The 72,089-nt window shown below is 32.4% G+C and overlaps 3 protein-coding genes across 4 annotated transcripts; all 3 read right to left on the bottom strand.

Moving 5' to 3' along the window:
* Positions 1-29,777: 29,777 nt before the first annotated feature.
* Positions 29,778-38,058, bottom strand: LOC130961551 (pre-mRNA-processing protein 40C-like). Of its 2 annotated transcripts, XM_057887489.1 has the most exons (17): positions 38,019-38,055; positions 37,724-37,832; positions 37,508-37,584; positions 37,209-37,355; positions 35,799-36,429; positions 35,545-35,699; positions 35,176-35,213; positions 34,791-34,869; positions 34,111-34,578; positions 33,576-33,659; positions 32,770-32,910; positions 32,552-32,658; positions 31,714-31,837; positions 31,286-31,429; positions 30,946-31,092; positions 30,507-30,629; positions 29,778-30,336 (listed from the first exon to the last, which is right to left on the bottom strand). In XM_057887489.1, the coding sequence occupies exons 2-17, from the start codon at positions 37,815-37,817 to the stop codon at positions 30,028-30,030; spliced, it is 2,868 nt and encodes a 955-aa protein (XP_057743472.1). In that variant the 5' UTR covers positions 37,818-37,832; positions 38,019-38,055; the 3' UTR covers positions 29,778-30,027. The 2 variants fall into 2 exon arrangements, with proteins under 2 accessions (XP_057743472.1, XP_057743471.1); XM_057887488.1 differs by having other exon boundaries at positions 37,724-38,058.
* A 7,708-nt stretch (positions 38,059-45,766) lies between these two features.
* Positions 45,767-48,538, bottom strand: LOC130963227 (protein BONZAI 3-like). The gene is made up of 11 exons (XM_057889363.1): positions 48,500-48,538; positions 48,330-48,356; positions 48,058-48,177; positions 47,832-47,906; positions 47,674-47,735; positions 47,409-47,508; positions 47,206-47,320; positions 47,041-47,117; positions 46,661-46,795; positions 46,288-46,428; positions 45,767-45,936 (listed from the first exon to the last, which is right to left on the bottom strand). Exons 1-10 carry the CDS (start codon positions 48,536-48,538, stop codon positions 46,297-46,299), a joined length of 882 nt encoding a protein of 293 aa, XP_057745346.1. The 3' UTR covers positions 45,767-45,936; positions 46,288-46,296.
* Positions 48,539-60,160: 11,622 nt separating this feature from the next.
* Positions 60,161-62,094, bottom strand: LOC130961355 (probable glutathione S-transferase). Its single transcript, XM_057887190.1, has 2 exons — positions 61,662-62,094; positions 60,161-60,743 (listed from the first exon to the last, which is right to left on the bottom strand). The coding sequence occupies exons 1-2, from the start codon at positions 61,983-61,985 to the stop codon at positions 60,381-60,383; spliced, it is 687 nt and encodes a 228-aa protein (XP_057743173.1). The 5' UTR covers positions 61,986-62,094; the 3' UTR covers positions 60,161-60,380.
* Positions 62,095-72,089: the final 9,995 nt, after the last annotated feature.

The raw sequence follows: 72,089 nt of genomic DNA, 5'->3' as shown, positions 1-72,089 counted from the left end.
ATCATACTTGCATAGAACCGAAATCACAATAGCCACTGAACCGAAATCACCCTAGCCACCGAACCGAAATCACAATAGCCACTGAACCGAAATCACCCTAGCCACCGAACCGAAATCACAATAGCCACTGAACCGAAATACGTTCATGTGGTTAATCCTCCATTTTCAATTTTCAGTCCTAATCTAACACCAAACCATTTCTCCTTTTCCTCCATCCCTCCATCATTCACAATGCAACAGAAACAAGCAACCAAACAAGGTCACGCACAAGTAATTAGCAGATAGTACAAATAGCAAGTATAACAGATAGCATGTGATATATATATCAATTAGGCAAACCCAGGAAATGCATAGCAATCAAAACAAACAAATGCATATGATGCATGCCTGTCCTATGGCTGATGGGGCCCATCTGTCGGTTATCCAGCCAACCCGACAAGTCCGAAAACCTTAGACTGTCCCCCGTCGCGCATCCCCAAGAGTCTATGCATAGAGTTCACATTCATATTTCATAAAATCACTCAATGGGGGCTATCCATACCCGGGAATTTATACGTGCCCGGTCACCCTTACGACGTAGGGTTAACAGAGTATCGAGAATCAACCTGGAACACGTGGTGGCGAGCCACGGTTTTTACCCAGGGAAACTCGTATCTCAGATATCATCATTCATAAGCCATGGCAATTATCATCAGTACATCATCAAGTACCAAACCTTAACATTTAAACTTCATTACATCCTTATTTTCTTCATAAGGGCCACCATTTACAACTTTCTTACCTATAACACATACATTTGCTAACACCTCCATTTCTACCTCATCAACAGCCATTTCAAGCTATTTTTAAACAATCCAATAAGCCATACTCTTAGATTGCGTTTAGCATAAATCATATGTGAATATATATGTACAACCCTTCACACACAATATTCCATCAACCTATTACCAATCCATTAATGCCATCATCAACTCTCATACATGCATTAAACCATCAATTCACATAATAATTTTTCAAGAACAAACGTCAACCATAATCCTCAATCTATACTAACACCAACACAATCCATCATAAGCAAGTCCAAGGGCATAAAATTAATAACCTCAAGGCCTCCTATTCCCAATATATGATTACCAAAAATTATTCTAACAACAATACCAAGCTACTCATTACATGCCATTAACAATTCAACTTATCCTATGGTTCTTCTAACCTAAGTTTTCACAACACCGTAAATATTAAACGTGCGAAACTTAAACCATACCTTGGCCAATCACTTAATTCACCCAAGGCAGCTTCTCAACACAAAATTACAGCCTCTTCAAGCTCAAGTAAAACAGCCACAAACTAAGCTTTGATCACCAACAAGCCTCCAAATATTCCCAATGCATATATACCCACTTAATCTACACCCAATACATATACATATTCCAATTTCAGTTCTCCATTACTAAAACAAGATTGAGCTAGGGTTAGGGTTCTACCCATATGCTCAATAGCTTGAGCCCACAAGTTCCGGAAGCTAACTTGAACCTAGAACACAAGAATTGAACAACTTTTTAACTTAATTGTTCATAAATTTCCGAAATTAGGAGAAGCTGGCTGAGAAGGAAATAATGAGTTACCTACCAAATTGTTCCATGGGTTTCGTAGAGCTCGTCACGGTGAACGCGTGGTCGCAAACGGTTCGTCAATCGGAGCTCCGGATCAAAAGTTACATGGATTTGAAATTAAAGTGAGGGTTAGGTTTTTGCTTGTGTTCTTCTTCCCCCTAAGAAATGTTTCCCAGCGTGAATAATGAAGAAGAAGGGAAATAAGAAGCTGTGCCTCTTTAATGGATTGGGTTTGGTTGGGCCTTGGGCCCATTTTGGGTCCGGTTCAACCAGTTCGGCCCATCCGGCCCAATCTTGGGCCAAACTTTTCGAAATTGGTATCAAAATTCTCGTTTCCACGAGCTCTATCCTATTTTGATATCAGTTTTGCGTATTTAATTTTTCTATTGAAAATTCGATTTATTGACTAATTATATACCGATTTTAGCGGGGTTTACATTCTCCAATGTAAATTTCTCTTGCACAAAGAAACATTTACCACGAGTTAATATTAGTGAAATACGTAATTAAACAAATAATAATAATAGAAAGTAACTCAAGTTAGAATATGTACAAATTTTACTGTCCACTTATGAAACCAGTTCTCTCTGGTCTCAGCAAGAATCTTTTTGTAACTCAACTAAGACTGATCGCACATTAACTTAATCATGTTCATACACTTCTATGTACACACATTGTTATCCGGTGCAAATCTATCAATGAAAAATTTAAGATTAGTGAATACAAATTTGGTTTAAGGACTTCAAAGTAAATTTTATTTGAAACTATTTATCATAGTACTCACGCGATCAAACCACGGTACCAAGGATCTAGTTGGAATCCGGTAGAGGATTCCAGTACTACGGCATCCATTATGTTGCATACCATTCCTTCTTAGTAAACCTCACAGCAATGATGATTCATCTCATAATGCATCCTTAAGTATTGTTCCTGTTGCGAGTGATTTTAGAGAAGAAAAATGTTGAACTACAGTTGATACTTATTTCAAATGTTCGTGATATGAAGAGTTCAAATATTATTTAGAAGTTATTAGTTTATATTTTTAGAATGTTCAATTTAATTTGATGTATTTTAATTTTGTTTATTTAGTTACTAAATTGAGCTTTATGTTTGTGGGCTTTACATTTTTTTTCTATTTTAACCTAATAAAAGGTTATACATACTTCCTTAGCTATTGTAGTTGCAGTATTCAGTTATTAGGGGTTTAAAAATTCCCTTTTGATTTCATGAGGAAACCAAGATGTGGACAAATGAGATTGAATGAGTCCATCTCTTGTTACATCAGGGAATTGGGTAGAAGGTTGATGAGTCCCTTCAATTCAATTCCCAAACTATGACGTGGACAAGTTATGTTGAGGAATCCCTTTCTTGTTGCGTCAAGAAATTGGATAGAAAGTAGAATGATTCTCTTTGTATTCAATTTCAACCTACTTTTTTATTTCTCTTTCAATTTTAATGTATCTTTTTATTTAGTTTGAATTCTAAACTTTTTTTGTTATCTTGTATTTCTTATTATTTGATATTAGATCTAAGGAATTAGGTTAATCTATATTAATCTTATGTCTATTCTTCTTGTATCCAAAAAAAAAATTCCAGTGTCTCTCATGTCATTCTTTATGTTCTTGTCTTTTTTGTTTATATTTCATTATTATCTTATCGTTCTTGTTGATTTTATATTTAAAAAAAAAAGCATACCATGCCAAAAAAAAAAGAGAAAATACAAAAAAAAGAAATTATCTTTTTTATATTTGTCTTTTTTCATATACTATTTTTTCAACTAAAATATTTAAGGACAAACCTTTTTTTTTGAAGAAGAAGAATAGAATGATACGTGCTTTAAATATTCATGATATAAAAACTTCAAATATTATTTAGAAGTTATTAGTTTATATTTTTAGAATGTTTAATTTAATTTGATGTACTTTAATTTTGTTTATTTAGTTACTAAATTGGGCTTTATGTTTGCGGGCTTTAGGATTTTCTTTGTTTTAACCTAATAAGAGGTTATAAATACATGTTTAGCTATTGTAGTCATAGTATTCAGTGATTAGAAGTTTGAATACCCTTTTTTGGTTTCGTGATAAAACCATGATGTGGACAAGTGAGGTTGAGTGAGTCCCTCTCTTGTTGCATCGGAGAATTGGATAGACGGTTGAGGAGTCCCTTGATTCAATTTTCCAACTATGGCGTGGACAAGTTAGGTTGAGAAATTCCTTTCTTATTACATCAAGAAATTGGATAGAAAGTAGAGTAGTGATTCTATTCAATTGCAACCTATCTTTTTTATATCTATTTCAATTTTAATATATCTTTTTATTCAATTTGAATTCTTATCTTTTTTGTTATCCTTTGTATTTGCTTTTTATCATCGAATTGGAGCCTAAATAACCAGGAATTTTTTAATTTAAATTAAATAAATACAAAATTTACAAAAGTTATATAAAATACAGCATAATTACGTAAAAACACAATGTGCCACATCTCGATTACTGAGGAGTTTCAAACAATAATAGATCTATGATACTCAAACCCTTATCTGTATTACAAGAACTAAATGGGTACTGAGTACCTGAGATACGTGCAAAATTCGTAAAGGATCTCAGTATCCGAGATATGCATAAAGTTTTCAATTGGCGTTTCAGTCACCGAAATGTATGTATAATTGAATTGATGCTATGTTTATTAGATTTTTATTTTTTCATTTCATCCAATTTAATTAAAATCATTTTGAATTTTAAAATTATAAAAATATTTAATTTAAAATTTAAATGATTATAACTTAAATTAATAATTTAATTTAACTCAATAACAACAAATATACTTATATTGTTGAACTAGTTATTTATGAGTACTACAAAATTAATATTTAAAAAATGGCTTTATTTGTTTAAATTGTTCTTGTAGTTGAGAAAGTATATCCATTAAAGTCGAAAGTTTCTGTAGCAAAATCTGAGACTTGGCAGAGTTGGAGAGCAGAGAAGGAAAATAAAACTTGTGGGTATTTAGATTCCAATGGTATTTATATATTTAAAATAAAATTTAAATTAATTTTAAACTAAGCTCTGTGCCTACTGTGGTAAAATTGGACATCTCATTGACACTTGCTACCGCAAGCATGGGATGCTTCCACATCTCAAGAAACAAAATGAAATCAATAATCTCACTGCTGAAAATGATGATTGCAGTAAACCAATTAGCTTGTATGAGAATAAAGGGGAATCTTCACATGTGAAGTTTACTCCAGAGCAAAAAGATGCACTACTGGCCCTTTTGTAGCATCATAGAGCCAAGGTCAATCATAATATGAATCAAGTTTCTCGAATCAATGGCCCCACTCCTTCTGGTAAGCATCACTATGTTGTCATGTCAATTTGTTCACAGCACAATGACTCCTGGGATATCGACACTAGAGCCACCATACATGTGACATATAACTTAGATTCATTTGATTCGTACTATAAAATCAAACCAGTAAAAGTTAGGTTACCAAACAATCAAATCATCATTGCATCTATTGCGGGTCATGTCATTTTCTCAAAATCTTTATACCTTACAAAATTGTCTAATACATTCCATCTTTTGCATACAGTTTAATTTCTATTTCATAACTCATTGCATCACTTGACTGTCAATTTGTTTTCAACAAATTTGGTTGTGAGATACAAGGCCTTCCAACATGGAAGATGATTGGAGCAGCTATTACTCTAATGGCTTGTATACACTGAACACCAGCACAATCATACACAATACACTTCAATGCAGCTCACATGACACCATGATGCACAACACTAAACTGTGGCACCTCAGATTGGGCCATGTTCCTTTCAATAAATTGCAACTCTACATGATTTGTTTCCTTTAATTTCTAGTTCAAATTTTAATAAAACCGTGGCTGCAAAATTGTATGATTCTTGTCAATTTGCCAAACAAAAGAGACTCTCTTTTTCAACTAGTTATAGCAAATCTGATGCAGTGTTTGACATTGTACACATTAATATCTAGGGTCCTTTAAATGTTCTTTCTACTGATAGTAACAAGTATTTTCTCACCTTAGTAGATGACTACCGTAGATACACTTGGATATTTTTTATGAAATTAAAATCTGAGGTAGAAAGACTAATTAAAAACTTTGTAACCCTCATTGAAAATCAATTTCACAAGATTATAAAGTGCATTCGGTCTGACAACAGGAAGGAGTTCTTAATGCATGACTTTTAAGCAACCAAAGGCATATTGCATCAAATGTCATGCGTGGCAACTCCACAACAGAATGGAATAGTAAAAATGCAAGCACTAACACATACTGCAAGTAGCTCGATCCATTCTATTCCACTATGTTATCCCTAATTGCTATTGGGACTTAGTCATCACCCATGCTATCCATTTGATCAATAGATTTCCAAGTTCCATCTTAGAAAACAAAACACCTTTTGAAATGATTTTTAACACCAAACCAGATTTTAAACATTTAAAAGTTTTCAGTTGCCTCACTTATATCTCAACACTTGTAGCTGGTAGGATGAAACTTGATAAACAGGTTAGAAAGTGTGTTTTTGGGATATAAGGAAGGGACCAAAGGTTACATTGTTTTAGATATATAAAGCAAACAATTGTTTGTGTCAAGAGACATCGTGTTTTTTTAGTCAAGTCTGTCCTTCATTGAGGCAACACCTCCCGCACCTCCAATATTTCACACAATATGTGCTAAGCCCATTGACCCATTTCTATACATTGAGGCTTATGATACCACACCACAACATCATGATAACCACAATTCACCCAACATTTCATCACAATTGCCGCTTATTTCACAAAATTCATGTCATCAGATCACTCACACTCCATTGAGGACTCACACCGAGGCTCTCATACAACCTCCTACATCAACTCCACTAAGAAGGTCCTCAAGGATCCACAAACCACCACACCACCTAGCTGATTTTCAGTTCATGCAAACTTCTAAACTTCCTATTGCACAATCATCATCATCCTTGCATTCTCTTTCACATTGCATATTGTAACAACCCGGTTTTTCGAGTAAGCGAGATCTTTTCAGAAGGAATGGATTTCTCCGGAAGACCAAAAAAGGGAACACCTCTGTTGTATCATCAAGAATCTCAATTCTCATTGTCATTATGTCATATTTAAGCTAGAACCTCTGTTGAGATAAGTTTGACAACACAATCACGAAGAATCTAGTTTTTTAGTCGTATCGGTTAGGAGTTTTGATTCTGATTTTTGTAAATAGTCTCAGTTTGACGAACCGGACTCGGTTCACGAGAAAAGAGAGATAATAGTATAATATTATCATTATATTAGTATTAGAATCTGCTTGAATGATATTATAAGGTTACCTGGTCTGTTTTAGTTAAAAACAGAAAATCGATTTAATCGGGTTCACAGTTTACTGGTGCAGCTTAGCGCCAGCACTCTTTAATGACTTTAGCGATGCTAATGCCTCATCATACATGTTATATTCTCATAATAAATATGTTACTAGTGTCATTTATTCTAGTAGCTCAGAAAGAATTTTTAGAGATATTTTTACAAGTGTTCCAATACATCTAGTTTTAGTAGTTATACACCTGAGATATTTTAATATTATTTTAACCCACCTCCAAGCCAACCAGTCACAACTCACCTTACACCCCCAAGACCTCCAAGGATGTCTCATTTCTTCACTTTGGCCGAAAATTACAAGAGAGAAAAAGAGAGAAAAGTTCTTAGTTCCAAATCTTCAAAGCTTGATTTCTTCTGAACTAAAACTCAAATCAAAACTCCGATTTCACCAAAATGATCCTCTCTTCTTCCTCTGCATAACCATGTAACTTATCAAGGCTGGAAATAAGGTTATATGGCTGTCCCTTTCTCCTTTGAATTCGGTTTTCAAGGAAAACCATGCAAAACATGTATTTTCTTAATGTTCTTCCTTAGATCTCTTGCTTAGCTTGACTTGTGAGCCAAGAATCTTCAATTACTAGAACTTTTAAGGTAAGGACTCCCTTCCTAACATGTTGATTAAGGTTTGGTCAGTTGAGATTTTATGGATTCAAAGTTGTTCTTGATGTGTTTTAGGAGGAAAAACTGCAAAAAGAACACCTAAAAGCATAACCGGATTTGAGGCAGCAAATCAAGGTAGGGTTTGGTAAATTAATCTTGATTAATTGTGTTTGAGTTGTGTGATTATGATATGATTTGGTTATGCTTGAAATTGATTGTTTATATGAGTAATTCTCATTGAAATTTTGATGAAAATTTGATGAAATTCAAGCTATGAATTTGTGTTCTTGAGTGCAGCTGGAAACTGAAACCCTAGGCCCTAAATTGAGGTTCATTTTGTGTTAAAATAATGTCGAAAAGATGGGGTTTTAGTGGCTAGGAATTTATTATGAATTATGGTAAAAATCGGTTGCTGAAAAGACTGAAAAACGAATGAAAACAGAGAAAGAATCCAAAGAATTTATGAAGAACATGAAGAACACTTTGAGTGTGATGAAGAATATTGAAGAACAGGCTTTAGATCTTTAAAACAGCAAGAAAGTAAAATTTTTGGTGTTTGGGGAGTTATTTGTTAATTTCTGAAAGTTAGGCTGGTTAAAGTATAAATATTAAAAGTTACGGGTGGTAAAAAGTGAATTTAAAAGGTTAAAAGTTAAAGAGGGGTAATTTTTGAAAATTTAATGATAAAATAATAAATTAAAATAAAATAATGTAGAAAAGGCAGTTTTTTGTAAAAACTTTAGAAAGACAACTTTAACCGCAGAATCTCATAATTACCTTCATAAAACACTTAGGGAGTGGTAATAACATATTAGTGAGGCAAAGACAAAGGAGAGATAAAAAATTAAAGAAGAGATAAAAATTGAAGAAAAAGACTGTAAAGTTTTAGTGACAGAAAACAACAGAGACTAGTGAACGAACTAGGAGTTCTTGAGTTGCGCCTAGGGTTAGGTATTATATGAAAAGTTAAACTATTTCAGTATAGACTTAATGAACCTATACTTGGGACAGGCTAACTATTCATACCGAAATTTACATAAGCTATAAATACATATGTTGAACAGAAAAACCAGAGCAGAACAAAGAGACAAAGAGAAAAAAAATAATCAAAGCAGAGTAAAGAGACAAAGAGAAAGGGGTAATATAATAAAGAGAATAGAGGAAAAGAGTATAAAAATAAAGAGTTAAGCCTTGTGGAATGATATTCTGTTGTATATTCATCTGCTGCTTTTCTGTTGGCCCTAGAGGTCCTATAGGCCCAAGTTCACCTACATTGAGTTGTTATTCCTGTAGGCCAAAGTTCACCTACAGTGAATATCAATTGTGTATCTTAGGGTGTTGCTCCTGTAGGCCGAAGTTCACCTACAGAGAGTTGTGATTCCTATAAGCCGAAGTTCACTTACAGGGGCGCCATTTCTGTAAGCCGAAGTTCACTTACAGGGGCGCCATTTCTGTAGGCCAAAGTTTACGTACAGAAAGTTGTTGTGTTGTGTTTAGACTATTCATGTAAGCCGAAGTTTACTTCCAGGAGTGCTATTTCTGTAAGCCGAAGTTCACCTACAGAAAGTTGTTGTGTTGTGTTTAGACTATTCTTGTAAGGCGAAGTTCACTTACAGAAGTGCTATTTCTGTAGGCCAAAGTTCACCTACAGAGAATAAGCCATATCTAGGACTAGTTCCTAGGTAATATCGGGTTGCAGGGTGTAAACCGACATGTGGGCTCATGGCCTGCATAGGACAGACATGCATCATACTTGGCTGTGCATTTCCTCTGTTATGATTGTTGTATGAATGAATGCTTTCTCTATTTGTATTTTATTCTTTGTGTCTGTGTTTCATTTTCTTATATTCTTCTGTTTGTGTTCTGTTTTCTATTTTTCTCTATTTTCTCAGTGTATATATACCTTCTGTTAATTGTTTCTTCGTATTCTGCTGAGTAACACAAAGTTAATGAAGTTAACTAATAACCCCGACTCTACTAAGAACTCCCCAGTTCTTACCCCTTCTCTCTCCCTTCCCCCTTCAGATGGAAGTAAGAGTACCCTTCCGTAGTTCGTTGATGATCGTTCCACAAAGAGGATTTTGCTCTAGGTAGTCTTCTGAGTCTAGAGTGAACTCCGTTATTTGTTTATATGTATATACTGTGAGACTAGCCAACGTCTGTACCCCGTTTGTATGCGAACTTTAACTAAATCATATGTATGAGACTCTTGTGATGTGGCTACTTGACGAGGTACCAGAGAGATGTCAAATGGCAATGTCTGATCGTGCAGAGGAGTAGTAGATGATGTTCCGCCTTTTGATGACGTTCCACCTGACTTGAGTTTCGAAGACTTAGAACGTACTTTCCCTCGCTTTAGTAGTTTAGAGGAACTAGGTGAGTATAGAGTCTAGACTAGCTTGGGCGCCAACTTAGGGACTTCTTGAACAGGTCAGAGCCTGGGATGTTGTATTTATATATATATATATATATATATATATGTATATAGTTATTACCTAGCTATATCTAAGGGTGTTCTAACTAAAAGTCTATACTCTAATAAAGGCTGGATCACGGAATGTTATCAACTGCTTGAGATATATTTATGCGTGGTTGTTTGTAACTATTTTATCTGTTATTATTTGTGAACTGATTATGAATGATTCTGTTTATTAATTCAAACATTTTAAAAAAAAGTACCTCAAAAAATAATTACACTTTTAACAACGAATCAGGCTCATATAATAAATAATAGATAATAATTAGGAAGACAAGTTGGTAGGGCTCAGTTTCTAGTATGATCATGACGTACCAGAAATTGGTTCGTTACACGTATCATATCATAAACTCTCATTCACCCACAAAGCATTGTCATTGGCTATTTCAAATGCATCTGAACATTCATATTATGAGAAAACTGTAACTCAAATATGCTAGGAAGAAGCCATTATTGTAGAATTAAATGCTCTGAAGTCAAACCAGATATGGGACCTCATCCCTCTTCCTCATGGAAAGTCTACAATTGGTAATATATAGATTTTTAAACTAAAATTAAGGCCTGATGGGTCCGTTGAACGCTATAAGTCCCGGTTGGTTGCAAAAGGTTACATCCAATGTAACACCCCAACTTTTTGAATCAAGTCATTATTGAATAACTAATTAATTAAAATAATAATGATTTAAAATTTAAATTAAAAATAAAAAAAGGAAATAATGCATTTGAAAAAATAACATATCTAGGTTAAAATTCAAATATATGAAAGCACTAGTGGTAGCTAGTAAATCTATAACCGACAATAAATAATCTTTTAAGATATAGTCATAATTAATTCTATATTTATTGGATTTGAATGATATTTAGATACATGAAAAGATAAGAAAACTAGCTTCATTCCTTAAATTCAATACGAAATTAAATTCAAATTAAATTAGGTAAATAAATCAATTACAAGTTCATCGTAGAAAATCGCACTCTTATCAGCCAGCCTGATACACTAATAGTATTTCAGAAAAATCTCAAGCTGTGGTTATCCGATTTACTTCGTTTAAGATTCATTTTAAAGCTAACTCAATTATCTATAAATTTATGTCTAATAGTAATTTCCAAATTCTAAACGTCAAAAACTTAATAGGGCTTGCAAAGTGACAATTCAGATTGGAGATTTCACATAAACGCGAATTAGATTCTCCTAACACAATCTGTACATACCTAAAAGCTATTTGAGTCCTTCCTTTCCCATTCTATTTCCTTTTTTCTATACAAAACATTCTAGCCAAAGTATTCACAAAGTCCACTCATATATTGTTCAAGAAGATATCCTTTCGAATTATGCGAACTACGGAATATGAAAATTCTTTCTATCCAATCAAGGATTCATACCTACATCAAAATATACACAAAGACTAGTCATGGAACAAGTTTCTCTTCACTAAAAAATCGCGTCTATTTGCATCGGAATACATATAGGAACTTCACTCGAGGTAGGAAATTTTATGCTAATTTTTATATATCATATCTTAAATATTTTTTAATATAAATATTAGCATTGCATGTCATGATATAATGTCTCTTTTCTTCATATGCATTTTAATAACAATCTTATGTGCATTAAAGAACTGAGAGAATGATCCTTCGGTAAGGAAAGGTGACCCCTCAAAGACAAGATAATCGAGACGATCATTCGGTAAGGGAAGGTGATCGAATCGAGATGATACTTCAGTAAGGAAAGGTGATCGGCAAAATTTTGGGAACCTTCAGTAAAGGAAGGAGACTCTCATCAATTTTATAATAATATATCTTGGTTGTCATAACTTCCCTCTTGTGTATGTCTAAATAACCTTGATTGTAAATTGAACGGAGGGAATGATCCTTCAGTAAGGGAAAATGACCCCCAAACACAAGATATCGATATGATCCATCGGTAAGAGAAGGTGGTCAGCAAAACGTTTGGAATAAGAACCTTCGGTAAGGAAAATGGACTCCCACCTTTATACCGGTTTGAGCTTAATACCTTCTATCAAAGCTACGAGAAAAAGTAATGAAAAGTACAATGAAAAGTGTGATCATGTATGTTCTTCTTTTATTCTTTTTAAATTTATAATTATATTTATTATTTCATTCAAGAAGATCCTTCTTTTATCCAAAGTTCCTTTTTATTTGATGGATGATATTGTTTAAGATCTTTATTTTATTTAGATCTATTCTATTTGACTTATTTATGCCAATGTTAGTATTCTTCTCTTATTTATTATTTATTTTGCCTTGCTTTACGACCTATGAAAACATCAAATCAAGATTTATGAGTTTACATTCAGTATGTTCTAATGCTATAGGCATTTTGTATGTGTCACACATGTCATAACATAAGTAAATAAGAAGCATCTAAAAATCACACCACTTCGACTAACAAAGACTTTTAGAAATAATAATTGAACAACATTGCATCATCACTGTTTTTATTTTAAAACTCAGAGTGGCTGTGGATGGATACAATGACACCATATAGATAAACTATTGAGAAACTTTTATTTCTCACCCCTCTCTCTCTCTCCGTACCATCTTCAAAAATGACACAATACAAAGTAATACACTGCTCGATTGAGGTAAAAAGACAAGTGCACTATTAGGAGCAAGATATCAAGGATGTAGATATGAAACAGTAAGCGCATACCTGAATTCATATAAAGGAGGAAGAGTAGACGATGGTTTTAGTCAAAGTTACTCAAATTAAGAAAATTAGAATTTTTTGTGTGGCTTGTTTTATTTTTATTGAGTGATTGCAATTGTAACTATGATGTTTCTTTTTATGATTATTTAGTATGAGTAAAGGTTGTCATTTTTGTGCCTTCATAGTTTAGCACGCCCGTTTTTCATATTAGTATTTTCAAATCCACTTATATTTTTCAACTGGTAACTATTCTAATAAAAATTAGTTATTCAATATTTTTATATATATAAATTATTTTATATAAAGATTTCATATTATTTTAAAAATTTTGCAAGGTTTTAAATATCAAAAACTAATATAATCCAAATAAGGCTTAACCTAGTTTAGAAGTATTAGAGTGTTACATTTTGGTATCAGATCAATTTGATTTCATAGGGCCATATTCTATGTTTGCAAGATTAATTTATTATCATTTAGTTATAATTAGTGTCATACAATGAAATCTTTTCTGTGTGATAAAATTAGATTGGAAATATGTGATCATCTAATAGTAAAAGTTATGGTACTCTTGAATGTTTTGTTTGAGGTTTATTGCCGTAATTATTTGATCAAAATGTGCATGTGTCAATTATAGATCATCTAGGAACACACTACTCATAGTTAAAGATATAGCCAAATACACATGAGATGTTTTTTTTTTAAAAAAAGAGTTAGGGAATTATGTTTTTTTTTTCTTTATATGCTTGGCATGCGTTATGTTTATTTTCTTATTTTCATGTTGTATGATGCCCTTGTTCTGTTATCATGATTTCTGTTTTATGCATTATTCCTTCTTTCCTTCTTTTATACGTATATATTTATGTTAATCATCTAGGTTCTTTCCTATGCAAAACCCATCATTGTTAAGTCTTTGTAGTCGAAAGTACATGCACGTTCTTATGCTTTTTTTGTATAAATGCTATTTTTATAATTATTACTACTACCTTGCAAGCCATTTAATTCAATAGTACATGCATTTTTATCAACTCTATGTGATTATTTAGTATGTCACATTATCATGAAATTCTCTTAAATATGTGATATTACACAATTTTTTTATGTATGTCATTTATGTTACTATTACTAACTCTTTGATCAGAGGTAAGGAGAAAACGTGAAGCAATTGACTTGCATGTTAAAGAAAACTAATTACCTTTAACTTCTCTAAACTTTGCTTATCATGTTTTTGCTTAACTTGATTTGACATTAGCTTCCTTAATTACCTTTTCTTTTCTTCCTCTTTGGTGTTTGAATAAAAAAAATAAATGATATTATCTATCATGTGAATATATTTTAAATAATTATATTAGACTTGAATATTTAATTCACATTTGGTGTACTTAGTTAGCTCATGATGAGGATAGAACTGTTTTGTAGCTTTACTTATTTTACTTGAATGTATGGCTTAATTGAACTTACTTATGTTATGACTATCATATATCCCTGTAGAAAAAAAATAGATAAAACCTATTAGGACAAGACGAGGTTGATTAGTATGTTCTTAGTAGGTACGAATTTTGAGGACAAAATTCTTTTTTAAGGGGGTGAGAATGTAACATCCCAACTTTTTGAATCAAGTCATTATTCAATAACTAATTAATTAATTAAAATAGTAAAGATTTAAAATTTAAATTCAAAATAAAAAATTAGAAAATGATGCATTTGAAATACTAACATATCTAGTTTAAAATTCAAATATATGAAAGTGGTAGTAAATCTCTAACCGACAATAAACAAACTTTTAAGATATAGTCATAATTAATTCTATATTTATTTGATTTAAATGATATTTAATTACATGAAAAGATAAGAAAACTATATTTATTCCTTAAGTTCAGCATAAAATCAAGTTCAAATTAAATTAGGTAGATAAATCTGTTACAAGTCCATTGTAGAAAATTGCGCTCTTATCAGCCAGCTTAATATACTAACAGTATTTCAGAAATATCTCAAGTTTTGGTTATTCGATTGACTTCCTTTAATATTCGTTTTAAATTTAACTCAATTATCTATAAATTTGTGTCTAATAGTTATTTCCAAATTCCCAACGTAGAAAATTTTATATGGCTTGCAAAGTAACAATTCAGAGTGGAGATTTCACATAAACGCAAATTAGATTCTCCTAACATAATCTGTACATACCTAAGAACTATTTGAGTCCTTCCTCTCGCATTCTATTCCCTTTTTTCTATACAAAATATTTTAGCCAAAGTATTCACAAAGTCTATTCATATATTGTTTAAGAAGATATCCTTTCGAATTATGCGAACTACGGAATTTAATAATTCTTTCTGTCCAGTCAAGGATTCATACCTATATCAAAATATACACAAAGACTAGTCATGGAACAAGTTTCTCTTCACTAAAAAATCGCGTCTATTTGCATCTGATTACGTATGGGAACTTCACTCAAGGTAGGGGTTTTATGCTAATTTTTATACGTCATATCTTAAATAGTTTTGGATATAGATGTTAGCATAGCATGTCATGATATAATGTCTCTTTTCTTCATATGCATTATGCATTATAAGAACAATCTTATGTGCATTAAAAAACTGAGGGAATGATCATTAGGTAAAGGAAAGTGACCCCCAAAGACAAGATAATCGAGATGATCCTTCAGTAAGGGAAGATGATCAAATTGAGATGATCCTTCGATAAGGAAAGGTGATCGGCAAACTTTTGGAAACCTTCGGTAAGGGAAGGGGACTCCCATCAATTTTATAATAATATATCTTGGTTGCCATAACTTCCTTCTTGTGTATGTCTAAATAACCTTAATTGTAAATTGAACGGAGGGAATGATCCTTCGGTAAAGGAAGGTAACCTCCAAAGACAAGATATCGATATGATCATTCGGTAAGGAAAGGTGATCGATCGAGATGATCCTTCAGTAAGGGAAGGTGATCGCCAAAATGTTTGGGATAAGAACCTTTGGAAAGTGAAGGTGACTCCCACTTTTTTTACCGGTTTGAACTCAATACCTTACATAAAAGCTACGAGAAAAAGTAATGAAAAGTACAATGAAAAGTGTGATCATGATTGTTCTTCTTTTATCCTTTTTTAATTTATGATTATGTTTATTATTTCAATCAAAAAGATCCTTCTTTTATCCAAAGTTCCTTTTTATTTGCTGGATGATATTGTTTAAAATCTTTATTTTATTTAGATCTATTCTATTTGACTTATTTATGCCAATGTTAGTATTCTTCTCTTATTTGTTATTTATTTTACCTTGCTTTACGACCTATGAAAACATCAAATCAAGATTTATGAGTTTGCATTCAGTATGTTCTAATGCTATAGGCATTTTGTATATGTCACACATTTAGATCTATTCTATTTGACTTATTTATGCCAAATGTTAGTATTCTTCTCTTATTTGTTATTTATTTTACCTTGCTTTACGACCTATGAAAACATCAAATCAAGATTTATGAGTTTGCATTCAGTATGTTCTAATGCTATAGGCATTTTGTATATGTCACACATGTCATAACATAAGTAACTAAGAAGCATCTAAAAATCACACCACTCCGACTAACAAAGACTTTTAGAAATAGTAATTGAACAACATTGCATCATCACTGTTTTTATTTTAAAACTCGGAGTGGCTGAGGATGGATACGATGACACCATATAAATAAAATATTGAGAAACTTTTGTTTCTCACTCCTCTCTCTCTCCGTACCATCTTCAGAAATGACGCAGTACAAAGCAATACACTGCTCGAGTGAGGTGAAAAGACAAGTGCACTATTAGGAGCAAGATATCAAGGATGTAGATACGAAACATTAAGCGCTTACCTGAATTCATATTAAGGAGGAAGAATAAGCGATGGTTTTAGTCATAGTTACGCAAATTAGAGAATTAGGATTTTCTGTGTGTCTTGTTTTATTTTTATTGTGTGATTGTAATTATAACTATGATGTTTCTTTTTATGATTATTTGGCATGAGTAAAGCTTGTCATTGTTTGCCTTCATAGTTTAGTACGCCCGTTTTTTATGTTAGTGTTTTCAGATTCACTTATATTTTTCAACTAGTAACTATTCTAATAAAAATTAGTTATTCAATATTTTTATATATATAAATTATTTTATATAAAGATTTCATATTATTTTAAAAATTTTGCAAGATTTTGAATATCAAAAACCAATATAATCCAAATAAGGCTTAACCCAGTTTAGAAGCATTAGGGTGTTATATTTTGGTATCAAAGGAATTTGATTCCATATGGCCATATTCTATGCTTGCAAGATTAATTTATTATCATTTAGTTATAATTAGTGTCATACAATAAAATATTTTCTATGCGATGAAATTAGATTAGAAATATATGATCATCTAATAGTAAAAGTTACGGTACTCCTAAATGTTTTGTTTGAGGCTTATTGCCGTAGTTATTTGATCAAAATGTGCATGTGTTAATTTTAAAATATAGATCATCTAGGAACACTCTACCCATAGTTAAAGATAAAACCAAATACACATGAGATGTTTTTTTTTTAAGTTAGGAAATTATGTTTTTGTTGCTTTATATGCTTGGCATGCGTTACGTTTATTTTCTTATTTTCATGTTTTATGATGCCCTTATTCCGTTATTATGATTATTGTTTTATGCGTTATTCCTTCTTTCCTTCTTTTATACGTACACATTTATGTTAATCATCCAAGTTCTTTCCTATGCAAAACCCATGATTGTTAAGTTTTTTGTAATCGAAAATACATGCACGTTGTTATGCTTTTTTTTTGTATAAATGCTACATTTATAATTATTACTACTACCTTGCAAGCCATTTAAGTCAAGAGTACATGCATTTTTATAAACTCTATGGGATTATTTAGTATGTCGCATTATCATAAAATTCTCTTAAACATGTGATATTACACAATTTTTTTATGTATGCCATTTATGTTACTATTACTAACTCTTTGATCAGAAGGAGAAAATATGAAGCAATTGACCTGCATGTTAAGGAAAACTAATTACCTTTAACATCTCTGAAATCTGCTTATCATGTTTTTGCTTAACTTGATTTGACATTAGCTTTCTTAATTAGCTTTTCTTTTCTTCTTCTTTGGTGTTTGAATAAAAAAATGAATGATATTATCTATCATGTGAATCTATCTTATATAATTATATTAGACTTGAATGTTTAATTCACATTTGGTGTACTTAGTTAGCTCATGATGAGAATAGAACTCTTTGTAGATTTACTTATTTTGCTAGAATGTATGGATTGATTGAACTTACTTATGTTAGAACTATCATATATCCCTGTAGAAAAAAAAGTAGATAAAACCTACTAGGACAAGATGAGGTTGATTAGTATGTTCTTAGTAAATACGAATTTTTAGGACAAAATTCTTTTTTTAAGGGGATGAAAATGTAACATCCCAACTTTTTGAATCAATTCATTATTTAATAACTAATTAATTAATTAAAATAGTAAAGATTTAAAATTTAAATTCAAAATAAAAAATTAAAAAATGATGCATTTGAAAAACTAACATATCTCGGTTAAAATACAAATATATTAAAGCACTAGTGGTAGTAAATCTCTAACCGACAATAAACAACCTTTTAAGATATAGTCGTAATTAATTCTATATTTATTGGATTTGAATGTTATTTAGTTACATGAAAAGACAAGAAAAGTATCTTTATTCCTTAAGTTCAGTATAAAATCAAGTTCAAATTAAATTAGGAAGATAAATCTGTTACAAGTCCATTGTAGAAAATCACGCTCTTATCAGCCAGCTTTATATACTAACAGTATTTCAGAATATCTCAAGTTTTGGTTATTCGATTGACTTCCGTTAATATTCGTTTTAAATTTAACTCAATTATCTATAAATTTGTGTCTAATAGTTATTTCCAAATTCCAAACGTAGAAGATTTTATATGGCTTGCAAAGTGACAATTCAGATTAGAGATTTCACATAAACGCGAATTAGATTCTTCTAACACAATCTGTACATACCTAAGAGCTATTTGAGTCCTTCCTTTCGCATTCTATTCCCTTTTTCTATACAAAATATTCTAGCCAAATTATTCACAAGGTCTACTCATATATTGTTTAAGAAGATATCCTTTTGAATTATGCGAACTACGGAATATGAAAATTCTTTTTGTCCAGTCAAAGATTCATACCTACATCAAAATATACACAAAGACTAGTCATGGAACAAGCTTCTTTTCACTAAAAAATTGCGTCTATTTGCATCGGAATACATATGGAAACTTCACTCGAGGTAGGGGGTTTTATGCTAATTTTTATATGTCATATCATTTGGATATAGATGTTAGCATTGCATGTCATGATATAATGTCTCTTTTCTTCATACGCATTATGCATTATAATAACAATCTTATGTGCATTAAAGAATTGAGAGAATGATCATTTGGTAAGGGAAAGTGACCCCCAAAGACAAGATAATCGAGATGATCCTTCGGTAAGAGAAGATGATCGAATTGAGATGATCCTTCGGTAAGGGAAGGTTATTGGCAAACTTTTGGAAACCTTCGGTAAGGGAAGGGGACTCCCATCAATTTTATAATAATATATCTTGGTTTCCATAACTTCTTTCTTGTGTATGTCTAAATAACCTTGATTGTAAATTGAACGGAGAGAATGATCCTTCGCTAAGGGAAGGTCCCAAAGACAAGATATCGATATGATCATTTGGTAAGGAAATGTGATCGATCGAGATGATCCTTCAGTAAGGGAATGTGATCGCCAAAATGTTTGGGATAAGAACCTTCAGTAAGGGAAGGAGACTCCCACTTTTTTTACCGGTTTGAACTCAATACCTTCTAGAAAAGCTACGAGAAAAAGTAATGAAAAGTACAATGAAAATTGTGATCATGATTGTTCTTCTTTTATCCTTTTTTAATTTATGATTATGTTTATTATTTCATTCAAAAAGATCCTTCTTATATCCAAAGTTCCTTTTTATTTGCTAGATGATATTGTTTAATATTTTTATTTTATTTAGATCTATTCTCTTTGACTTATTTATGCCAATGTTAGTATTCTTCTCTTATTTATTATTTATTTTGCCTTGCTTTTCGACCTATGAAAACATCAAATAAAGATTTATGAGTTTGCATTCAATATGTTCTGATGCTATAGGCATTTTGTATGTGTCACACATGTCATAACATAAGTAAATAAGAAGCATCTAAAAATCATACCACTCCGACTAACAAAGACTTTTAGAAATAGTAATTAAACAACATTGCATCATCACTGTTTTTATTTTAAAACTCGGAGTGGCTGAGGATGGATACGATGACACCATATAGATAAAATATTGAGAAATTTTTGTTTCTCACACCTCTCTCCGTACCATCTTCAGAAATGACATAGTACAAAGCAATACACTGCTCGCTTGAGGTGAAAAGACAAGTGCACTATTAGGAGAAGATCAAGGATAGCATACGAAAACATTAAGCGCTTACCCGAAATCATATTAAGGAGGAAGAATATGCGATGGTTTTAGTCATAATTACACAAATTAAGAGAATTAGGATTTTCTGTGTGTCTTGTTTTATTTTTATTGTGTGATTGTAATTATAACTATAATGTTTCTTTTTATGATTATTTAGTATGAGTAAAGCTTGTCATTTTTTGCCTTCATAGTTTAGCACGCCCATTTTTCGTGTTAGTATTTTCAGATCCACTTATATTTTTCAACTAGTAACTATTCTAATAAAAATTAGTTATTCAATATTTTTATATACATAAATTATTTTATATAAAGATTTCATATTATTTTAAAAATTTTGCAAGATTTTGAATATCAACAACCAATATAATCCAAATAAGCCTTAACCCAGTTTAGAAGCATTAGGGTGTTATATTTTTGTATCAAAGCAATTTGATTCCATAGGGCCATATTCTATGCTTGCAGGATTAATTTATTATCATTTAGTTGTAATTAGTGTCATACAATGAAATCTTTTTTATGTGATGAAATTAGATTAGAAATATGTGATCATCTAATAGTAAAAGTTATGGTACTCCTAAATGTTTTGTTTGAGGCTTATTGCCGTAATTATTTGATCAAAATGTACATGTGTTAATTTCAAAATATAGATCATCCAGGAACACTCTACTCATAGTTAAAGATATAGCCAAATACACATGAGATGTTTTTTATTGAAAAAAAGAGTTAGGAAAGTATGTTTTTGTTGCTTTATATGCTTGGTATACGTTATGTTTATTTTCTTATTTTCATGTCGTATGATGTCGTTGTTCTGTTACATGATTATTGTTTTATGCATTATTTCTTCTTTCCTTCTTTTATACGTATACATTTATGTTAATCATCCATGTTCTTTCCTTTGCAAAACCCATCATTGTTAAGTCTTTGTAATCGAAAGTGCATGCACGTTCTTATGCTTTTTTGTATAAATGCTATTTTAATAATTATTACAACTACCTTGCAAGCCATTTAAGTCAAGAGTACATGCATTTTTATAAACTCTATGTGATTATTTAATATGTTTCATTATCATGAAATTCTCTTAAACATGTGATATTACACGATTTTTTTATGTATGCCATTTATGTTACTATTACTAACTCTTTGATCAGAGGGAAGGAGAAAATGTGAAGTAATTAACCTGCATGTTAAAGAAAACTAATTACCTTTAACTTTTCTGAACTCTGCTTATCATGTTTTCGCTTAAATTGATTTGACATTAGCTTCCTTAATTAGCTTTTCTTTTCTTCCTCTTTGGTGTTTGAATAAAAAAATGAATGCATATATTCCTGTAGAAAAAAAAGTAGATAAAACCTACTAGGACAAGATGAGGTTGATTAGTATGTTCTTAGTAAATACAAATTTTGAGGACAAAATTCTTTTTTAAGGGGGTGAGAATGTAACATCCCAACTTTTTGAATCAAGTCATTATTCAATAACTAATTTATTAATTAAAATAGTAAAGATTTTAAATTTAAATTCAAAATAAAAAATTAGAAAATGATGCATTTGAAAAAGTAACATATCTAGGTTAAAATACAAATATATGAAAGCACTAGTGGTAGTAAATCTCTAACCAACAATAAACAACCTTTTAAGATATAGTCATAATTAATTCTGTATTTATTGGATTTCAATGATATTTAGTTACATGAAAAGACAAGAAAACTATCTTTATTCCTTAAGTTCAGTATAAAATCAAGTTCAAATTAAATTAGGTAGATAAATCTGTTACAAGTCCATTGTAGAAAATTGCGCTCTTATCAGCCAACTTGATAAACTAACAGTATTTCAAAAATATCTCAAGCTTTGGTTATTCGATTGACTTCGTTTAGTATTCGTTTTTAATTTAACTCAATTATCTATAAATTTGTGTCTAATAATTATATCCAAATTCCAAACGTAGAAAACTTTATATGGCTTGCAAAGTGACAATTCAGATTAGAGATTTCACATAAACGCGAATTAGATTCTCCTAACACAATCTGTACATACCTAGGATCTATTTGAGTCCTTCCTTTCGCATTCTATTTCCTTTTTTCTATATACAATATTCTAGCCAAAGTATTCACAAAGTCTACTCATATATTGTTTAAGAATATATCCTTTCGAATTATGCGAACTACGGAATATGAAAATTCTTTCTCTCCAGTCAATGATTCATACCTACATCAAAATATACACAAAGACTAGTCATGGAACAAGTTTCTCTTCACTAAAAAATCGCGTCTATTGCATCGGAATACATATAGGAACTTCACTCGAGGTAGGGGGGTTTTATGCTAATTTTTATATGTCATATCTTAAATGTTTTTGGATATAGATGTTAGCATTGCATGTCATGATATAATGTCTCTTTTCTTCATACGCATTATGCATTATAATAACAATCTTATGTTCATTAAAGAACTGAGGGAATGATCATTTGGTAAGGGAATGTGACCCCCAAAGACAAGATAATCGAGATGATCCTTCAGTAAGGGAAGATGATCGAATTGAGATGATCCTTCGATAAGGGAAGTTGATCGAAAAACTTTTGGAAACCTTCGATAAGGGAAGGAGACTCCCATCAATTTTATAATAATATATCTTGGTTTCCATAACTTCCTTCTTGTGTATGTCTAAATAACCTTGATTGTAAATTGAACGGAGGGAAGATAACCCCCAAAGACAAGATATCGATATGATTATTCGATAAGGGAAGGTGATCGATCAAGATGATCTTTCAGTAAGGGAAGGTGATCGCCAAAACATTTGGGATAAGAACCTTCGGTAAGGGAAGGGGACTCCCACTTTTTTTACCGATTTGAACTCAATACCTTCCATAAAAGTTACGAAAAAAAGAAATGAAAAGTGTGATCATGATTGTTCTTCTTTTATCCTTTTTTAATTTATGATTATGTTTATTATTTTATTCAAAAAGATCCTTCTTTTATCCAAAGTTCCTTTTTATTTGCTGGATGATATTGTTTAAGATCTTTATTTTATTTAGATCTATTCTATTTGACTTATTTATGCCAATGTTAGTATTCTTCTCTTATTTATTATTTATTTTGCCTTGCTTTACGACCTATGAAAACATCAAATCAAGATTTATGAGTTTGTATTTAGTATGTTCTAATGCTATAGGCATTTTGTATGTGTCACACATGTTATAACATAAGTAAATAAGAAGCATCTAAAAATCACCACTCCGACTAACAAAGACTTTTAGAAATTTTAATTGAACAACATTGCATCATCACTGTTTTTGTTTTAAAACTCGGAGTGGTTGAGGATGGATACGATAACACCATATAGATAAAATATTGAGAAACTTTTGTTTCTCACACCTCTCTCTCCGTACCATCTTCAGAAATGATGTAGTACAAAGCAATACATCTGCTCGATTGAGGTGGAAAGACAAGTGCACTATTAGGAGCAAGATATCAAGGATGTAGATACAAAACATTAAGCGCTTACCCGAATTCATATTAAGGAGGAAGAATAGGCGATGGTTTTAGTCATTGTTACACAAATTAAGAGAATTAGGATTTTCTGTGTGTCTTGTTTTATTTTTATTGTGTGATTGTAATTGTAACTATGATGTTTCTTTTTATGATTATTTGGTATGAGTAAAGCTTGTCATTGTTTGCTTTCATAGTTTATCACGCCCGTTTTTCATGTTAGTATTTCCAGATCCACTTATATTTTTCAACTAGTAAATATTCTAATTAAAACTAGTTATTCAATATTTTTATATATATAAATTATTTTATATAAATATTTCATAGTATTTTAAAAATTTTGCAAGGTTTTGAATATCAACAACCAATATAATCCAAATAAGGCTTAACCCAGTTTAAAAGCATTAGGGTGTTACATCCAAATTCTTGGTTTTGATTTTTTTTTTTTTACACATATAATCCCGTTGCAAAGATGGCAACCCTTCGGACTCGTGGCAATTTCAGTAGCTAAAAATTGGTATTTGCACAACTCAATATCAATATGGCATTTTTATATGGCGATCTAGATTAGGAAGTATATATGCGACCCCCTAAAGGCCTTCAACTTCCAAGACCAGACCTGGTCTGCAAACTCAGAAAGTCTCTCTATGGCTTAAAACAAGCCAGCAAGCAATGGAACATGAAACTAACTTCAATGTTAGTTAGTTTGGAATACAAGCAATCCATCAATGATTACTCTCTTTTCACTAAACATCCTACCAAGTTTTTTACTATTGCTTTGGTTTATGTGGATGATTTAATATTGATAGGGGATGACCAAGATGAAATAAGGAAAACCAAGATGGCTCTAGACAAAGCATTCAGCATCAAGGACATAGGTGATCTCAAATATTTCTTAGGCTGGGAAATAGCCAGGTGCAGCAAAGGTATCTCTGTTTGTCAAAGAAAATATGTCACTGATTTGTTGAAGGACTATGGCTTGAGTGATGCCCAACCGATTAGCACTCCATGGATTATACATCAAAACTATCCAGATCAGCTGCACCTCCGTATAACTATATTTTGGCATATCACGGATTGGTTGGGAGATTGGTGTATTTGACCACGACAAAGCCGGACATTTGTTATGCAGTTGGCAAGTTAAGTCAGTGTTTGGACTGCCCCACAACAGCCCACTATCAAGTAGCGATTTGTGTATTGAAATACCTCAATAATGCCCCCGCTACTGGCCTTCTATTCCCTATCTCTTCCAACCTCTATCTGAAAGGCTTCACTAATGCTGATTGGGCATCTTGTCCAAATACCAAGAGGTCAATTTCTGGGTATTGTTTTTTTTAGGTGATGCTTTGGTCTCTTGCAAAAGTAAAAAGCAACCTATTGTAGCGAGGTCATCCTCCAAAGCCGAATATAGAGCCATGGCAGCTGGTGTGTGTGAGGTTCAAAGGCTGTCTTATTTTTTCACGATCTTAATATTCCTATTACCTAGCCTATTTCCTTTTATTGTAATAACCAATCTACCTTTTTATATTACTGCGAATCCCATGTTTTATGAGAGGACTAAACACATTGAAGTAGATTGTCATGTGGTGCGAGAAAGAGTTGTGTCTGGGTTAGTTAGATTGTTAACTATCTCAAACAAAAATCAAACAGTGAATATTTCCACCAAGACCTTAGCACCTGGTCCTTTTCAGAACTCTTTTCACAAGCTAAGCCTATTCGATTTGCATGCTTCTTCATTGAGGGGAATGGTACCAGTGATTTTATTACTTGGTGATTGACAACTTCCTTTATTGCAAGTTAGTGATATGAAATTCTCCATTTTTCCAATTTGAGAGGGAATGTTAGTTAGTTAGATGGTGTCATAGTTAGACTGTAGTTTTTACTCTAAGTCGATATTATGACAGTATGCATAACTATCAACTTGAGGGGGAGTGTTAGTTGGATAGTTAACTTGCTAATTATAGAGTTGTATAGTTAGCTTGCTAATCATAGAGAACTCTCTATAATTAGCAAGCTAACTATCCAACTAACATTCCGCTTCAAGTTGATAGTTATGCATACTATCATAATATCAACTTGGAGTAAAAACTGTAGTCTAACTATGACGCCATCTAACTAACTAACAGATGTTCCTGTAGCCTCCTTGATCAATGCAACCGAGCACCATCTAGCACGCTTTGTCATAGGTGTGAGGGGGAGCCACTGATTGAAGCCCTATAGGAAAGGAGAATCATCCAGGACATCGTATATGAGGATAATTTCCATTATGCTACATCAGTCGCTAATCTTGAGACAGGTCCACTTCGCCTTACTTATAATGATCAAGAGTATGAGAAGGGAGTTACTAGCATTGGCAGAAGAAGATACATGGGTTGTTATCTTGTGCTGATATTTCTTCCACCAAGGTTCCATCTTCTTTTCCAAATGGAAGTTGATGATGTTTCAACTTTAGTTCGTATCCGTCCAGATTACTGGCCTAGCTTAGCCTACATTGATGATTATTTAGAAGCTTTGTATCTCTCATAAAAGACGTCTCTCTGCCAAAGAGTCACATTCACATTTTATTGAGGCTAATTTTTATGTTTATAAAAGTGAGATGAGCGATATATTTAAATATTGTAATTTTTTATATTTTTTAAATTGTGAAAAATACATAAATTAGAGGGTTTGATTTATGTACGTCAAAGTTTTTAATCTTTTTGAAATAAAAATCAAATGGTCTGATTTCTGTACCTCCCAAAAATCAAAAAGACTAATTTTTTATTTCAAATTAAACGATACCATATTTAAAATTAATACCCCGACAATTCATAATCCGAAAAAATATTATTATCAATCCAATATCAAATGAAAAAAAAAATGTTTTGTTGAACCCTTTCTGTATTCTCGATGAGGGTATATTTTTTTGCATCCCATAATAAATTGTGTACATACCTCGAGTTAGGTCCTTTTTTGTATGTATCTTCTTGTTAATTCAAGGAGTAAACTTCCAAAATGTCTCAATTATTAATTCACTCACAAAATTATCTTTAAAATTTTTTAAAATATGATAAAAATATTTACTATTAAATATATATTTTCAAAATATTTACAAATTAAATTTTGATATTTTTTCAAACATAATTAAAAAAATAAAATATTTTTATTTTTAAAATTTGGTAATTTATAAAAGTAAATATTTTTTACGATTTTTTATCACAATATTGCTACAAAATTTTGGATTGGATCAAATTAACAAGCAGAAACTATATGCACATCTCATATCAGTCATTATATATTTGTGTATAAATATATATATTATTTAACTTATTTTTATATCAAATATTCTATACAAAAATTGATTTGATAGTTAATTTATTATGTTCATGTAGTATGATTAAAGAAAATACTATTATTTTTTATTATTTTTAACATATTTTAAAATATTTTGAAGAACATTTATATCCTTTTATGAATGAATAGTCATCGTTACTTTACTCAATTTGTCAATTCCCATTGTATCTTTATATTCTTTTTAGCTAATTTATTTCACCAGGGTATGACCACTTTTTAATTTTGAAATAGGTGAGGGAGTGGTGTAATGCACGAGTATGATATGGAAAATATCAGTCTTATGACTTTTCTCAAATCGTGGATCTAGTTTGTTGTGAAAAAAAAATTATAATATTAAAACTAATAATTCGATTTTTGTTTTCAAAAAATAAATACTTTTAAAGTTGAATTCAAACCTTTTAATTTCACTTTTCAAAGTATTAAAAAATTTAAAATATTAAAATCGAATCTTTCAACTCTCCCATTTCATATTTCTCTTCGCCTCACAACTAATCAAATTATCTAATTTACATAATAATAATTTGGAAAAAAATTATTCCATATCAAAAGAAAAACACCAAACTTTTCAATAAGGGTGCATATCCCAGCATTTTAATCTATATAAAATAAATTAGCCACAACCCTCCCCCTTCTCAGAAAAAGGAAAAGAAAACTATAATATAAATTAAAAAATAATTTGGACTCCGTATGCTTTTATTGTTTTTATTTTACTTCTCATCTATTTTCCTTATACGAGACACTACTTCTGGGCAAACTAACTAGATGATGCTAAGAAATGTGAATGAATGTTCAATTGTTTACATGAAACTATAGCAACTCGCACGATATGGGGACGATAAATTAATGATAGTGTATAATATATTTTTATAAATATTATATTAATTAAAAATTAATTAAAAAATATATAAATTAATATTAAATTTAATGTATTTTTTATTTAAAATATTTTATAATACAAATTTTTTTATATTTTTATTTATTGTTTTTATTTTTGTATTTGTTTTAATCGATAAATTTAATTTTTTTATGTAATGTTTGTCTTCCTTTTTTGTTTTAAGTTGTTTTTTTCTTTTTCTTTACATATATTTTTGTGAAAACATGTTCTTATGAAGGTATGTTTTTTTTGAATTGTTGACTTGCATACATTTTTTTATTATTTGTTTATTCCATATTTGTATATATGTTCTTCAAATGAAGATGTGTTTTAGATTTATTTGCTTTTCATTATCTTTAATTTTTTTATTTGTATGTCATCTAAGTTGACGATATTAATGTTGAGAAAATTGGTTTCTGTAATCAACGAAGAATATAAATAAATAATATAAATGATGTTTTAAATAAATAAAATTTTGTAATATTACCTGTTTTATTTGTTGTAATAGGAGTTGAGTTTTATTATTTTTTGTTGGGACAAATATTTTGGTAATAGTGTATTATTGAGACTTGAAAGCATAGTTAAAATTATTTACTTTGATTTTAAAGATAAATGTGAGGTTGTATAAATTTTCGATTGGATTGGTGCTTCAGTGCCATTGCCGTCTTAGAGTCTAATTAGATTTAAGGTAGTTGTAGTTGTGTCCTAAAATGTTTCTGCTTCTCTATCAAATAGTACAAAAGCTATTGGAACACTTTGGTCTAAAACCTTTAATTGAATTTTGAATCTATAATAATTATTGAGTTAGTAATTTATAATTTGATGAAATTTTTTATAATTTGAATCTGTAATAATTTTTTATGTTGTAGCACAAAAATTTTATTTTTTGTATTTTTTGTGAGTTTTTCTTTGACAACTACTTATTCTTCTCTTCCTATGACACAGCTTTTCAATGACATTTATAATAGTAAGAATAAAATTTTTAGAATATTTATTGTGTGTGTATATATATATTGAATAAGTTATTTTAATATGAATAATCTAAATAGTATAAAGTAAAAATAATTGTTAATAATTTTATAATTTTTGTAGTTTTTTTTTTGCATCTATTTGTTTTTTTCTTAGTGCATACAGTTTTTCAATGACATCTATAATACTATAATAGTAAAAATAAAACTTTTTAGAATATTTATTTTTGTATATATGAGAGTATATATATATTTGAATATGTTGTTTTTAATAAGAATAATTTAAATAGTATAAAATAAAAATACCTGCTAATATTTTTTTAACTCATTCTATCATATAATTTCTCAAATGATATAAATATAAAGTAATATTAGAAAATAATCAAAATTGATTTTTTGAGTTAAATAGCATATTAAAATAAGTATAATAAAAATAAATTATAAAAATTTTAAAATACAATTAGACGTAGAGTATTACAAAATAATATAAAAAATATAAATAGTAAAAATAATAAGCATGTTTTTTTCATAAGTTTTAAAAATACAATAAATATTTTTATTTTGTACTTAATCATGTGATAGAATCACTTTTAACTAAATAGATTCCTTCCTTTGTTTGTGATAATATTATTATGTAACTTATACTGATGATGTTTATTATATTTGGTTAATACTGGAATAATATGTAATAAATTCATTAATTATGGAAGTTATAGTTTTAATTTTTATTTTTTTAAAAAATATTTTACAAAAAATTGATTGGTTAATTTTTAAATTTTGCCAAGTATTCAAAAATGATGACGCAACATCATTAGATAAAAAAAAAACATAGCCTAAATCTAATATACAAAGAATTAGTACCAACTGTTATATAATAAAAATAGATAGAGGATTAGGCATTTCTCGTTCCAATTTACAAGGGAAAATCGAAATAAGATGTGAAGCATTCGCCAAACTCATAACAATGATACTTCTGCATTCTGCAATATAATGACGATATGATTATATAATACCACTCTATAGCAATCTAATAGAGGAAGCAATGAACACAGAATTTAGAACTTTATCTGCTATAACATCAAGGCTTCAAAGTTAGAGACCTAATCTCTCAAGAATCATCTCCTCTCGTGGGATCTCCCAGCTTCCAACGCAAGTTTAATAGATTCTAATGTATTTCTACCCTTAGTATCTGCGTTTTTCTCTTCCTGGGATGACTTTTGCCGCCGCTGCACATCTTCTGTGTATCGGCGCCACAAGGGTTCCCTGTCTTTCCTTGGAACTTTGTTATATCTTGGATCAGATTTCAAAAGGCGCTTTGCAGTAGACCATGAATTAAGAACTGTTTTCCCATCTTCACCTTCATGAGATGCAGCTTCCAAAGTCAATACTTCAGCCAAAAGCGTTCTAAAATCGTGTGCACATCGCTGTTCAAATCAGAGAGATCCCTGACGTTAGTGTGCAATATAAAGTACTGCATATGCTGTTACTGATTCATACAATCAGCACACTCATTGACAAACCAAAAACCTGCTGAGACACGCATCATAACTTTTAAGAGAAACCCACACAAAATAGTTTAGACATAGTCACTCACTTCCTGAAGCATCTTGATATGTTCCCGAAAGAGCTTTTCAGTGTCAGCTGGATCTAGATCAGGATTAGTTGCACGTCCTTGAGGATCCTTTTCTAACTTATGCTTAGATTCCGTCCATGATGCCTAACAATAAGGGTAGCAATAATGATGTTACTTGAAAGTAAATAGTAAACATTCATTATTGTTATTTTTAAGAGGCAACCTCACATAAAATAATGCAAATTACCAGCAAGCAATAGAAGTGTAGAACTTTTCAAATTTCAACCATCAAGTGTTAGAGAAGACTCTGTACATCCTCTAGGGGTGAGCTATGTATGGATTAGAAGATTTATGCACACATAGATCTAGATAATTTTCCTCTCCATTTTAACCACATACCAAACTCACCCTAAAGATAACAATAAGATTAATGGTAAGGCATATAGAATGAGTGTTATACCAAAGGGTCTTTGATTGTCTCCACAAGCAAAGCTTGAAAAGAAGTGATTGCCTCCTTTCTTCGTATTTTCACCCGCACCCTTTCCATTTCCTGCTCCTCTCTTTCCTTCCTTTTCCGAAGCTCCCGTTCTCTCTCCCTCAACTTATCCTGCAAATAAGTTTCAGTAGTTTGAATGTAATTAACATGTTAAAAAAGCTATTCAAAATAAACTGCTGAGTGAATGCTAGGATACAACTAAATCAATAAGCCAACACAAATAATAGATGAAGAATCAGGGAAATTATCAATGAGAATCATCACAGAGATGTGTCACAAAAGTGCTAGAGAAACACATTTATACCTGCTCCTCCCTTTTGGCTTTATTCTCTCGTTCTGCAGCATGTTCAGTAGCTTTTAATTCAGATATATACTCATTGAACAAAAGCTCCCTATCCTCGTGTCTCACAGATTTATATCTTGGGTCATCCCTTAAACTTTCTTTGACCTGCATCAACCAAAGGATATAAATTAAATAATATAACAAAGAACAGATTAACACGAATTGAACTTTCGTGGTAACACATTCAAGGATTTTAAAATATATCTATATAAGGATTAAGCATTAAATAAATGAGATCATGGAGCAAATCATTTGTCAATTGATTTTGCAACTGCCAAGATTATTGGAAGTAACACTTGAAAACAAACTTGTCATCCTCCAAATCAGACAGCAAAAATAACTAAACGCAAAAGCTAAAGATTGTTGACCAATTCATGATACACCCATACCCTGGACCAACGGGAGTTAATAGATATATCGCCTCGTTCTTTAAGCATTGATTTAAAACTAGTAGCAGCAGCTATGCGGCTTGCTTGAGCCTTTTGTTCAGCAGCTTTCTTCAAAGGAAGAACTCTGAAACACAAAAAGGAACCCCCATCAACCAGCATTCTATGAGACCAAATCAACATAAAGAAACCATTTACCATGCAAATCCAAAAAGTTCAGAGGGCATAAGGACACACCCACAGAGAATCCGAGAGTCTGTCATTAGCCTACTACCTGCTGACTCATGTTGCTTTCAAGGATTATCAATAGAAATCATTTCTCTGTCTAGGAAAAAGTTCAATATTAATGCAAATGAGGATGCAAACCAAACCAAGATATCAACAAACGAAGGTAAGAACTTAGCCGAGTCTGATTTACCAAATTTTGAAAAATGAAATCTAGAATGGCAGGAAAGGCAAACTGTATGCAACAGCATGAAAACATGTCAACCGACATCTCTTCAATCCATTAGCTTTATGGTATTTTGTTATAAGCAAATGGGCTACATTTACACAACAGTCAAAGCTCTAGCACTTACATATTTTGAAGAAGTTGGAATATAAAGTAAGAGCAACAAACAAGATACCATAGTTTCAATCCAAGATAGTTGGTAGATGCAATAGAGGATCAACAATACAATAAAAATGCACCTTATTCTCAAACAAATAAATTTAACAGCAGCACCCACTTAGCTACCAATCAAGCAGGACCTGGAAATGCATTATTATGGGATGGGTGCTGTTTATGGGAAAACTAAAGGAAAGCTGAATAAAATAGCATATTAAAAATGCTAAGTGGCACCTTTCACTTAATAAGTGCTGCCGTTCTTTGCGGTCCAATGCCTCAAACCGTGGATCGTTTCCCCATTTCTTTCGGAAAGTCTGATAATCAGTATTGTGGTCAATGTCCTGAAAACCGCATGGTGTATAAGTATTCAGGAGAGTCACAAGTTGAAGGCAGATAGATTTGATGAAAACAAGAACAAGTACAATGAGCTTCAAATTGAGCAAATATAAAACCTCTGAGGCTTCATCAAGTAATTGCTTAAACCCCTCAATTGCAGCCTTCTGTGCAGCACGCTTTTCCTTGCGTTCTTCTTCCGCACGAGTTTTAACATAATGCTCAAACAAGGATCTCCTAGCAGAATAACTTGGTATGGCCTGTATTGATATAAATTTTTCCATGTTAAGAATTTTGCAAATGAAAGTAAGCCAAAAGCAACCTAGAAATATTGTTTCTAGAAAAGGAGAGGGTAAAGTATCATATTTGAAAAACAGAGAACCAAAGACAATACAGTAAACATTAAAGCTCTCAAAGAAGCTTTCTACTTAACTTCCTAGACATATCTGCTCCTAAACAAACTATGGGATGAAACCCACAAGGAAGCCATAGAGATTCTATTCCATAATATTTTCTTTTTTTCTTTCCCTTGTGTTTGCAGGGGGACAATGAGATTCCTATGAGGCACACTAACCTAAATCAATTGATTATATATTTCCGTTCTTTCCAAAGAACTACATAGGGAAGTAGCTAGTTCTTTGTATACATAAAATAAATAGCTAATGTCTATATATGTTAGAGATTTGCTCTAAAATCACTAGATTCAACCAAGTTGTATACAAAAAGTAAACTTAAAACTGAACACCATTTTTCACGTCCATCTTTGACTGATTGGAAACTCAATCAAGACTAACAATTTACACATGAAGAGCAGAGCTACCAAAAGAATATCTAGACACCCTATATCATGAAAGAATTAACCCAAAAAAGTTGAAGAAAAGTCACCAACTCCAAACAAAGTAAAGGGGGCTAGGTCTCAATAAACCTTGAAACGTGGATCAAATACTATCTTTGGCAATTCTTTCTCCCACTTTGAGAATGGTGCCACTCCTCGCTCTTTAAGCATTTCCTGCAAAAATCATAAGCAAAAATAAACCCAATATAATAGTAGAATTTATATATTGTTATAAACTAATGTACATGATTAAAAAGATTAAAAATGATAAATCTACAAAAACCCCATCCCTCCCAAAAAAAATATAACATTCAATGGAAGAGGACATTGTCACTCCTATTTTTGATAATGATTTCTTTTTTCATGGTATTTCGTCTGAATATGTTAAAAAAAAGAGTGACAATATCCATTCTATATCCAAATATGCGCGCGCGCCCGCACAAGCCTCGGGAAAAAGAATGAGCAAAATAAGAAAAGAGGAACAAATAGAGAAACTATAAAAGACAAAGATAGTTAAAATTATATAGTGAAAAGCAAGATCACAATTCTCATGATGGGATGGAACAATGAAGGAAGGAACGAAGATTGAAAAACAACCGCATCAACTCATAAAAAGCAACTATACCTTAAACTGAATGATGCACTCTTCCTTTGAGGGTCCACTATCTTCATCTTCTGAATCTGAGGATGTGTCAGAGGTGTTAGCATCACCATTAGCATCTTTTTGTTTATCTTTGTTATCATTTTGCAGGCCCTTTGCTGCAGATTCAGCTGCTTTGGAACCATTTGATTCAGATCCTGTTTGTACTGGTGACACAGGAACAGAAGAGGAAGCAACAGGCATTCCAGACTCCTGCAGCTTCTTCTTGATCAAATCCAGTGCCGATGATGAGCTCTGAACACTAGAAGGTTTAAGAGCTGCAGCATCACGACCACCAGTATTAATAGCAGGAGTATTCAGAGTAACCATTCCAGACCCTCTATCAGACAATACATTAGTATTTGGAACTGACATTGAATGATCTTTTGTGACATCACCATCTTGCTTCTTTTTCAATTCGGCCACCTCATTTGGAACTTCCCAGGAGCTTGTCTAACATGGAACAATGGACCAGAAAATAATAAACAAATTGACAGAGAAATCATATCACAACAAGTTGAAGAAGCAGCAATAAAGAGAAGAATCAGAAGCTAAGAAGGCCAGGTCATGCTAAAATGAAAAGATAGGAGATCAAGACCAAGTGAACGATGACAGAGATCATGCAATTAAGTTGTAAACATATCAAATGAATATTCCAATCATACCTTGGTTTGTTTGTTGTAGTAATATTTCTTCCCATCACTAGTGGAGACCAACATCCAATCTGTACCTGGTATATCCACCCTATAACAAGAAAACATAATCAGAGAAGACATGGTAGTAATGTACATCTTTGTTTTGAAATAACAAACCTTTCAGAGCAAGCAATAAACTAATATCAAGATGTATGTAACAGACAACATAGTTCAGAGTCAACATGAACAAATGACACCTATGTGTCTTACTTTAATTAAAAAGAACTAAAGACACCTTTTATGGCCTCAATTAAAATAAGGTAATCCAGATAAGGAAAAAATGAATAAACAACAGATATATCATACATTGAGACCACAAACCAAAATAGACACAAGGACTTGACAATAAACTTACATTGAAACTGGAGTTGGCTGCACAGCAATTTGGTGAGGCTGACATAGGCAAAAAATAGTAAACTGAATTAGAAAAGGGATAATAAATTGAAATATTTATGACCTACGAAACCAAGTATTCTTCACAGTTTCAGTTGCAGTATACAATTATCTTCTGAATTTTTCCTTTCATAGTTAGGTTATCCATTATCCAATATCCAATACTTAGATATTCATATATATATATAAACTAACATAAAATTAAATCTTAAAAAAAGGGTTACAATTGTGATATTAAAAAATATTATGCCAACAACAAAGAGTATTACTTATGTGATGCAGGGCAGGAAAAGGGATATCGGCCAAGGGAGTCGGCTCCAACTATGCATACCTCGCCTTTAAAGCCAACAGGTTTATCATATGTTGATTCTCCTGTCAAGGCATTATAATAGTATACAACTCCTGTTTCAGTCTTATGGGCTGTCCAGGCATCCAATTTCTCGTTAGCAGCACCAACATTCTGAGTCACATTTGATTTCTTGTCATCTACAACAAGGACCACAAATATGAGGAAGTGATGTGTATTTTCAAACCACATAAATGAGCAAATGCACAAGTGGAGTAGTGATGTTGCTGTGCACATACCAGCAGGGCCAGAAATTAAATCTGTCTGCAAATCAGTTCCTTGTCTAAGCTGATTATCGGAAGCAGAAGGTGCTGAAGTTGCAGCAGTAGCATTCACAGGTGTAACACCAGGGGGTTGGGAATCAGGTAGTGTAACAGCAGGCGGATTTACACCACGCACTGGATAGGGAAATGGACCAGGAAAAGCAGCGGGATATTGAAGAAACGGGGGCCTAAGTATGCCACTCATTTGCGGAGGTTGTAACCAAAACCCTTGAGGTGGTGGGGCAACCATGGGAGGCATGGATGCATAGGGTGTGCCTTTCTGTGTAAGAGTAGGATCTGATGCAATGGCTGCAGCCGGCATATTTGGTCTTAGAGGTGCTGCTGAGGAGGAAACTGTGCTTGGTGGAGCAGCAAGATTTGTAGATATTATCGAAGATGTTAGTCCAGGGGGGGCAGGATTACCAGGAGCTCCAGGCATTACAGGATGCCCAGGAAAAGATAGAGGAGTTGGCATCCATGAAGTAGTTGGGCGAAAATTGGGGTCAGACGGTGGAGGCATTATAGACGTATGAGCAGGGACAGAATGTGGAACACTTGACACAGATGATGCTTTACTAACATCCTGCACAACAGGATCTGACTTATTCTGCAATAAGCAAACATTATTACGAGAAAATCATTTCTATCAAGCACTTTCCATTTAGAAACTAATTACCAGACACTACAATATTACATTATATCCATTATCCACTTTTGATGGTCAGAGTCTACCCATATCACAAGTTTTAAAATGCAAGGATATTTATTCAGTCTTATAACCGCATGAAAACCTAGTATTAAAAACAAAACACAACAAAAAAACAGAAAAAACAAATGTAGGCCCCATTATGTTATTATACAATTACATCACACAGCATTATGTTATTAAACAAAACTTTTTTTCTGAGAAAAAATATTCAGTTATCACTAATAACTATTATATATGTCCATTAATTATTTATATTACTGTTTCATGCATCCCTTACTTTAATTATTTTTCACTTCACTCAAGCATTTAAAAGGGAGTGCATGGTTTGAGTATGTCAAACGTGAAACAGTAGCAGATAGGGGCAAGCTCAAAGGAAATGGAACATAAGCCCTTTTATCCTCATTGATGGTTGCTTGGTAGAGGGATGAAACAAATTTCAACTCATTTTCAAACTCGAGGAGTGAACAAATATTATATGATGAGGCAGAAAGGAGTAGCACTCCACTTTCAACTGCCTCATACCATCTTCAAATCAGTCAAGTGTGAATTAACTTTCATTCCATTATTTCTACCTACTGAAACAATCATCATAGCCTAACATCTTAATAAATCTCACTAAAACATGGAATCATCCATCATGAAATACCTTCAGCTTAATGTAAGAGTATGAGGCTTACTGTGTTAGACTGTGTAAGCTGATTGCTCGAAAAAGCGGGACCGCTCTGCCAAATATTATACGAAAATGAAGGAGCAGCATGTGGAGGGAGACCAGGAACTGGAGGTTGAACTGCCGTGGGCATCATTGTCGTATTAGACTTCATCCCCTGCATTTTAAATACAGCAAAAATAATGAAACAAAAAAAAAATTCCCAAAACATAAGACTCTAAGAACACACATCTTTCATCTTTCATTGATCATAATAGCCCTGGTTCTTTAAAATACCAAAAAACACTAAACAAAAAAAAAAATACTAACAGGATGAGTCGACTGCTGAGGATTCCCGGAAGCGTTCACATTTGGATGCATGCCGTAAGAGAATGAAGCTGCCGGAGCTGAAAAAAAAAAGTAGCAATAAATAAATTTCAATCGCGAGGTGCTCCAATTAATTCAGTTGTAACAACAATAACAATACTGAAGAAAAATTAAAACTGTAGAAAGGGGCGAAGTTGAGTGTAGAAGTAGAAGACACACCATTTGGGTTCGGAGTGGAAGAAGGCGCGGCGGGCAGAGGTGGTTCTGCGGGAGGTGGTTGTGGGTCCTGGTTCAACCACGCAGGTGAAGCCATTTATGAAGCACTGATCTGCGTTCAGAATCAGGAATTCGAAAGAGTGAGTGCGGTATTAGGAGCTAGGTTTTATGAAAACGCAGCGAGAAATGAGAATTGTAAGCGGGTAATTTAGAGAATAATAATAATAATAATAATTTGTAACGGCGCATAGGGTATAAGAAACTTGGAGAAGAAAAGTGAAGGATGGTAAAGACAAACCAGTGAGAAAATGAGGAGTGAGTTTGGCGCTTTATGGGGTTTTGAGGTTTAGAGATTGAAAATGGAGGTTTGTCAGTAATATAATTGGGGTGAGCTTGCTGTTGCCTACTGCTGCGATTAATTCAACGGGTAGCGCCGTACTAAAGTTTAAAGACTAATTGTGTGTTTGGATTTCAGTTTTCAATCAGGAGTTTGTACAAAATTGATTTTGTAAAATTGATTTTGATGAAAAGTAAGTTTGAGTTAAAGTGATTTATGTTTGATAATTTTTATATCAAAATTGATTATAGTAAAATAAATATTATTTGGATTATATTACTCAAAATCACTTTTAGATGAAAAATTATTAAAAGAGACATTCATCTAAATAATTTTTTTTATATACATACAAAATCAGAAAACTAACAAAAATAATATAAAAAATATTTATCATATAAATAAAATAAATACAATAAAAAATAAAAATATGAAAAAGAGTATTATAAATTTTATAATATCAAACAAAAAGAAAATATTCTATAATTTTTCTAGTACTGTCAGTATTCTTTAATTTAGTATTATTTTAGACTATAAATTTTTATTATTTATGACTCTATTATTATTTATAATTAATTTTTTATTTATTTGTCCTTTTTTTTATAGAATCATAATTTATATTATACAAAATTTTGATAATAAAAGTAGTATATAATAATTACAATTATAAATATTACAAAGTCAAAATAAATAGATAAAATTAATACAAAACAAAAATAGAGTACATCAAAGAATAGAAAAAATGATAAGAAATTATAAAAATTTCATAAAACCAACAACATATATCATATGAACAAAAAATTACAATAAAATCAAATAAAAAAATAAAAAATTTCATACACAACATAAATACAATGCAAGGAAAAGATAGAAAAAAAAGAATTTATATGAATAAAAAATAATAAAAATATCATAAAAAAAAGTCAACTACATTTGTCATATGAATAAAAGAGAACTACACAAATAATATAAAAATATTTATCATATAAATAAAAAATATAATAAAAAATATAATAAAAAATATAAATAAAAATACAATAAAAAATATAAAAATTAAAATATAAAAATGAGTATTAAATATAATAAAAATTAAAATATTCAATTTACTGGTAATTGAAACAAATCTGAACTATTTTGATGAAAAAAAAAGTTGTAACTAAGAATTATGAAGAAGCAGTAAGAACTATAAAGAACTAATCCTTTTTATAGAAGAAAATGGAGGGTATGGTTGGTAAAAAATAAATAAATTTTTCATCTAATTTTCCAAGGGTGATCACCAACCATGAACGTGAAACGCAGAAGTTACAAATTTTAGCTTCTCCTGAACGTGCGTTCAAAGGCAGAATCAATTCTGCGTTTAGAAAAACAAAAATTGCCAAACACACCCTAAGTGTTTATTGGGCGTTATTATTTTGATAAAAAAAATTTTAATAAAAAATATTTTTTTATTTTTTAGCGTATTTAACAAATTTTAAATAGTAAAAATAAAAGCACTAGAAAAATTAAAAAATATCTTTTTTAAAAAGCTGTAATTTACATTTTTTTTAAAAAAAATTTCTTAAAAAAGGATGTTTTTCATGTAATAAATAAACAAAAAAGTACTTTTATATTGTTATATCCAAATATAATTGATAAATAAAAAGATCTTTTTGCATGAGATGCCTAAACATAAAGTTACTTTTACTTTTACACAAGATCTTTTAAAAAGAGATAACTCGAAAAAAGATCTTTTCTTAGAAACTCACTCAAAATAGTGTACAAACAAGCACTAAAATACTAAACGTTTTTAAAATAGATTTTTTCTAATATAAAATAAAAAAATTTATTGATTCTCAAAACAACACTTTTGAACTTTATTCTCGAAAATACGATTTTTTTTACGTATTTATGACAAGTTTGTCGCACCCCAACGAACCGTATATAAATCATAGAGTTTTTTGGGTGCGATGAACTCCATGATTTATATAGAGTGGAAGCATCATCATGTCTTCATGCAGCCGTGAAGGAGGGTGTTAGCGTGGCGGTTCCATTGGAGAAGAAAGGGGCGTTGCTGGCTGTTGCTGCGTCGGTAGGCGGGAATAAGGAGATATTCCATGGAGATCCGGCAAACATGAAGGTCGCGGGAGTCACTTTCACTGGGCAAGCCTCGGTTTGAGGTTGGTGATGCACTTTAATTTTCTTGTTTTATATTTTAGATTATGGATAGTTTAAATATAATAGCTTAGAATATTAGGGGTGCTTCTAATAAGTTAGCCCGGGTGAATTGTAAAGAGTTGGTTAGAAAATTTAAACCTGTAATTTTTAATGTGGTTGAAACTCACTGTCATTTTCAACACTTGAAACTGTTCTGGGAAAGACTTGGTTATCACCCTATTGGTATAGTGGAGGCGTCAGGACATAAGGAGAGTATCTGGTTCCTTTCTGCAATGCAGGGTGTTCACTGCAAATGGGTTGATCCTTTTGATCAGTGTGTTACAGTTGAAGTTCAGGTAAATAATGTGATTTGGAGGTGCAGTGGTATCTATGGTAGTCCTCAGTTTAATACCAGAGTTCTGCTATGGGATTATCTTGTTACTCAGTCTTCGTCTTTCTGCGGGCCATGGATTGTTCTTGGTGACTTTAATGAAGTACTATTCTCTCATGAATCTAAGGGTTGCCTCTTCTCGAGTCGCCATGCAGATCAGCTTGCTACCTCTTTAGGGGATAGTGATCTGTTTGACTTGAAGACTATTGGAAGACGTTTTTTTTGGTACAGAAGGGTTAAAAATGATGTTGAGGTGGCAAAAAAACTTGACCGAGTCTGTATCAACAGTGAATGGTTATCTCTCTTTTCAGAGGCTTATGCAAAAATTTTAAATAGGCTTCAGTCTGATCATTGTCCTATCCTAGTGCGCTGTACAGGTCATCCCCAACTGAGAAAGAATAGACCTTTTCGGTTTATTCCGACTTGAGCAACTCATCCGGGTTACAGAGATATTGTGAACCAGTCATGGCAGGTTGGCTACAAAGAGATGCATGGCAAGCTTTCAGAAGTGCAGAAGAACTCTTTGGAGTTTAATTCTAAAGTGTTCGGCAACATTTTTGTTAGGAAATGCGAATTGGAGAGACAGATTAATTTCCTTCAGAAGCGATTAAAAGTAATGGAAGATTTGTCTATACGGCAAAAAGAACAACAGCTGATTGAGGAATTTAATAACACGCTTGTGCAGGAGGAACTTCTATGGTTTCAGAAATCCAGAGAACAGTGGGTAAAATTCGGGGATAGAAATACCAAGTTCTTTCATATCTAAACTCTTGTGCGGAGAAAGCATAATAAGATTCATAGTCTCTTTCTTCAAGATGGAGTGTGGGAAATAGAACCAGAGGTCCTTAGAAGGGAAGCTGAATCCTTTTATAAACGCCTATTCTGCCAGTCGGAGGATGTAGACTTAGGTTGTCTTGGTGATGTGCCGCTGCCTTCCCTGAATGATGAAGCCTGTTGTAGCCTCACAGCGCCAGTTACACTGGAAAAAATTAAGTCGGTTGTTTTCAGTATGCATTCTTTTAAGGCGCCGGGCCCTGATGGGATTCAGGCTTTCTTCTTTAAAGAATACTGGAAGATTGTTGGTTTTGATGTTTGGACTATGGTTCGTCATGCATTCTCTGGTTTGGATATAGATCCAAGGATGATGGAAACTCTTGTGATTCTTATTCCGAAGGTAGAAAACTCGGTTTCCATGAAGGATTTCTGACCCATTAGTCTCTATAATGTGGTTTACAAAGTTATAACGAAGGTCCTGGTCAATAGACTTCGTCCCCATCTCAAAGAGATTGTTGGTCCCCTTCAAGGAGGGTTTATCCCGGGGAGAGAAACCCCATACAACATCATTGTAGCACAAGAGGTTCTCCATTTCATGAAGAAGACAAAGTCAAAGAAAGGCACCCTGGCCTTTAAGATTGATCTAGAGAAAGTGTACGATAGAGTGGATTGGAGATTTCTGAAACAAACCCTTGTGAGTTTTGGCTTTTCTTCTCTGATAGTCAATCTGATTATGCCTTGTGTCACTGCTTCCTCACTGTCTATCCTCTAGAATGGGGATAGATTAAATAGCTTTACTCCGAGTAGGGGTCTTAGGCAAGGAGATCCTATATCACCGTATCTGTTTGTGTTGTGTATGGAGAGATTGTCATGTTCTATTAATCAGCAAGTTGATAAGGGTTTATGGAAGCCGGTTCCGGTTTCTAGAGGGGGTCCAAGAATTTCTCATTTGATGTTTGCCGATGATTTGCTTCTTTTCTGTAAAGCCGAAAAATAGCAAGTTCAAACTATAATGGTAGCTTTGGAAAATTTCTGCAGAGCCTCTGGATTGAAGGTTAATGTGGAGAAATCTAAAGCGCTATGCTCCAGGAATGTTTCAGCGACAAGAAAAGAGATTTTCACCGGAGTGTCCTCCATCGGATTCGTCAGAACTTGGGCAAGTATTTAGGGGTGAACCTTAATCACTCTAGGGTGACACGCGCAACTTTCAACGATGTTCTGGACAAGATTCGGGAAAGGCTAGCCAACTGGAAAGGGAGATTTCTTAATAAGGCAAGAAGACTCTGTTTGCTCAACTCAGTAGTGACTGCGATTCCTACTTACCGCATGCAAGTATCTCTCTTCCCTAAAGGGGTAACTAATAAGATAAAATCCATGATGTGAAACTTTCTATGGAAGGGTCAAGCTGATGGTAGAGGCCTGAATCTAGTTAATTGGAAAGTGTTGGTCACCCCTAAGAAGTTTGGATGTCTGGGAATTAGAGACCTTTTATTTGCTAATATTGCTCTTCTTGGAAAGCTAGTTTGGCAACTTTTTCACCATCCGGACAAGCTATGAGTTCAACTGTTGACAAAGAAATACCATTTTTCTAAGGATGATTATTTCAGTCGATCTCGAGGAAGGGAATCTTATGTTTGGAAGAGTATATGTCGAGCCTGGGATATCCTGAAGGAAGGTTTTATTTGGTGCATTGGGGATTTGGAACAGAACATTTGGTTTTCTAAATGAAGAAGAGAGGGGCGGCTGTGTCCTCTGAATCACTCTCTGCAGAGCAACATTAACTCTTACAACCCGGATGTTCAAGCTGGTTCAGAGGTCGGTTGGTGTTGAACTGGTGCGACCTCAAAGGTTTATGATGCTCGTAGTGGTTATTTGTGGCTCAGTAAGAAGAATTTTAGTTGGAAGGATAGGGGTAATTGGCTTTGGCTTTGGCATCAACATGTTCCAGAAAGCACAAATTTTTGGCCTGGCTATGTCTTTGAGAGGCTCTTCCTACTGCTGCATTTCGTTTTATGAGGGGCATTTCGCACACGAATAGCTGCCCACGATGTTTGTCAGGTCAAGAATCGGTTTTACATTGTATTTAGAATTGTCCAAAAGCCCAACTAGTTTGGCAAGCTTTAGGGATCTCCGATCAACCAGTGGATTTGATGAGTTGGTTCTTACATAACAGCAAACAGTGCCCCTTTAGATTCTTTTCTGGTCTCTGGTGAATTTGGCGTTCTAGGAATAACGAGATCTTTCATCCTCATGAGCATTGGACCACAGACAAGGTAATTATTATGGCTTTGTCCTTGGAAAAGGAGCTCCGAAATATTTTTGAGTTGCAACGACTGTCTATCCCCTCCACTATTAGTGGCTCTTAGATTCCCCCCTCAGTGGGTACCTTTAAGATTAATTGTGATGCTAGCTATCCTGGCAATGGTGCTTGAGTTGGTTTTGCTTGTGTTAGCAGAGATTGGAAGGGAAGGTGGCAACGAGGCTGTCTGGGAACAATTGAGAGTCGTAGCATTTTGCAAGGAGAGTTGTTTGCTATTTGGAGAGGCTTTCTTTTAGCGTGGGACTCAGGACAAAAAGACATTATATGTGAGACAGACTGTGTGAAGGCTTTTACTATGGTCAATAATTTACAGGATTGCTTTGGGTTTATTGATCCTTTGGTGTTAAAAATTCGAGATATCATGTCTTGGAAATGGCGTGCTGATCTTCGGTTGATCTTGAGAGATGCAAATACAGTAGCAGACATAATGGCAAAGACTGTAATGAGGACCCTTTCTCCCCAAGTGGAACTTCTGTTGTCTTGGAAGGAGTTTGAAAGTAGTATTCAACAGGACTGTCTTTCTTAAGCAAAACTTAAAAAAAATTATAACATTAAATATAAATGAGTTTTCAGTCCTTATTCTTAATATTTTTTAACTCTTTATCATTCTTAAAAATTTGAAAGTCAAGATTTAAATATAAAAATTAAAAAAAAGCAATTAACAAATTAATTAATAGTATAAAAAATTAACATAAACAAAGATTAAAATTAAAAATTAACTTTGGCTGTTGTGAAGAATATAAGCTAACATCATTTATAAATTTAACCAATTTAGAAAATCAATTAGTCCAATTTATAAATTCAACTAATGAATTTGGGCATAATATTTTACACTATCAAATTGGAACTAAAACAACATAATTTAACAATCGAGTAGCTTATATGAAAAATAAATGAAGACACATATTACTCTAACTCACTTTTATTCAATTTCAAAAAATAAATATGCAAAAAAGCAACACAAAATTGCATTTATAAATTTTTTATTAGTAGAAAATCTAGTTTTAATTTTTTTTTAAATGGAGAAGACTATGACTAAAAGTGTCGTCAAGGTAACAATGCTTTGCTAGGATTTTTTACTCTTATCAGAGTTTCTGTGCTGTCAAGGTCAACATTTCAAAAAAATTTCTCACGTTAATCATCAACAAGTCTCTACCGCATCAACAATTCAAAACATTTTACAAGTCTACGTTCTTCTATCACACAAGAGCATAGAGGATAGGAGGAGAAACAGCCAGAAAAGGTTACCAGAGAACGAAGATGATGGTGAGGACTTGATACAATTGGAGGAAGAAGATATAAGGAGAGGAATTTTGAACTGTATTAACAGTCTAATTGGCAAATTGTTTGTTGATAAACAGTTCTATATGGGGACAATGAAGGGAGCACTATGGGCAATACACTACAAGAAAAACACCCATTCAGGTACACTTGAAAAGTGTAGCCAAAAGTGAAAAAAAATGATGCCTTAGGCTACGGCTACGCTTTTTGGGCTACGGCTACGCTTTTTGGAGTGATTCCTATTCGGCCGTTGCCTATTCTCAAAGGCTACGCTTTTCTACACCAAGGGCTACGCTTTTGGCGTTTGGGAATAGGCTACGCTTTTCAAGTGATGCTGTTCAGGACCAAAGGCTACGCTTTTCAGCTTTCATTCTTCGAGAATAGGCTACGCTTTTCAATGCTACTGCATCACTTGTAAAGCGTAGCCCCATTGTATACCATAGCTACTTTTTATAAGCGTAGCCTTAGGTCCCTCTTTTTTTTTTGTATACTATAGCTACTGTATATAAGCGTAGCCTTAGGTCTCGTTTTTTTTTCTGTATACTATAGCTACTGTACATATAAGTGTAGCCTTTGGTCTTTTTTTTCTTCTGTATATATATATAATTATCTAATAATTATTAATACAACATAATAGTTAATATGATTACATGTATAAATGAATTGAATATTACAAAATAAAAATAAAAACATAATTATACTAAATAATTTCTTTATATAATAAAAATTGTCTCAAACCAAAATATATTTATAACATTGATCCAAAAGTACTAGAATGAAATTAACTGTAAAAATTCATACAACTCAAATTAAAGTAAGCATAGCCATATCAAAACCATAATATCACTTGGCCAATAAAGGTATCTTCTAATAAAAATCATTAGTCAACCATACATGTAAAGATCCTAAATAGCACTCTATCTTAGCCAATAAACCACAATAATAGTCAGCTTAATCTTCATTGCTTAATCTTCATTGTTATCCTGCATAATTATATAGATAAGTAGTTAAAAAAATATTCATAATGACATTCGTAATTATAAAAATTAAATGGAACACGTAGTCATAGTAAGCCAAGAAAGCATATATACTAAAAAAATAACATGGTCACGGCAGAAGAGGTGAATTCAAGGAATTATGTATTATTTTGTTTCATTCAAACTATGAAAATCTACTGGTGTTTCTTCCTTCCATTTCCTTTAACACAATCCTGATATGTCCCTATAGCATTTTTCATGCACTAATTAACCAGACTTTCACACTTAAATTAGATATAGGGACAAATTCATATGTAACAAATAAAGTAATACGTAATGATAAGTAATACGTAATACTTGGATCCATTATGTGATGCAAGGGACTTGGCAGCCATTTCTGCAGCAGTGTTGATAACTGGACCAAATAAAGTGGGTCCTGAGAGTGACATTGTGCAGAGCAGTTGCATATGCTTCCATTATGCCTTCAACTCCTACAACCTGCAACAATGGAAACCTACCTCTTAAATTTTTTTTCTCTTCAAGGTTGGATACTAGAAGCAGTGTTTTTCGTAAAATATAAATTACAAGTTGGTATTATTTGTACTCAGTTCACCCTGCATACCAAGTTTGGTTTCTTCACCCTTAGGCTTGGTGTAAACGGAAGAGTGAATACAACAAAAATAATTTTTCTTTTCGAGAATGATCTTCAAAAATTGAAAAATTTTCTCACCTCGGAGTCTCTCGGACTACCATTCAGATTAAAACAGTGGGAAACGGCACCAGCTGTGCTTCCTCCAAATCCCCAAGCAGGAAACTTCCTATCAGAGTCATAGAACTGAATAACCTCCCCAACCTCCATTATAGCCTGCAAAAGATTAATATTACTATGCTGATTAGTGATTAGGCAAGACTTTTATATATACAGCATAATGTCACCTTATCATATTAGTTAGTCCAATCATATATCATTGTATTTTCAAGAATTTTGTTTTGAAGCACTATCATTATCAATATTGCAAAATAGAAGACCATATTCTATTGTGCTCCAAAAATTTCTGGATCAGAACAGCAGTTCAGAGTCATTTATTGAGAACAAAGTATCAAGCTTACCCTTTGATATGAATTTAACTGACCCGAGACATCAATATAATGCAAAGAATCTGAATATCGAGGATTTCCATTTGAAGCTGGACAAATTTTGAATCAGTTAGCATGATATAAGATGAATATGTAATTTCAGTAATCATCTTCACCAAGATAACAATATTTACTTACCAGTGAAATCCACAGCAACCATGAAGTTCAGTTCAAATCCACTGGATACATAATCAATAAAGCTGAATTGCTCCCTTTCACAATATTGATCCACAAAAAGTTGACCCTTCAGCATCTGCATAGAAGAAATTCCAAGAACTATGAGATTCAGCACAGAAGTGGACCATAAAATGTAATTCTATTATTGCATGGTCAATAAGTACCTTCTCTTCTTTTCTGTGGTGTGTGGATGGTATGAACAAATTTGTGCCTGTTCTCTCTTTGTTAAGCCTTTCTAGGTCTGCTATTGATGATCTCAGTTTACTGAAGGCAATAAAAATTGATATCATATATATATATATATATATATATATATATATATATATATATATATATATACATTTAAAATCTATGAATGAAAAAATGAAGGCTTATAAGAGTTTTGAATAATGAACAAAATAAAGCAATAGACAATAATTGCATAACTACCCAATAAGCACATGGTCACCACTGCTATTGAAATCAAAACACTCAATGAGTAATGGATTTTCCTGAAAAGTAACAATTTCGAAACTAGATAAATATCTTGCTAATGTGAGTAATCAAAATGAACTAGTAATCCATATTTTTTAAGATGATAAACCCACTTTACTTCCAAACTGACGGGAACTAAGGGTGACTGGTTTCCATTTTGGATTCAAATTGTTGTTAATAACTTCAGTCTTGCAAATTGGAACAGAACCTTCACTCTCAACTACTCATGATATTCTTAAAAAGGGATCCTACAAGGAAAACAAAAAACAAATATGAGAAGTTTTACAAATGCAAACAAATAATAAGTAGAGAAGTTGTAGATGGGGATTGAATATGTACAGATTTTGAGAAAATGTCCTTGTTATCCAAATGTGAACATCTTAAGATCATCTCAATAGCAATCTTTGAAGCAACAGTCTCCTCAGCAGGACAACGAAATTGACGAATTAAGAAATTCTTCTAAGCATGTATATGTGAGTTTTCAATTCAATTTACAATTCAGCTCACCTTTCTTCTTCCTCTTCTACTTCTTCTCTACTCCTTGTCTTCTTTTCATTCTTTACATTCTTCACACCATTTCTGTTTCTGGCTAACCAAGAAACCGTTCAAACTGTAAGAACTCTGTTAGAAACAGGAAGCTGAAAACAGAGAAACGAAAGCCAACTTATTCATTGAGAAATCACAGAAACAAAAGCTTATTAACGCTGCATTTGGATTCAGTCTCAGAAACAAAAATACAGAGAAAATAGACAAGCTGTATATTAAATCACAGTTCACAAACCCTAAAATACCACACATCTTCATCAATAACAGCATGCATGTTATCAAATTACAGTTCACAGACCCATATTTCAGAGATTAAAAGCCCCAAATTAAAACCCCTAAAATAGGAACCCTAAGCCACTGATCAATTTCAGAAGCAAATAGAAATCAATACATACCTATTCAATGATGTGAGCACAGCGAAGACGATGATGAGAAGCACAGAGATGATGATGGTGAGAGCGGCACAGCGACGATGGTGACGGTCGCACACCGACGATGGTGAGGGCCGCACAGCGACGATCAGTGCAAGCGATGGCGAAGAGGAGATGACGACGGTCAATGTTGAGAGTAGTGCAGGTGAGTCGTGAGTGGAAGGCGATGACTCTCAATGGCGACAGTGAGAGGGTTTCCGCTTGTAGTGAGGCGGTCAATGGCGAGAGTGAGAGGGTGAATGGCGAGACCGAGAGTGAGAGGGTCAATGGCGAGCGTGAGTGGGGGGCGACGATGGTGAGCTATCGAGACCGAGAGTGAGAGGGTGCTATGGAGGGTTTGTTGCTCGAGGATGAAGGTGACTGAGACTCGAAGTTTAATTTGCTTAGTTTTACTAAGTGTTAAGGTCTTCCAGGAAAAACAAGGAAAAAAATTACTAAGGGTTAAGTTTTTGGCTATAGAGACATTAGGCATCACTTTTGAAACGCACCCAAAACTTAACAAATAGGCTATCCTTTAAAAGCGTCTCCTTTGATATGAAAAATGAACCTATAGATATCAACTTACGGCTACGCTTTTTAAGTGATATCTTTAATACCTAAGGCTACGCTTTTTAAATGATGCTGTATTTGTGTATCCTTTTCTCTTATAAAAAGGCAACACAGAGAAAAGGGTAGCCTATTCTATGAATAGGCTACGCTTTTCAAATGTAGCCTAAAAAAAGTGTGGCTGAATGGGTATTTTTCTTGTAGTGATATGGGGGCGTCCCGACGGTTTTAGAGATACAGAGGTAGGACACAACCAATTTCACTTCTTCTTTGATAGAGAATGGGATGCAATGAGAATAGAGAAGGGTTCACCGTGGTTATTCAAGGATTTCGCACTTCACGTTCAACGGTGGAAGGAGGGGTCGAAGGTTGATGAACAGAGAATTAGTATCATCCCAATATGGGCCCAATTTTGGGACGTTTCTGAAGCCTTTAAAACCTTAGAAGTGGCTCATAAGCTAGGAGGAGGATTGGGTAAAGTGATAGATTCATGTTTTTTTATGTTAAAGGGCAGAAAACTAAAATAATCAAGGCAAAAGTTGGAATAAGAGGAGAGCAAACTATCAGAGGCAGCCTCAGCGTGATTGGTTCAGATAAAAACAAAGTAGAGGTGATTGTACGATATGAGATATTAGGCACAATCTATACCTACTGTGCACAAATAGGCCATGACCATAAATTTTGTTCCAAGTTCATGGAAGATGCTAAGAAAGAAAGAATTAATGAAGATAAAATAGGAGAATGGGTAAGAGCCGATCAAGTTGGAAAAAGGGTGGAATTGTAGGAGAAGGACCGCACTGAGAAACAAATAAGGCCCCAAGCCAACCAACCAGTGAGACGTAAGAATCTGATGCCAAATTGCCTCATAGAGAGTTTTGCTAGCCTCAGTTTCAAGGAGTCAGTGAGGGGAGCAGCAGGAAATGGAATACGAATCAATACTGGGCGCAATGAAGAAAAGGAGCTAGATAGAGGTAAATAAAATGTGACACAATTTAGTCTAATGCAGCTCGGGATGTAGGATGCAACTATCACCTTAAATGCCTTTGATTCTAGTGGAGCTCTAATGGAGAACTAAAGGGATAATGTGCCTCCAATTCACTATGGCAGTCAGTTTAAGCGCCTAAAATATTCAGCCAGGAAGAACGCTGAAGGTGCTGAAGCAGTGGGTGGAACTAAAAGAAGAGCGGAAGAAACAACAGAGAAGTTATATATGGAAGTGGAGAGGGTGGAGGGTGCCATCCGTTCAATGGCACCCCCAGCACCATGAGGATCCTTTCATGGAATTGTCGGGGTTTGGGGAGACCCCTAACAGTCCATAATCTTAAAGGGATGTGTCAATCTTACTCTCCCGAGTTGGTTTTTCTAAGTGAAACCAAAAACCAAACTCGACTTGTTGAGCAGAAACTCAGATCATGTGGATTCACTAATTTTACTATTGTTGATTCAAGTGGTCTATCTGTAAGACCTAGAAATTTTAGAAGCGTGACATTCTGGTAGTGAGGGTGTTACATTATGGTATCAGAGCGGTCTTTCTTGTAGAGCCTGAGGAATGGACCGACTATGCTTCAATTGCATACTCTGAGAGTTTGTCATGTAGTAGGTCTTGTTTGGATAACGAGAATTAGAGCTTTATGTACATGACGGTCTATTGATTAATGCCATTAGTTTTGCATTGCATAATTCCTGGTATTAAGTTTGGCCGGCTTAACACTAGTAAATTATGTATATGTAAACACTAATGGGTTATCATGGACGATATGCGAGTTATAGATAACGCGAGTCGCGGGTATTGGGAACGTTAGAAATTAAGTTCTAGAGATTATTTCCATTTCGACGTATAATCGTTATTTGTGCTTGACATTATCTTTTTCTTTATCAATTGTATTAGAATCTCTAGTTTTTTTTATTTCTTTCTTGAAATGTGTTTTGGATATTTTTCTACCATATCTTGTCATTCATATATATCCTTGCTTGATTATTTTTCTAGTTGTTGCTTGAATCTTTAAGGAACATTCAACCTTGACACTATTCATAAATTTGGTATTTATTGATTTGATCTTGAATTAGTTTTGGTGCAATGCATAATCCTTGATTCCTAAATCATTAGAAATCTTAAGAGTCGCAATTCGTAGTAAACTAATTATGCGATTTAATTCTCATGTTTCGTGTTTTATAACTATTGTGTGTCTTGCTTGAATTACAATATTTGGTTTTGTGTTTCTTCGTAAAAATGATAAAAACTGACCTTGTTTTGATCAAATGTATCAATTCTAGTAGTTTTCTTCTACAATTCTTATCTTAGAATCTCTTTTGAAAATAGTTCTATTTTGGTTCTTTTTCTGTTTAATTCTGATTGTAACTATTATTTGAATTTTGAATACGACAACCTTTGATTTTATAAATACTTCTCTTACAAAAAAAAAATGAATAATTTCTTTATATAATTAAAACATACTTCTATTTAAAAGTGCTACTTAGTCTTTATTTATTTTTACAAGAATACCTTACCTTAGATTTTCTCATTTGAACATAATTTGATTCTTTTACAACATTATTCGAATTTTTACGCATATATATATATATATATATATATATATATATATATATATATATATATATATATATATATACTTAATTATGTATCTACGAACTTTTCAAACTTTCTAAAGCAAGTTTTCTACTTTCATTCCAGTTAATTTTTATTTAATAAACTTCACACAAATCATTTTAATTTGAATTTGATTTAGCATAACATAATATTTAACTTTGTTTAGTTTTTGTTGAAAAAAATTGAATTTATATACTTTCTTTAGAAAGAGATAAACCAATTCCCTTATGTTCAATTTGAAGTTGTTCTAAATTGCTGTACTCTTTTTCCTATTGTTGCCCATGTCGAAGCTCTTTAATTCAGAATTCCTTCTTAAGCTTTCGAATTAATTCCCTTTACACTACACTTCATTACTTATATACATCCTTGTCTATTGATAATCACATGTATTCTTTCAAATACTTGCGAAGTACCATCCTTATTCAACTGTGAACCTGAGTATTCTCCCGATTTCTTGTAAATACCATTTGTGTCATTTGTAATCTTCTTAAGTTTAGTATTTCTTATGTGTTAGTTTTAAGGGACGCGCTTTGTGCGCGTAGAAAGTGAATTTGGTAAATGTACAAGGTTATAAAGAGTTGCAGAGTTTCGAGGTAACACAAATATTTATACTTTGTTTAGTTCCCTCAATTGTTTATTTCATATCTTCTCTTTTTACTAAGTAAGATGATCTTTCTCTTAAGTTTATCTATTCCTTGTGGACCTTTCATTTGATTGCATTCCTACACATTCCCTTGGATTTTGCAAACGACGTCCTTGATTCTGGTCATTTTTTTTGTGTATTTTGTACCTTGATTCAGCTTGAATTCAATTTTAATTAATGCACCTGGTGCGCGTGTACGCATAACCCACACTATCTCATACAACAGCAGCAGTACCAGCAAGCGCATTAGGTCGTCCAAGTAATACCTGAGCGAGTTAGGGTCGATCCCACGAGGATTGTGGCTTGAAGCAAGCTTATGGTTGTCTTGCAGGACTTAGTCAGGCGGAATCAGAAGGTTTATGAAGTACGAGGATCATGTAATAATAGGAATTATATGCTGGAAATTGGAATAAGTGATAGGATTAGATTGAGAGTTGGAGTTGCTTTGTCTTTCTGAAGTAACTCTGGTACTACTGTCATCTTTTCTTGTGAATGATCTTCTTCTATGGCAGGCTGTATGTGATCAACGCCACGGCCAGTGGTCTGAGGTTTTACCGGTTGATATCCTCTATTAACAGGTTGAACGCCCTGGTTAAGTGGTCTGAGGTTTTACCTATCCAATCTGCTAGAGGGTGAAGCGCAGAGCTATCTATTCTCTTGGCGATCCTACTCAAAACTCCACAGACAAGCTAGAATCTTTCGAATCAGAGAACGCTGCTTCATGGATCTAGCCTATACCACGAAGACCTTAATCGCCCCAGAGATCGGCTAAACTGATGTCTCGAGAAGTTTCCAACAAAATCGTGGATTAACCGTCTGAGAGATGTAAATCCATAGCTGTTGGTTCGTGCTTTCCGGCCAAGTATTCACACGAACCCAAGTAGACGCGGGTGTTTGTTAAGCACGTTCGTCTTAATATGATGAACAGAGCCAATTTGTTAGGTCGTCCTGTTCATCACTATGAAGATCGGGATATACATCTTAGAGATAGATCAGACACAGATCGAAAAATATGAAATAGTACTTTTATTAATTCATAGGACTCAGCAGGGCTCCTCGCCTCTACCTAGTAGGTTTAGAAACTCATACTGAAAATAAAAAACACAAGGATAAAAATAATGGTAGACCTCCCTCCCAAAGGGAGAGGAAGGTGATGAAAATTGTTCAAGTCTTGTTATCTCATAAGTGATGAACATTACATAAGCATAAACCTTTAAATAGATGACTAGTAGGGTAAAACAGTCTATTTAGTGCTAAAATCTATTTCTGAAGCCCACTTGGTGAGTGTTTGGATTGAGCTTTGATGAGATCCATGTGCCATGATGTCCTTGAGGCATGGAATGCTAGCTAGGGGTCCTTTCTGGGCTTTTGGACGTTGGCTTTACTCCTTGGGCGCTGGACACTTGGAAGGGGGCAGGAAGCTGGCGTTGGGTGCCAGTTTTGGGCTTTCTAATCCGAAGCAAAGTATGGAGTATTATATATTTTTGGAAAGCTCTGGAAGTCAACTTTCTATTGCCGTTGAGAGCGCTCCATTTGAATTTTTGTAACTTCAGAAAAGCTCTTCCGAATGTAGGCAGGTTAGATCTGGACAACATCTGCAGTGCTTTCTCTGTCTCTGAATCAGACTTCTGCTCCAACTTCTCAATTTCAGCCAGAAAATACCTGAAATTGCCCGAAAACCTAAAAACTCATAGTAGAATCCAAAAATATGATTTTAACACTAAAACCTATAAAAACTAAATAAAAACTAATTTAAAACTACTAAAAACTATATGAAAGTGATGTCAAAAAGCGTATAAAATATCCGCTCATCAGCACCATTTTCTTCTTATTATCTCTATTGAAGTTCTTTAATCTCTCCATACGTCCGCCTCTTATTTGTAAATTACTATTTGAATCTTTAAGAGCATCTATCCTCATCATTATACTTCTCTTTATAAAATCTTATACTCTTTGACATAATATTGGAATTGTTTTGGGTACGATGTTGACCCTTGAATCTTTGAAAATGTAAAGTGCCCCTTTTTATCATGTACAATTGTATTGGCTTATGTGTTCTAAATTATGCCATTCAATTTGATGTGTTGTTCCTCCTTCTCTTTTCTTGGAGTGTAATTTAAATTTTCTTGCTTCGCCATTTGTACCTTACGCATATCTTGGCTGTTTACACTTCTGATTATTTTAAAACTCTTGCAACACAGCTATTGATTCCATATTCCTCCACGAACTATGAAACCCCGTGGTCATTTGAAGTTATTTCGCAGTAATGCGTCACCATAGTCTTTAATCATTCCTTTTCTATGAAATCTCATACTTTTTCAGCTCAGTTTGGATATGTTTCAAACTAATGCGCTGATTTTCTTCTTATTGATCCTATTGATTTTTTTTATCCAAGGGTTATCCTTGAAATTGTCAATTGATTTCTTTCTAGCAAACTTCATTTCTTGAGCATCCTTATTTACCTGCAATTGCATTTATTCTTTCAAATTCTTGCGAACGCGGTCCTTGTCGCTTTTCTTTCTTTTCTATGGTCTATTATCCTTCTGAGTATACTCAAGATTAGTTTTAGCATCTTGTGCGACCGTTAGACTTAATGAACGACACATTAATCATTTAGGACACATTTGGTGAACGCAAAAGATGAAACTCGTAAGTGTACGACGTCACAGGGAGTTGTGAAACCTTGTTTTACGTGAAAGAGTTCTGTTGATGTAGGATTTATGACCAGTAGTAAGGTTTGCAAAGTGTTTGACAAAATTGAAAATCTTTGGATGAATTGTTCAATGAAGTACAGTTAAGAATGGTGGAGATAAGTTATGCTGAAGTTTAAATAGTTGAATCTCTGAAGTTGGTATGAGATCAGTATGCGGACGTTAAGCACATCGTTTTAACCCCAGCTTGTTTTATAACTTTTTGCCGCCTTGCATTACAATCACACGTTTGAAACATATTATTTTGTGCATCAAGCCTATCTTGTAACCTTATTTCACATCATACTTATACCCTTTATATTTTTATGCCATATGAAAATCTTGGTATTTGAAACTATATGTATATATATATTGAGGACTTTTTGCCTTTTTTTTTAAATGAGTTCAAGAGCGAAATAATATGAAATCTCTTTTATTTTGTATCAATTTTTGAGGTCAAAAATTTTTATAAGGTGGGTAGGATGTAAGACCTAGAAATTTTAAAAGCGTGACATTTTGGGGTAGTGAAGGTGTTACACTATCGGGAGGTATAGCCCTGGCATGGAAGGACTTTATTAAGGTAAGGATAATTGCTCAAAACTCGTTTTCTATGATTGCTAAAATTAAAGATGAGAATAAGCGTATGTTGTGGGGATTGGTGGGAGTATACCTAAGTACTCATGAACAAATTAGAGTGGAACAATTTGAGGCATTATCCGTACAACTTCAACAATTTCAAGGAAATGTTGTTTTTTGGGTGATTTCAATGCAATAAAAAATAATGAAGAAAAAGAGGAAGGGATAACAAGATCAACAACTTCCATTGAAATTTCAACAGATATATCAATGACAATCAACTAGCTGATTTGGGAATGATCGGTCAATGCTTTACATGGTCAAATAGGAGGAATCGGGGTGAATTGATACAGGAGAGACTTGACCGAGTCATGGTAGGTGTGCCTTGGAGGGAAGGATATCAAGCAGCTGTTATTAGGAGATTATTTGAAAATGGATCGGATCATGCCCCCATTGCTACTAGATGCCAACCCTCAAAGATGGTCATAAAAAGGTGCTTTAAATTCCAAGAGAGGTGGTGTGAGATAGAGGAAATGAAGAAGATTATAGTGGATGCTTGGTCTAATACTTTTCAAGGCTGACTAATGTTTGTTTTAGCCCAAAAACTGAAGATTTGTCGTCACCGACTAGTCGATTGGTAGAAACAGTATCGAACAACTCAAGAAAAGAATTGAGGATTTGACTCAGCAGCTGGATCAACTGAGGAAAAATGGAGTATTCGGGGGTGAAGAGCTGGTGGAGTTAGAAAACAAATTAGAAAATGAGTGGCCAAAGGAGGAGAGTTATTGGCGAGAGAAATCACGATGTAAGTGGCTAAGAGAGGGTGACAAAAATACTTGCTTCTTCCACTGAAAATTCCATGCCAGAAACCAAAAAAATAAAATCAGGGGGCTGGTTAGGAATAACGGAGACGTAGCATCCGACCCCAAAGGTATTGCATTGTAGCTGAAAATTATTTCAAAGAGTTATTTTCTGCTACTAATTGCGTTAACCCTAGAGACTTTTTTAATAATTTTCGACCTACGGTAACAACTTCCATGAACCGTAGGCTGCTGAGACCAGTAACAATGGAGGAAACAAAGAGAGCCACTTTTACTGTTTGCTCACAGAGTGCTCCAAGTAATGATGGATTCACTGGTAAATTTTTCCAATTCTACTGGAATGTGATATGCAATGATATATATAGAGCAATGGTGAGCTTTTTTGGTGGAGGGAGGATCATTTGATAGTGTTATAGAAAATCTATCTCTTAAATTCCATATCCAAGGTTAAAGGGTTTCAACCATATGCAAATATGTTTGATCTCCAAGATTCCAGATGCCCGACATATGACACAGGTAAGACTTATTAGTCTATCCTCAGTATTTTATAAGATTATTTCGAAGATTCTGGTGCATCGACTTCAATATTTTATGAATGATCTTATTAGCCTTAATTAGAGTGCTTTCCTAAAGGGTAGATTAATTTATGATAATATTCTTGTGGCTCATGAATGTATGCATTATTTAAAAACTAAGAAATCTGGTTTGGTACATGAAATGGCCATTAAATTGGATATGAGTAAAGTCTATGATAGAGTGGAGTGGAAGTTCCTGTGGTTTATAATGGAGAGAATGGGCTTTGATGCTAGATGGATATCTTGGATTCGAGAACTTGTTACTACTGTTTCTTACTCTGTACTTGTGGAAGGACAACCTTATGGCTTCTTTAAGCCAACAAGGGAAATCCGTCAAGGAGACCCCTTGTCACCATACCTTTTTCTCTTTTGTGTAGAAGGACTTTTCTATCTGTTACACAGGGTAGAGCAAAACAGGCTCATACAAGGCATTCAGATTCATAGAAGAAGTCCAGTAGTTAGCCACCTTCTTTTTGCAGATGACTCAATACTATTTTGTAAAGCAATAGAGGAGGCATGCACTAATATCCTAGCTCTACTCTATGACTACGAAAAAATCAGCGGACAGAAGGTTAATTTAAATAAATTTGCAATTTTCTTTAGCTAGAACACTCCTAATACTCTTAGACAGCACTTGGCAGAGGTGATTAACATTGAACACATAGGAGCTCAGGATAAGTACCTTGGCCTACCATCAGTGGTACAGAGATCCAAGAAAGCCACTTTTGGTGCAATTATAGACAACGTCCACCAAAGAACTCATACATGGAAGAGGCAACTATTATCAGCTGGAGGAAGACATGTCCTAATCAAGGCAGTTGGAGAAGCTATTCCTGTGTACACCATTTCCTGTTTTTTATTACCAGACTCACTCATAGAAGATATTCACAGGATATTATCACAATTTTGATGGGGTCAACGTGGTTCAAAGAGAAAGATGGTCTGGATCAGCTGGGACCATATGACGAGACAAAAAAAGCAAGGAAGTTTGGGATTTAAGGACTTAAAGGCTCAGGATATGGCACTGTCAGGCAAACAATTCTGGCGTATTACGACTAATCCTGACTCATTGCTGGCTCGCATACTGAAAAGGAGATACTATAGATATTCAAACACATTACAAGCTATAAAAGGTTACCAACCGTCCTAGGGATGGCAGAGCTTATTAGAGGGGAAAAAGGTGGTGGAAAAAGGTTTGTGTTGGAGCATTGGCTCAGGAGAGAATATTTGCATATGGCACGACCCTTGGCTACCCCCTTATCCCTTTCAATTAAACATTAACAGTAGTCCATTCACAGGAATCAATATGGTAAAGGATTTACTTACCGAGAATCGAAAATGGAACTAGGATTTGATCACTGAGTTGTTCCCTTCAGCGGTCAGGAACCATATTCTCTCCCTCAGCATTAATGCGGATAGCAGAGACAAAATCTAGTGGATCAGGAATAAGCGGAAGCAGTACGATTCAACATCTGACTATCTTATTGCTTACAATTTTTTCCATGACCCAGTGGAGCGAATCCCAGCTGTAATGAGGAACCCTGTAATCTGGAAAGCCATTTGGGGGTTAAAAATCCCATAAAAAATACAGGTATTTTTATGGAAAGCTTCCCACGAAAAATTACCTGTGTTGGAACTTATTCACCAGCGATTTCATACAACTTCCCCACTGTGCTCAAGATGTAGAACGGAGTAGGAATCAATTGTGTACTGTTTGCGACACTGTGGTCCAGTAAGGGAAGTATGGAGCTTTTTTCCCATTGTATCGGTGATTATCCAATAGAATCCTGTCGATTTCGCAACCTGGTGGCTCACAGTGCTGAGATGCAGCCAAAGAAGTGAATCCTCCCTCACACTCTTTGCATGTATATGCTGGTCCGTATGGAAAGCTCGGAATCTAGAAATCTTTGAAGCCAAGAGAACATCAGCATCAAGCATAATAGAAATGGCCTCTAGATTGCAACGAAAAATTCTTCAAAAAAGATGAAGCGTTAACCTCAAAGAATGCTTGTTTCAACTTTACCTTTTCTTTCTTTAAGTTTAATCTTTTGGTCTTTTAGTGATGTGTATATCATTATCTGAGCTTCTTTATTTGTCCTTCTTTGGACAATGTGTCTCTTTACATTCTAAAGAAATGCAATTCATCTATCTTTAAAAAAAAAATCTAGTTTTAAAATTGATGAACATGTGTTATACATATTGACATTTTTTCACGCAAAAATATTTCCAAAACAAAACATTATTGCAAATATGAGAAAGCAAAAAATGTGAAAGCAAGCAAATAAACAATAGCTATCCCATGGACCAAGCACTAAATTACAGGATATGGCTAAGATCTAAAGCAATTATAGTTCCATAAACACAAGGACAACCACATTTATATTCCAAATTCACTAATTTCAATCTAAATTTTAAAATGCGTAATCAAAATAAACTAACGTCACGACTACGATTAGGGATACCATTAATTAAAATTGACAAAAAATAATAGGAAGAGGAAGAGGGACGAGGACAACCTACCTATAGGTAGGACTAGTGGCGACAACAACAGCGACAGTAACAGCAACATCCGGGCAAACAACAGCAATTACTCAGGCGATGTAATGAGTTCCAGTCGCGCCATGCAATCCTTAGAGAATGTTGGTAGTGGCCGGCGCTGGAGGAGGTGACTACTTGAGGTGGTTGGGAGAGGGAGAGGGTGAGGGAGAGGGGGAGAGGGAGAGAGAGAGAGTGTGTAGTTCAAATTTAGGGCACGTTTACCATTAAATTTATTGACAGTAATGAATTGCGCTTGACCAAAATGCGACGTTTCACTAAAAGAGTTTACTGCCAGATTCATCTGCCGGTCAATCTGACATTAAATGTCGCGCCACTTTTTCGTTGTTTTCCCTCCAATTTGTATCGCCAAATTTACCATCAAAAAATAAAATCTTCGATAATATTTGGACCTAACGAATTAATTGCCAAATTTGTTGGTAAATCTGTCGATAACTTACAATACTAAATCCGACAGTATTCAGCGCCTTTCTTGTAGTGTAACCCTATAATGCATGTGATTGCACTGAAATTTATATAAAAAGTGTTTGGAAGATAATAAAATTTCAGTTCAAAATAATCAAAAGTATCTTACACAAATAACTATTAAAGCTTAACTCATAAAATCACAAACTAAATTAGAAATTTATGCTAGTAAAATTCTTAAAAATTTACTAATTTACTGCTGCGTCTATTTTGTAGCTTTATTACTCCTTTGGAGGTTAGCACTGAAGGCAGCAAAAATATCTTCTTTAGGAGGCAGAGTTTCTTTGACAACATTAAGGTCAAGAAGTCTTTGGCTCCAATCATAAAGCTTCGGAAAATTCTCAATGGCTACCAATTGAGGCAACCCCACAACTTGATGTAATATAGGGAACCAAAAAGCCAAGAAGACACCAACAATGTCCACAAACCCAAGTGCATCTCCTCCAAAGAACAACTTGTCTTTGAGTTCATTCTCAAGAGTCTTCAAAATCTCACTCACTTCTTCAGTGCCCTTCTCACGTTTTTCCTCATCAAAGGTCCACGCGGTTGTCCATATAGTATACATGCACTAATTATGCTCCCACATTAATATAATTGTTACTAGGTAATTCAGAAAGTAACTAAACAAGTTACTTTACATTTTTTCTATGCTTAATCCCAGGATAGATTGAGAAAGTAACTAAACAAGTTACTTTACATTTTTTCTATGCTTAATCCCAGGATAGATTGATGTGCGTATATATGCAAAAATATTATTTGTATATCAAAATCAGTCATTATGTATTTATACATAAATATATGTGAAATTTAACTTATTTTTAATATGTATTTTATATTTCAATATACATACTATACTAGTTGTTATTTTAGTATATACTTAGCATGATTGGTATATATATGTAAAAGTAAATTTTAATAAGCATAAATAATATTTGTTTTTGGTAAAATAATTTTTAAAATTTAAAATAACTATAAATAATAGATAGAAAATTTTGATCATGGATGAATTAGGATAAATTTAAATATTTATTAATATATGGGTTATTGAATTATATATTAAAATTTTTAATTATGATAATAAATACAAATTAATTTTAAAAGTGTATTTTTTAGTTATTTTTAAAAGCATTTCTAATTTGTTGAAATTATAAGTATAAATACATGATTTTTTTTTAATTTTTGGATTTTTTATGGTATTTTCAATTTGAGAAGCTAATTATGATAATAAATACAAATTTCATATAAGAGTTTGTTACTAACTAATGTGTTATTGCATATATAAAAAATGATTCAAACTTCGAATACTTTTTTAAATAAATAATAAATTAATTATTTAACTAACTCAAATTAATTCGTAATATTTTTTATTTACAAACACAAATGGAAGAGATTAATGCATGTGATTTCGAGGTACCCGTCCAAAAAAATTTAAATCCTAATAAGTAATAACACAAATTAAAGAAGGAGCATAAAAAAGTAAAATTACCTTTTCAGCGATAAAGATGGCCCAGAACCGAGCCAAGGCTCTTTGGTAAGGTTCTTGAGGCAAGATCTTGTACCCATCCCAAGTCTCATCAATATATTCAATAATCACAAGAGACTCTATTATGGGCTTCTCCTTGTGAAGCAATACGGGCACCTTCTTGTAAATAGGGTTGTATTTGAGAAGTAGCTGGCTCTTATTTTCAAGATTCTCTTGAAGGTATTCATGTTGGACTCCCTTCAGCTTCAGAGCTAGCTGCACTCTGTGACTAAATGGGCTTGCTCTGACTCCCAAAAGCTTCAATCCCTCTTCTTGCTCTGCTGCCATTATTGTTGTATGTAGCTTCTTCAATTTGTGGTGCGAGCTTAACCAATTTTAGTAGTTTACTTTGTCTCGGTCTTTGATTGCTTTTATCGATAGGTTAGGCATTTTCATATTGGACTTGTTCAATTTATGTAACATCATTGTAACTACATATATAAAAAGATTAGTCAGCGAAATGTTTCTTTAACTCATCTATTGTTATATTTTGACTTATTAATAATAAATAGATAATATATTGGTGTATGATAAGTAACTTTATTAAATATATCAATGTGTTATACTTCAAATGGTATAATTTCTCAATACTCAATTAAGATGCTGCGAGTTCGAGTCTCTCTACCTTTAGTAAGAAAAAAAAAAGTAACTTTATTAAATAGATAATTTCATTAAAATTTTATTGACTGTCATTCTATTTAAATCTCATGAAAATTGTCCAAAACCTCTTATTAAAAATAATAAAGATATAAATTTTATATTCAATTATGTTAGATGTATACTAAAATCAATTATTAGAGTAGAATATATATTAAAATACAAAATATACATTAAAAATAAATTAAACTACATATGTATTTGTATACAAATATACAATAGTTAATTTTAGTGTACAGATAATATTTTTGTTTTATATTTTATTGCAAATAGTTAGAAGAAGAGAAATGCATGATTCATATATTTATTAAGAGGTAAATACTAAATTGGTATCCGAAATATTCTAATGCTAATAAAATGGTACTTAATTTTTGTTATTGACAAAATAGTCCCTAAAAGATTTTAAAATTTGACAAAATCATCCAACCGTGAAAAGAATGACATCATAGTGAACGAAAAACGTGATGTGGCCATCAGAAGAGAGCTTTAATAATGGCAAAGAGCTCCAACGACATTTCCAGCCGTCTTCTTCACCATGGCCGAAGGGGATGCTGATGCTGCCATGGCAGCGGGAATACTTCTTCTTCTTCTTCTTCTTCTTTTTCTTCTTTGCCATGGCGGAAGGAAACACATGGCGAGGCGCTGCCATGATGGAGAGGACATAGAAGGGACACAATGTCATGTTGAAGAAGAAGAAGAAGCGGCGAACACGAGAACGCGGTAAGGTGCTGTCATGGCGGAAGAGAACACGAAAGGAAACACAACAGCGTGTTGAAGAAGAAGCAGCGAACACGAAGAACGCGGCGAGGTGCAATGGCATGCCATGGTGGTCTTCTTCTTCAGCTGCCATGGCGAAAGGGGACGCAGCGGTGTGTTGAAGAAGAAGAAGCAACGAACACGAAGGAGGTTGCCGGAAACGTCGCCGAAGTTCTATGCCATCATCGGAGCTCTCTTTCGACGACCACATCAACGTTTTTCGTTCACTGTTACGTTATTCTTTTACGGTTGGGTGGTTTTGTCAAATTTTAAAATCTTTTAAACTTATTTTGTCAATAACAAAGTAGATACCATTTTATCAGCGTCAAAATCATTCGGATATCGATTTAATATTTACCTCATTTATTAATAATTACTTTCAATTAGTGGTACAAAAAAAATATCTATTTATTTTAGTTGTCTATCCGATATCTGGAAGCGTTAACTTCACCTTGACTATTTTGGACATGACACGAGTTGTGCACATAATTTTAGGATAGTGACCACTCAGATAAAGATGCCTATTTCATCTTTTGCTAAAGATGTTTTTATGTTGTGTTTTAATTAGTTTCTGTATAATTTATTCGGTGTTCCTCATCACATATTATTAAATTTCTCAAAAGATTTTCTTTCCAGAAATAATAAAAAATATTTAATTTGGACTAAAACAAAAAAGGTAATAAATTAACTATTAAATTTTTTTAATTATTTATATAAAAAATATATCACATTCATCAAAATATATATATATATATATATAAAACAAGCTCAAATCTCTTAAAATTTTTATAAATAAAAAATAATTAATTTATATTCGTACAATATATAAAATAATTACTATATTATTATTATATTATAGATTAAGATTCACTAATTTAATTTTTTTTTCATTTTTAATATAAACATTAGAAATAAATAAAATTTTTACAACTCAATGTAGTGTAACAAAATATATATAATATTAATTAGTTCTTAAAAAATTCTAAAAAAAAATAGTTTCTTTCATTTTAGTAAAATAACTATTTATTAAAGTAGACAAATTAATTATTTTTTTCTCATATACATTTTTTTAAGACATAAAAATAATTAATTAGGACATTGGTTAAGATAATTAAAGTCACTATTTCATTAAATTTTTAATTTAAAAAAAATCCTAGTTAATTTTGGTATAGAAATTTCGAATTTGAAAACATTAATAAAAATTATGTTGAATTTTGATTTATTTTATTTTCATTTAAATTAATCACTACATAAGTTAAAGTTCTGTTTTGAAGTTATATTCGAGCTTTAATTTGATTTTTAAAGTTTCAATTTACTTAGTTGATTTTTTAACTTAAGTATCCGTGACTCATATTAGGGTTTTAAGTGTTTAATTGAAAAAAAATTAAGGTAAAAAAATTTCAATTGTCACATCAAATAGTCGCTAGAATGTATAATGTAGCAGTCGTTAGTCCATCTCGGCATGTCGTTAACGATTTTGTGAGACAGTGACTAAAATAAGATTAGGAACCAATGTGAGTCATAACTATTAAGTTGGGAGACTAAATTGAGCAAATCGAAATTTTTGAAATTAGATTGAAACATAGTTGTCAGAACCAAACCAGTGATCGAACTGGTCAAGCTACTGGTTCACTGGTTTATTGGTTCAACCGATAAATCACTGGTTGAACCGATAAAATCGGTCTCACGTAAATATAAAATATAAAATAGTTAAAAATTTAAAATTAAAATTTGAAATACATATCTTCACTAACATTTTATGAAGAATCAAGTCTCAACTTCTAAAAATAACTAATATAAAAAAAACTATAACATTTTAATACTGCAATAGTATCTTAATTTGACACAATAGAAAAATAAATAATTCACAAAGCCTATCATCTAACTATAATATCAGTAGATTTTAACACTAATATCAAAACAAATAACCTTAATCACAATTCTAGCAATAAAATAGATCAAGTAAATTAATATATTTTTAGTGAAATTTATATTTATATTAATAATGGTATATAATTAAAATATAATTAATTTTAAAAATAGAAAAAACAAAAATTAAATTAAATTAGATATTTATGTATACTATATAATTAGTATTTGTCAAATATAGTACTTAGAAGTGTAATGGCTAAGTAGCAGGTGGAGGTTGTTTTTGCTTCAAGATTCTTGGTTCGAGACATGGTGAAGACATTTAAAATTTTTTTTCAAGCAGACGATTTGCACCGGTTCTTACCAGTTCACACCGGTTTTTCGATTCACTGGTTTTCTGGTCAAACCAATTGGTCCGGTTCAGTTTTTACAACTATGGATAAATACGAACATAAGTTCAGAGACCAATAAGTATTATCTCTTTGTTGACAATTAAGTTGTTTTAATGGTAATTAAGATATAATAATGATTTATAATAAAAGAAGCATTTTTTTGCAACAATGAACCTATAGTAGTAGTTAGGGGTGTTCATAGATTAGATCATATCCATAAATCCATAAATCTACAGTATTTATTCATATCTGATCTGTAATTTGTGGATATGATCTGATCTGTAAGATGATCGGATTGGATCGAATCGGATCCAGACTCTAATCAGATAGAAGTAAATATGTTTAAAAAAGTAAACAAAAAAATTATTGACTTTTTTTATAAAAATAAAATTTTTTTAATATTTTTTATTTTATGGATATATTTGATATCTGATCCAAATATAAAAAATACGAATATCGAATTTGATCTAATGAGTTTAGTGCAGATTGGATCGAAATTTCAGCCATATCCCATCTGTAAACACCCCTAACAATAATAACTAAAAAATTATAATAATTATATTTTTAACTAAGAGGAAGTGACAAAAAAAAGTACTAAATACAAGAACATTTAATCAAATATTAAAAGAAAATTTACTTTAAAACAGTTGGACTTTTTTTGCTCATATATATATATATATAATAATAATAATAATAATAATAATAATAATAATAATAATAATAATAATAATAATAATAATAATAATAATAATAATAATAATATGATAATTGTTTTATATATCACACAAATATAAACATTTTTTCTGTGATCTTAAGAAAGATTTTGTAAGTTTCTAACCTTATTATCGATTTTTGTAGTGTTAGCCCTCATATTATCACTTTGATTCATATATAATTCGGATGATAAATTATTTGTTGAGTGTTTCTTTTTTTACTATGACATACTTGTTTATTATTATTATTATTATTATTATTATTATTATTATTTTGTACATTAAAAAATAACAGGCCAAATTATTACCATAACATAATAGAAGTATGGAAGTTTATCATTCTTCTCTAATAATGGAGAAAACAAAATTCTTTTCAATAGTTTATTTAACGTTTAGTAGAATAAAAATAAATTTTATTTGAATAAATTTTAGTACGAATTTAATATTTTTATTCATCATAAAATATTTATAGAATTACTTGTAGATAAATTTTAGAAAAAAAACATAATTTTTATTTTTATTTTTAAATAAACTTTATTTTTAGTTTTAAAATAAATTTTATTTTTATTTTTTAATAATATTAATTTTTTATCGTATATAATTATTCAATTATTTTTTAATCATATATAAATAAATTACTCTTAATAAGACTTTTTTGTGTTATTCAATTATCTTTTTTTAAAAAATAATTAATTATTAAAATAATTAAACTTTTCACAACAAAAATAATAAAATTTTTTTTGTATTTTTATTCATATTTTAATTATAAATATAAATATAATTTGATTATATTATTTATAAAATGTGACTATAGATGTAGATAAAATTTAGTTATATTACTTATATATAGTTTCATTATATTGTATTGCTTATAAAGTTAGATTATAATTATGACAATAGAATTGTTCTTGTATTTTTATATGTGTGACTAATTGGTAGTGTTAAAATATTACTCTTAATTATAAATAAGGTTTATAATTTAAAAAATCAAAGACTCAAATAAAAAATACAAAAAAATGATGTTAAAATATTCTAACTCTTTAAAAAAAATTTTCGAAATTCAATTAAAAATTATTTAAAATTTAAACTCAATAAAAATTTACATTCAATGTGTTTTGTATTAAATATATTTAATAACCTATTATATCATATTGGTTGAAATTAGCTTTTATAATGTTAATTTTCTAATAACACTTCATTAGAAAAAACCATTTTTTCAGAATTTTTTAAAAACTAATTAATATTATATATATTTTGTTACACTATATCTTGTTATAAAAAAATTATTTATTTTTAATGCTTATATTAAAAATAAAAATAAAAATAAAATTTAAATTAGTAAATTTTAATCTATAATATAATAATTGTTTTATATAGTATACAAATATAAATTAATTATTTTTTTATTTATAAAAATTTTAAGAGTTTGTTATATATATATATTATATTATATTAATGAATGTGATATATTTTTTTATATAAATAATTTTTAAAAAATTTAATAGTTAATCTATTACTTTTTTTTTTAGTCTAAATTAAATATTTTTTATTGTTTTCGGAAAGAAAATCTTTTAAAGAATTTAATAATATATGATGAGAAATACCGAATAAATTATACAAAAACCAATTAAAACACAACATAAAAATATCTTTAGCAAAAGATGAAATATGCGTCTTTATCTGAGTGGTCATCTTTTGGGATACACTAAACTTCGAATTCGAAATCTATTCAAGTGAATCTAAGCCGTTTATATTTAAACCAACATTGTAAAACTGTCAGGAACTAGATCTAAGTTTTTTAAAATCTAAATTTACTAATAATTTTAGATACAAATTTACAAATTAATTTATTTGACTTGTTTGATTTATCTGAGCCTATTAAAATATATAAATAGTTTTGTCATATTTAAAAAGTGTTTACCGTAAGATCTGAATATTTTCAATTTATTATAATTTATTATAAATAATTTTATATATTTTAAATATTTTAAATATTTAGATATTGAAAAAGACATAAAATTTGGTAAACTACGTATTTGTAATTTTTTTTATTCAAAATTATCAGATATTCTATTAACAAATTTTAAATTTAGCTTAGTATTTAAAAATAGGTACATTTTATGGTATCTAAATTTTAGTTATAGAATTTAAAAATAAAAGAATGGATCCTATTTTTTTATTGCTATTTTTAGATAATTTAGACACAAAAAAACTCCCCTTAAAAATAAGCTTCTATCCAACAATAGATCAGTTAATTACATTAGTCTAACATTTTAAGGGCAAAGGCATAATGCTTATTCTATCTAGACTTGTTTCCACCTCTCCAGTTATCCAATAACTTTCTAAGAATTGAATTAGCAATATTTCTCCATAGCATAGATAGACGTTAGCCCATATTATTTTTGGCTTTGACTTCTTCTTAGTTGAATTTCCATAGTATGTCTGTAACGCATTTCAAAACCATATTATGATGATTAAATGCAGTTTATTTTCTGCTGAAGTGAATTAGAGGTTTAAATGACGAACTTTTTTTTTAATATTGAACCATTAAGTGAGTTTGATCCAAAAATGAGTTCATTGGCGTGTTTAACGTCGTTGTGGGAGCGTCGCCGTTATCTGCAAAATGTCGACGACGTTTTGATGAAAACGTCACTGACGTTTTATTCTCCATGTTTGACACCTGACTTACTTCTCTCTTATTCCCTGTATAATCCAGCAACAGAAATAATCCCATGTTTCCATCCTCATTTCTTTCTCTTCGGTTGCTTTCAATTCTTCAGCAACAACAAACCACTTCTAAAAATACTTGCTCCTCTCCTCACCAAGTCACAATTGAAGAAAATATCACCGCTGTTTTGACTAATTTTAAACTTTAAAATTCGTGTAACACGCAAAATGGCACTGCCATTTTCAGTTTTTTAATTTCAAAAAATAAAAAAATTTCTTTAACACAAAACGGCAAAGCCGTTTTCTTTTTAAAATATTAAAAAATTATTAACATGCACAAAACGATGGTGACGTTTTGTGTATATTCTGACAGTTAAAAATTTTTTCTATACCAATGTTAAATTCAACCATACAAAAATAATTTTGAAAAACACCCATCTCTCCACAATATTGAAAAAACTCAGCCTTTAAATGACAGTCAATGCATCAGAATGGAAAAGTTTAGGGGGCCAGCAGTTTTATTGAATTTTGGCCAGCATGTAACCAGCAGAGAAAGGTGAGCCATTGGATGAAATCTCACACCAATCTCACACCATCAAATCATCATTGATGGCTAGTTGATAGCTAACAATCACAAAAATTGCTGGCCCCCTAGCATTGCTCCATCAGAATTTTTAGTGTTAAACTCTATTTTTATGGATTTCTTATCATTTAATTTTGTTTCCAAGCATTCTTATGCTTTTTGATATATTTAAAGAGCTATTGCAGACTAGAAAGGATGAAAAATACAAATTCATGCTATTAAAATAAGAAGAAAAAGAAAGAGAAGAAGAAATTACTTTATATTTTAAAAGTTCATATATAAAATTTTAACATGAATAATTAGTCTAATTTTGATGTTTTGATTATGTAAAAAAATTTACGCAATTCCTCTTTTTGAATGATTATTCACACATTCAATAAAAATAATAATTATTTTTTATGATGTAGTATTATATGATTAAATGTACATTTTAAGATGCATTTCAATAAAAGTGCATCAAAATTAAATTTCATGAATAATATCTTAGGATACATAAAAAATGTCTATGACTTTATAAAACCAAACAACATTTATTTTATAGCATTAAAAGTTTGAAGACGAGCATTGAAGGCAGTGAAGAGTAATTCTTTAAGGGTAGAGTTTCTATGACAGCAAGAAATTTAAGAACTCGCTGGGTCCAATTAAAGAGCTTTGGAAATTTCTCACAATTTAACAATTGCAACTCCACAACTTGATGCAATATAGGTGTCCAAAAAGTTAGAGAGTATGTCCACAAATCCAAATGAATTTTCACCAAAATATCACTTATTTTTTATCTCATTCTTCAATACCCCTCTCATGTTCATTCTCATCAAATGTCTATAAAGCCATGATAATAGTACCATCACTCAATACTTCAACACATGTAACAATTACAAAACCAAAAGAATAAATTAGAAAGGAGAAGTATAGTGTTACATATCCAAGCAAGAATGAAATATTAGGAATAGAAGCTTCTAATCATAAGGGGAAGTAAATTTCTCCTCTGCCCTTACATTACACTTGAAGAAAGAGAGTGGAGGGTAAAATAGAAAAGAATAGGAAACAGAATCATGACAGTGTTAGTGAAAAAAACATAAAAGATTGTCAGTAGCAATGATTCTAATGGATTTTCATGATTGGAGTGAAGAAAGTATAAATATTAGCAATATAAGGAGATGAAGAGGCAAACTTATGGAAAGAATGAAGGATAGACCAGGAGAGTGAGGCTGGCTCTTACCATCACAGCCATTATCCTTTCTTTCTTGTATTTTCTTTCTTTTATATCAGTAAATTGAGTGAAATCATCTTGCTTTACTCTTTATTGCTTTAGCTGCTCTATTTTGTCTGTTAATTTTATTACCTAAGGTACCAGTTGTTACAACTGGTATCAGAGCAAGGTTCTAGGAGTGCATTGTGTGGTGTCCACGCGAGCCGCTTTAACGGGGGCAAGGATGGACAGACTGGAATGCTGGATAGATGTGATGCAGAAGGAACAAACCAAAAATATGGAGATGATCCTGAAGAGATTGGAGGAGTTGGGGCCGCGAGGAAGGCAAGAAGGGAATGAGGTGGGTGAACAACCACATGGGAATCAGAACGACGGAGAAATGGAAGAAAACTCGGCGGAGAGGAGGAGCGAGAATCTGCTAACTCCGCGCATGGAGGTGAAGCGGAGGGTGGAACTCCAACCTTCGAGGGGGAGGATGTGTGTGGGTAGCTGGTGAAGATTGAGAGGTATTTCCGCATGTCACAAATTCAGTAGGGAGGCCCTGAGGTGGTTAGAATGGTGGGAGGAACAGACTCCATTCTTTACATGGAGGAAATTCAAGGAAGACTTGCTAAATAGGTTCCAACCTGGTGCCATCGCGAATCTGATGGGTCCGCTTTTGACGGTGAAACAGATGGGAACAATGGCGCAATATTGCCGGAGTTCGAGTTGCGGCGAGAACACAGCGTGTCCTAGGGGACGAAGCCTTTATGTGCTTCTTCTTGAATAGATTGAAACTGGAGGTGTACGCAGAGATGGCAATCTCAGATTTTTCAAACCTTCAAGAGTTGATGGATCGCGTGACGATGATAGAAACCGAAACAATGCTTGGCGGGATGCGGGGATGATTCTAGGAGGATGAAGAGTGGATTCAGTTACTAAGGGCAATGGTTTCATTCTGCGTTGGAGCTTCAACTGGATCCGGCAAGGCCTAAGTGTCCAAGTGGGTAATGGGATCCGAAATGGGGATGTGGCTAATACACAAAACTTTAAGTCTAATGCTGGGCCCACTTTGGTGAATTTAGGGAGAGTAAGTAGTAGTGGGTCAAATAGGCGTAGACAGCAGGGAGTGAGAAGGATATCCTAAGAAGAATGGGCTGAAAGATAGAAAAAAGGCCTATATATGTGGAGAGAAGTAGGGACCAGAGCATATGTGCCAAATGAAGCATTGTGAAATTATTCTTTTGGACTAAGTAGAAAAGGAAGAAGTGGCTGAGGAGGCAGGAAATATGGGCCTTGAAGAAAAAGAAACTGAACCAGAGACATTGGAGTTGCAGCTCTCTTCTTACAGTTTTTGGGGGTTTGACTACCCATAAGACTTTCAAGGTTCAAGGGAGAATGATGGGCCAAAGAGTGATTGTTCTCATCGACCCTGGGGCTTCCACAACTTCTGAAGAAGGACAATTTTGGGTGGGAAACGGAGGCACAAGAGACTTTTGAAGCACTTAAGAAATCCATGGCAACATTTTCGATCTTGGCTGTTCCATCTTTCTCTAAGCCTTTTGC

This window comes from Arachis stenosperma, chromosome 2, assembly GCF_014773155.1.
Source record: "Arachis stenosperma cultivar V10309 chromosome 2, arast.V10309.gnm1.PFL2, whole genome shotgun sequence".
Classification (NCBI taxonomy): domain Eukaryota; kingdom Viridiplantae; phylum Streptophyta; class Magnoliopsida; order Fabales; family Fabaceae; genus Arachis; species Arachis stenosperma.
Note: the sequence above shows the minus strand (reverse complement) of the source record. Positions and strands in the feature narration are given on the sequence as shown.

What these genes read in the sequence shown, in the direction of transcription:
- LOC130963227 (XM_057889363.1), bottom strand. Translation starts at nt 48,538, where the DNA reads ATGCATGCTGTTATTGATGAAGATGTGTGGTATTTTAGG. An exon ending in GGTTGCTGTGGATTTCACTG is followed by an intron (nt 47,118 to 47,205) that starts GTAAGTAAATAT and finishes AAATTTGTCCAG; the next exon opens with CTTCAAATGGAAATCCTCGA. An exon ending in GTAGTCCGAGAGACTCCGAG is followed by an intron (nt 46,429 to 46,660) that starts GTGAGAAAATTT and finishes CCATTGTTGCAG; the next exon opens with GTTGTAGGAGTTGAAGGCAT.
- LOC130961355 (XM_057887190.1), bottom strand. Translation starts at nt 61,985, where the DNA reads ATGGCAGCAGAGCAAGAAGAGGGATTGAAGCTTTTGGGAGTCAGAGCA. An exon ending in CCATCTTTATCGCTGAAAAG is followed by an intron (nt 60,744 to 61,661) that starts GTAATTTTACTT and finishes GAGCATAATTAG; the next exon opens with TGCATGTATACTATATGGAC.
- LOC130961551 (XM_057887488.1), bottom strand. Translation starts at nt 37,817, where the DNA reads ATGGCTTCACCTGCGTGGTTGAACCAGGACCCACAACCACCTCCCGCA. An exon ending in TTCCACTCCGAACCCAAATG is followed by an intron (nt 37,585 to 37,723) that starts GTGTGTCTTCTA and finishes TTTTTTTTTCAG; the next exon opens with CTCCGGCAGCTTCATTCTCT. An exon ending in TACTTGATGAAGCCTCAGAG is followed by an intron (nt 32,659 to 32,769) that starts GTTTTATATTTG and finishes TGCGGTTTTCAG; the next exon opens with GACATTGACCACAATACTGA.